This window comes from Vicia villosa, linkage group LG1 (assembly GCF_029867415.1).
Source record: "Vicia villosa cultivar HV-30 ecotype Madison, WI linkage group LG1, Vvil1.0, whole genome shotgun sequence".
NCBI lineage: Eukaryota > Viridiplantae > Streptophyta > Magnoliopsida > Fabales > Fabaceae > Vicia > Vicia villosa.
In genome coordinates, this window is record NC_081180.1 from 203,564,554 (window position 1) to 203,636,642 (window position 72,089).

At 36.5% G+C, this 72,089-nt stretch overlaps 2 protein-coding genes and 1 long non-coding RNA gene across 3 annotated transcripts; 1 reads left to right on the forward strand and 2 right to left on the reverse strand.

The window, feature by feature from the left end:
• Nucleotides 1–19,448: 19,448 nt before the first annotated feature.
• Nucleotides 19,449–21,061, reverse strand: LOC131644814 (uncharacterized). The gene is made up of 2 exons (XR_009296690.1): nucleotides 20,178–21,061; nucleotides 19,449–19,827 (listed from the first exon to the last, which is right to left on the reverse strand). It is a non-coding gene; the product is annotated as an uncharacterized LOC131644814 (long non-coding RNA).
• Nucleotides 21,062–29,121: 8,060 nt separating this feature from the next.
• Nucleotides 29,122–34,743, forward strand: LOC131621853 (ABC transporter B family member 9-like). The gene is made up of 12 exons (XM_058892898.1): nucleotides 29,122–29,469; nucleotides 29,938–29,992; nucleotides 30,091–30,266; nucleotides 30,368–30,589; nucleotides 30,681–30,919; nucleotides 31,027–31,552; nucleotides 31,628–31,901; nucleotides 32,009–32,654; nucleotides 32,733–32,961; nucleotides 33,046–33,312; nucleotides 33,396–33,659; nucleotides 33,733–34,743. The coding sequence occupies exons 1-12, from the start codon at nucleotides 29,203–29,205 to the stop codon at nucleotides 34,375–34,377; spliced, it is 3,810 nt and encodes a 1,269-aa protein (XP_058748881.1). The 5' UTR covers nucleotides 29,122–29,202; the 3' UTR covers nucleotides 34,378–34,743.
• An 8,603-nt stretch (nucleotides 34,744–43,346) lies between these two features.
• LOC131621863 (ABC transporter B family member 9-like) lies at nucleotides 43,347–48,174 on the reverse strand. The gene is made up of 11 exons (XM_058892910.1): nucleotides 47,938–48,174; nucleotides 47,802–47,856; nucleotides 47,314–47,711; nucleotides 46,998–47,236; nucleotides 46,389–46,914; nucleotides 46,042–46,315; nucleotides 45,251–45,920; nucleotides 44,926–45,154; nucleotides 44,568–44,834; nucleotides 44,219–44,482; nucleotides 43,347–44,122 (listed from the first exon to the last, which is right to left on the reverse strand). The coding sequence occupies exons 1-11, from the start codon at nucleotides 48,172–48,174 to the stop codon at nucleotides 43,478–43,480; spliced, it is 3,804 nt and encodes a 1,267-aa protein (XP_058748893.1). The 3' UTR covers nucleotides 43,347–43,477.
• Nucleotides 48,175–72,089: the final 23,915 nt, after the last annotated feature.

Below are 72,089 nucleotides of genomic sequence, written 5' to 3' on the forward strand. Positions count from 1 at the left end.
TTTATTGGTACCACATGCATAGTGTCAGTTGTGTCATATGCATTATGTTATTTCGTAATGGAATGGATTTCTATGTTATGTGGTGTAATCTATTATTGTATGAATTGATGAATAATAGTTGTGAATCTGAATATGTATGATTGGGTGAACGATATATTATGATGCTTGTTTCTTATGAATTGCATAATATTTACTAATTAAGAATGAGACTCACCCTTACATGTTGTCATTTTCAGATTGAGGAGTAGCGGAATTAGTGCTCGGTGAGGATGACTCGTTGAGTTTATCCGTTTCTGTTGGGTCGTGTCGGTCATGCTCTGATCTTGTAATACCGGGGAACGATAGTTTTAGAGTTTTATGAGATTACTCTATTTTTATTTGGTGTTGAATTATATTCTCATTTGGTTGTATTGATGATGCTTCTTATTCTGTTGTGATAAACATGATTATGTTTTGGTAAATCGTTTCCTAATGAAGCATGACTTTGACCATAGTTGGTTTAATTGTTTTAAATAATTGTGGCACCCTTGTGCTTATGTTTTTACTCTGTTTATTTATATAAATTGCCGCGGGGTTTAGAAGGGTGTTACAATAGTGGTATCAGAGCATAGTCGGTCGTTGTGACCAGAGTCTTAGTGTCAGTCTTTCCCTTTATATGCGACGAGTGCGAGTTATCACTGCTGATACTTTTGATTCTAATGGACTTGTTTTGTGATTATCAGAACAATGGCTGGAAGAGGTGGAATAAATGACGATGCTATAGCTGAGGCTTTGGGCATGATTGCTGGTGTGCTGGGAGGGAATGCAAATGGAGCTGGGATTGGTGCTGACAGACAATTGGGGAATTTCCAGAGGAACAATCCTCCGTTGTTCAAGGGCACGCATGATCCTGAAGGTGCTCAGAAGTGGCTTAAGGAGATCGAGAGAATTTTCAGAGTCATCGATTGTGCTGAGAACTTGAAAGTGAGGTATGGTACTCATATGTTGTCCGAAGAGGCTGATGACTGGTGGATGGCTACTAGAGCTGAACTAGATGCTGATGGTGTAGCTATTTCTTGAGTTGTGTTCAAAAGAGAGTTTCTGAGGAGGTATTTTCCTGAGGACGTTCGAGGCAGGAAGGAAATTGAATTTTTGGAGCTGACTCAAGGTAATATGACGGTACCAGAGTATGCTTCGAAATTTGTTGAGTTGGCGAAGTACTACATTCACTACAACAATGATGAAGCTAGTGAATTCTCAAAATGCATCAAGTTTGAGAATGGTCTTCGTGACAAGATCAAGCAAGGTATCAGGTATCAGAGGATTCGAAGATTTGTCAATTTGGTGGACTGTAGCAGGATCTTCGAAGAGGATAACCTTAAGCTGAAGTCATCTCACTCTCGCGAGTTATTTGAAAAGAAAGGTAAGAAGCCTATGAATAGAGGTAAGCCATATGGTAGAGGAAATCCTAGAGCTGGGGATTGGAAGAGGCCTAATGGGGGGAGATTCTAGTGCTCCCGTTAGGTGCTATAACTGTGGTGAGACTGGGCATAGAAGGAATGAGTGCAAGAGTGGAGAAAAGAAATGCTTCAAGTGTGGTAAGGCGGGTCATATTGCTTCTGATTGTCGGATGAAGATCGTGACTTGCTACAATTGCGGCGAAGAGGGTCACATCAGTCCACACTGCACTAAACCGAAGAAGAATCTGGCTGGTGGGAAGGTCTTTGCTTTGTCTGGGTCAGAGACTACTATGGAAGATCGTCTGATTAAAGGTACGTGTTTCATCCATGACACACCTTTAGTTGTAATTATTGATATTGGAGCGAATCATTCGTTCATTTCATTGGATTATGCTCAACGATTGGGATTAGAAATATCCGTTATTCACGAAAGTATGGTTATTGACACTCCTGCGTCGTATTCAGTAACTACTTCATCTGCTTGTTTGAACTGTCCTATTGACATATTTGGTAGAAAGTTTGGAATGGACTTAGTGTGCCTTCCTCTTGAACAACTTGACGTCATTTTGGGGATGAACTGGTTACAACTTAATCTAGTTCATATCAATTATTTTACAAAGACAGTTATCTTTCCTGAAGAGGTTAGTGTTGAGGATCTGACTATGTCGATCAAACAGATGAATTTGGCTGTCGATGATGGAGCGGTGGTATTTATGTTGTGCTCTTCAATGGAAGTGAAAAGGGGGCGATAACACTGATAAGCTACGAGTAGTGAATGAGTATCCGGAAGTATTTCCAAAAGATGTTAGTGAGTTGCCACCTGGAAGAGAAGTGGAATTCGCTATAGAGTTGATTCCTGGAACTAGTCCTGTGTCGATGGCACCGTATCGCATGTCGGCATCAGAATTGGCTGAACTGAAGAAGCAATTAGAGGAATTGTTGGAAAAGAAGTTTATTCATCCTAGTGTGTCACCGTGGTGTGCACCAATACTGTTGGTTAAGAAGAAAGAAGGTTCTATGAGGCTATGTGTTGATTATAGATAGCTGAACAAGGTAACAATCAAGAATCGATACCCTTTGCCGAGGATTGATGATTTGATGGATCAGCTGGTTGGAGCTTGTGTGTTTAGCAAGATTGATCCGAGGTATGGATATCACCAAATTCGTGTGAAGGCGGAAGATATTCAGAAAACGGAATTCCGAACGAGGTATGGACATTATGAATATTATGTTATGCCATTTGGTGTTACTAATGCACCTGGTGTTTTCATGGAGTATATGAACAGGATATTTCACCTGTATCTTGACAAGTTTGTGGTAGTGTTCATTGATGGCATTCTAATTTACTCGAAGAGTGATGAAGAGCATGCAGAGCATTTAAGAGTGGTATTGGAGCTATTGAAGGAGAAGAAGATGTATGCGAAATTGTCTAAATGTGAATTCTGGTTGAAGGTAAGTTTTCTTGGCCATGAAATTTCGAAGAATGGTATCGCGGTGGATCCTATGAAGGTAGAAGCAGTATCTTAGTGGGAGACGCCGAAGAATGCTTCAGAGATTCGTAGTTTTCTTGGTCTGGCGGGTTACTATAGAAAGTTCATTGAGGGATTTTCGAAGTTGGCATTACCAATGACTAAGTTAAAAAGAAAAGGACAAGTATTCGTATGGGATTCAGAATGTGAAAGAGGTTTTCAAGAATTGAAGAAGAGATTGACAAGTGCTTCGATCTTAATTTTGCCTAATCCAACGAAGTCTTTCAATGTGTACTGTGATGCTTCACTGATGTGTTTAGGTGGTGTTTTGATGCAAGATAAGCAGGTAGTGATTTATGCTTCCAGACAGTTGAAAATTCATGAAAGGAATTATCCAACTCATGATTTGGAATTGGCAGCTGTGGTATTTGTGTTGAAGCTGTGGAGACATTGTCTTTATGGTTCTCGATTTGAGGTATTCAGCAATCATAAGAGTCTGAAGTATCTCTTCGATCAGAAGGAACTTAATATGAGGCATAGAAGATGGTTAGAATTTCTGAAGGACTACGATTTCGGTTTGAATTACCATCCTGGTAAAGCAAATGTTGTTGCGGATGCATTGAATAGGAAGTCCTTACATATGTCTATGCTAATGGTGCGAGAATTGGATTTAATTGAGAAATTCCGAGATTTGAGTTTAGTATGTGAAAGTACTTCTAATAGTGTTAAGTTGGGGATGTTGAAGTTGACTAATAGTATCCTTGAGGAAATTCGAAATGGACAGAAATCAGACGCTGGCTTGGTAGATAAGTTGGCATTGATTAACCATGGTCAAGGAGGTGAATTCCGAATTGACGAGAATGACGTTATGAGGTTTGGAGACCGAGTATGTGTACCCGATGTTGCTAAGATCATAAAGAGTATTCTGGAAGAAGGACACCGAAGTGGATTGAGTATTCATCTTGGTGCTACCAAGATGTATCATGATTTGAAAAAGTTGTTTTGGTGGCCTGGAATGAAGAAGGAAATTGCCAAGTTTGTTTATGCTTGCTTTATTTGTCAAAAGTCGAAAATTGAGCATCAGAAACCGTCTACATTGATGGAACCGTTGTTTGTTCCGGATTGGAAGTGGGATGGAATTTCTAAGGACTTTGTATTTGGTTTACCTAGAACGGTCAAGAATTGTGATTCTATCTGGGTTATCGTGGACAGGTTGACGAAATCTGCTAACTTTATACCAATAAGAATGGATTATCCAATGGAGAAGTTGGCTCAGTTGTATGTTGAGAAGATATTGAGTTTTCATGGTGTTCTGGCTAGTATTGTGTCGGATAGAGACCTAAGGTTTACTTCTAAGTTCTGGACAGGATTGCAAGAAGCCTTAGGTACTAAGTTGAGGTTGAGTTCTGCTTATCATCCACAGACAGATGGTTAGACGGAGAGAACGATTCAATCGTTAGAGGATTTTTTGCGAGATTGTGTATTGGAGAAAGGTGATGCTTGGGATAGTTATTTACCTTTGGTTGAGTTTACCTACAAAAATAGTTATCATTCGAGTATTGGTATGGCTCCGCTTGAAGCATTGTATGGTAGGAGATGTAGAACGTCGTTCTGTTGGTACGAATCCGGAGAAAGTGTGGTGGTTGGACCGGAGATTGTGCAACAAACTACGGAAAAGATCAAGATGATTCAGGAGAAGATGAGAGCTTCTCAGAGTCGTCAGAAAAGTTACCATGACAAAAGAAGGAAGGATATTGAATTTAAGGAAGGAGATCATGTATTCATGCGAGTTACTCCGATGACTGGCATTGGAAGAGCCTTGAAGTTGAAGAAGTTAACTCCGTGTTTCATTGGTCCATTTCAGATTACTAAGAAAATTGGGAAGGTTGCTTATCAGATTGCTTTACCGCCGCCACTCGCTAATTTGCATGATCTATTCCATGTATCCCAGTTGAGGAAATACATTGCAGATCCTTCTCATGAGATTCAGGTAGATGATATACAAGTGCGAGATAATCTGACTGTAGAGACATTACCTATGAGGATTGAGGATCGTAAAGTGAAGCAGTTGCGAGGTAAAGAGATAGCAATGGTGAAAGTGGTTTGGGGAGGACCAGCCGGTGGAAATGTTACATGAGAGTTAGAGAGCCAGATGAAGGACTCTTACCCGAAACTTTTCGTCTAAGGTATGTTTTTGAGGACGAAAACTCTTTTAGTGGGGGAGAGTTGTAACACCCCATATTTTCCGTTTATTAATTTAATTTGGATTTAACTGGAAGATTATGGAATAAGAGCTATTAGGCTTATGGTGTAATGTTAGTAAAAGAGGGGTGCTATTTGGTTAGGCCGTTTACTAAGTTGTGTTCATTTTATTTTATTTTTCATAAAATAAGAAAAGAGCCATTTGGGAAGAAAAATGAAGAACACGTGAAAAGGGCACGAGAAGAGAAAGAAGCAAGAACATGAAACGGAAGAAGAGCATTCAAGAAATTCATTGAGGTAAGGGGGACTCTTCCTTTTAGTATCTCTTATGTGGTCTTAGGTGATAGGTAGATTGATGTACGGTTTGGTTCAATTAGAAATTGGGATTGTTAGGTTAGGGTATTATAATTTGGATTGAATTGATGAAAATAGTGTGAACTATTTAGTTAATAATGAGTGTAAATGATGTTTGTTTGTGTATGATTGAATGTATGATGATTGTATGCCTGTATATGCTGTTTAAACTCGATTTTGGACTGGAAATAGGTGGAATCACAGGGTTTGTCGCAGACCTGAGATTTGGTAAAATCGCAGGTCTGCTATGCAGAGGGGGGTCCGCTGAGTGGAGGACCCGACCTGGTTAGCTTCTTTCTAACGTCGCTAGAGGTCCACTGAGCGGAGGACTTAAGGAATTCGCTTCTTCCTCGCGTCGCTGAGCGAACCTTGCTGTGCGGGAATTTTTCTAAAACTTTAAAATGGCGTATCTTTTGATCCGTGAATCTTTCCTTAGTGCTGTTTTGGGAGTTGTGCAAGTAATTAAATGTTTTATATGATGAATGATGAATATGGGCAGTGGCCGACTTTATTTCTCTAAAATTTAATTACTTATACAGAATTAATCATTGTGTGCATATGAAATAGGTGTGACAGTGTATTTGATGTGGTGATGATTTGGCTATGATTATTATTATGATTGTGATGAATGCATGACTATTTGAATGATGTTGGGAACATGTACATACTTAATTGGTGATGTGGTGTTGAGATGAGTTATTCATCGTGATCGGTGATGTTTTTAAGTATGATATGTGTGTCCATTCATTCATATGCATTCGGTGAGGGATCCCGGTGATGTTTGGATCGATGGTGGACATATTTCCCATTGTGCGGAAATTGTGTCGGTGGGCCGTATCTCGATGAGGCGTAGATCGGTTAGGTGGATTGATTCCACGGTTTATTGGTACCACATGCATAGTGTCAGTTGTGTCATATGCATTCTGTTATTTCGTGATGGAATGGATTTCTGTGTTATGTGGCGTAATCTATTATTGTATGAGTTAATGAATAATAGTTGTGAATCTGAATATGTATGATTGGGTGAACGATATATTATGATGCTTGTTGCTTATAAATTGCATAATATTTACTAATTGAGAATGAGACTCACCCTTACATATTGTCATTTTCAGATTGAGGAGTAGCGGCATTAGTGCTCGGTGAGGATGACTCGTAGAATTTATCCGTTTATGTTGGGTCGTGTCAGTCATGCTCTGATCTTGTAATACCGGGGAACAATAATTTTAGAGTTTTATGAGATTACTCTATTTTTATTTGGTGTTGAATTATATTCCCATTTGGTTGTATTGACGATGTTTCTTATTCCGCTGTGATGAACATGATTATGTTTTGGTAAATCGTTTCCTAATGAAGCATGACTTTGACCATAGTTGGTTTAATTGTTTTAAATAATTATGTCACCCTTGTGCTTATGTTTTTACTCTGATTATTTATTTAAATTGCCGCGGGGTTTAGAAGGGTGTTACAAAAGTGGGGTCAAAGATGCTTACTTTTTGAGAAAAAATCTGCCTATTTGCAAAATTTTCTAAGTGTTGAAAAAGTAGACAACTTCAAAGCTTCATAACTTAAAAACCATTCATCTTTTGGAAAGTAGTTCACAATGACAAAGTTGTAGATTTTGACTTTTTTATTCAAATTGAGATTTGGGGCACAAAATTTGGCCAAGAATTGAAGAAGTTATGACCTTTCAAAGTTGAATCAGGATCTTCCACCTAAATGAATGTTATGAGTGGTTTATAATGAGGCATTGGAGATCCTTGAATCATGATTTGATCCATGGAACCATTCTTTGACCAAAAGTCAACTTTCCAGAGAATTAGGCCAAAAACCCATATTGTGTACCAGATGAATTTGAAAGTTGTTGATCTTGAAATGAACCACACTTGGGCTTGGATCTTGAATTGTAAGCCTCAAAACTCTAATTTTCCTGATGCCGCTAGCGTGAAAAAAATAACCATAGTCGCCACTAATATATTTATCCCATTAAGGGAAAGGAATATCAGAAAACCTAACAAAGAAAAAGAACAAGGTCTGACGACCAGAGAACTGAGTACGGGAGTTGGTTACGCGAGGGAATGGTGTTAGCACCCCTCAAGTCCGTCGTACTCGACGGGATCCACCTATGTTTATTTCTAATCAAAGGGTGTAATCAATGTCTAAAGCCTAATGCGATGCATGCAAAAGAAACACGGGGAAAAGAAGGAATATTTACAAAATTGTGCTCGCTTAGGCCCCACGACCTAATGCCTACGTATCTCTTACCAGGAATCAGAGCGTCGTAGTTCGGCTCAACAATTTCCATTTTTTGTGTTTTTAGGTGAACAGAGGTTAAGATCACAATCCAACGATGCTCGACCTTCGGAGACTTATACGCCTAAGTATGGAAATGACTTAACATGCTCTTAGAAGCAAAAGAAAGTGCTTTGGTTTGTATTTTTTGATGTAGATGGGTGATGAACAAGTCTCACTACCGGGTCATTCATCACCTCTCTATTTTGTTTTAACTCTGAGATTTGAACCATGTGAGTGTGTGAATGGAAAAGAAACAGATTAGGGAATACACCCACTCGCCTCTCTCCATTGTGTAAATGAAAGCATGGTTCTCATCAATATTTATTAAGTATTTTATGAACCAAACATATAGAGTTGGATCTTCACTTTGTCAGAGAGAGAGATTCTTGGCAAACAAGCTCAAAATTCAACATGTTCCAGCCTCTGCACAGTTAGCTGACATTATGACCAAGCCTCTTCCTAGTGCAGCATTTCAGGACTTAAGGAGCAAGCTCAAAGTTGTGCAACTGCCACCACCTTGATCTTGAGGGGGAGTATTAGTGTACATTGTTGTATTGGGCCTTAGTGTATTAGGCTTTCTCTTTGCAATGGGCTTTAGCTTATTATTCTCTTTTGTTGCTAGTTCCTCAACTTCTGAAGTGTGGAACACTCTGAAGGAACTTCAGAGGAATCAAGAAGATGTCTTTGATCGTCTGGCTAAGCAAGATGATACAAACCAAGAGTTCAAGACTTGGATGCAGAAGTCTGAAGAGGCTTTTAAGAAGCAGGCAGAAGATACCGCTGAGATCAAGAACATCCTAGCCCTCTTAGCTTCTAAGCTTTCTTAGTATGTGTCTCGTGTCTTTAGGAGTTTTCTTTTGTTTTTTGCATCTGCCTTGTATCTTCATCTGATTATCAATGAATTTTTGTTCTTTCCCTTTCATTGTTTGTTATATTTCATCTGAATCTTTTTATTCTTTTTGATGACTGGCAAAAAAGGGGAGAAACGTATGCTGCTGAATTGATTTTACTATATCAGTTGCCAGGCTTAAGTCTCAACATTTTCTAACAGAAATGCAAAGATTTGTGCTTGAACGTTTTGCGGGATTATGAAGATCTGAAGATCTCAAAAAGGAGGGAAACATATTATGAACAAGAATGGCAAATATCTGAAGCAACTAAACTTCAATACTCTGATAAGCTGGTTCTTTAAAGAAGGATTCCAAGCTCTGATACTGTTCAAAGGAAGCATCTGAAAGGAAGCTCTGAATCATCTTTAAATAAATGCTCTGATACGCTGACTATCTAAGGAAAATTCAAAGCTTTGAAGCTGTCTAAAGGAAGCTATGAATCATCCTTAGATGAAGCTCAACTGTAAAGTCTCTTCTGAAATGGGAAATACTCAGGGAAGTCTTTTTATAGTAAATTCATCTGGTATTTATTTCAGGGGAGATTATTAATCTCAGGGAGAGATTGATTTAACTTGATCTGATTATTTGCATTGTGCTATCATTTTGTTTTCATATTTTATTCTGGATACAAATTCATATCAATTCTGTATGTTTTTGTCATCATAAAAAAGGGGGATATTGTTAGAACATGAAATGTTTTGATCATATTTTCTAGTTTTGATGATAACATTAGATATGAATTTTGTACAAGACAATGTGATACTCTAATCGATTACATTTTACATTTCAGTAAAAGTATAAAAGAGTATGCAACGTTTCGTCCTTCAGATGCTCTGACCCATATGTTCTGGATGGCCACATCAGAACATGACCTTGAAGACATCAGAAGATGGTCTTGAAGTTGTCAGAACATGTCTATGAGAAGCAAGCTCTGAAAGGTATCACGCTCAAAAGAACTTCCAAAGTCAGATGCGCTGAAGTTCTGATCTGCACCAAACGCTGGAAACTCTGATGAACAAAGCAAATCACAAAGTCTGATTCCAGAACAGAAGCAAATGATGAAAAGCTAGAAAGGCTAGTCTGTGTGTCTGGCAAAAGGAACGTTGGAAGTATGGCTACAAAAGGCAAAGTCAGAAGTAGTAGTTAATGCAAGGCTTGAGGCGGTTGACAAAAGCATGAAACATTAAATGCAGCATTGTACTGTTTACACAAAGCATTAAATGAAGAACTGTTCAACGGTCACATTCTCACGCCTATAAAAGGAACAAGTCTGTCCAAGAAAAAGGCTACATCTTACGTTACAAACTAATAACACACTCTGATTCCTTCTCACGCAAAAACTCTTGATCAAAGCAAGAAAACTTCATCTTCAAGCTCAATTACTTTTGTATTCTTAGTGAGTTATAGAATTTAAGCTTAAGAGAAAAATCACTTGGTGATTACAGCTTTATTAGAAGAAACTTTAATCTCTTGTATTTGATTATATATTTTAATCCAAAATTCCTTGAGTGATCAAGTTGTGATATGTAGACTCAAGAAGACTTAGAGGTTGATCTAAGTGGAGAACCATTGTAATCATTTTTTATTAGTGGATTAAATCCTCAGTGGAGGTAAATCACCTGTGAGTGTGGACTAGAGGTGGTTTGAGTTTAAACGAACCAGGATAAAAATAATTGTGTTCATTATTTTATTTGCCAAAAAGAAACAACCCTTATTCAATCCCCCCTTTTCTAAGTGTTTTTCACTCCTTCAATTGGCATCAGAGCGCCTTGGTTCTAGGTGCAAAGATTTAGGAGAAAAACACGTAAATGGCAACTCCAGTACCACCACCTTCTGAACAAAACAACAATGGTAGTAACAGCTTCAATGGATACAACAGACCACCAGTATTTGATGGTGAAAATTTTGAATATTTGAAAGATAGGCTAGAGAGCTACTTTCTATGTCAAGATGGTGACCTATGGGACTTGGTGTTGGATGGTTACAAACATCCAGAAACTGGTGAAGTCAAAATCAACAGATAAGCTATGAGTGATGCACAAAAGAAAGATTTCAAAAATCATCATAAAGCAAGAACCATATTGTTAAATGCTATATCTCATGCTGAGTATGAGAAGATAACTAACAAGGAAACAACTCATGATATTTTTGAATCTTTAAAAATGACTCATGAAGGGAATGCTTAAGTCAAGGAGACCAAAGCTCTGGCTTTCATCCATAAGTATGAAGCTTTCAAGATGGAAGATGATGAAAATATTGAAGCAGTGTTTTCTAGATTCCAGACTCTGACAACTGGACTGAGAGTTCTAGACAAAGGTTATACTAAAGCTGATCATGTCAAGAAGATAATCTGAAGTTTACCCAGAAGATGGGGACCAATGGTTACAGCTTTCAAGATAGCCAAGAATCTGAATGAAGTATCCCTTGAAGAGCTCATAAGCGCTCTAAGGAGTCATGAAATTGAGCTGGACGAAAATGAAACTCAGAAGAAAGGTAAATCTATTACTTTAAAGTCTAATAATAAAAACTGTACTAACGCTTTTCAGGCAAAAGAAGAAAGATCTGATGACTCAGAGTCTGGATAAGAAGATGAGTTATCTCTCGTTTCTAGAAGAGTAAGTCAACTCCGCAAAAACAAGCAAAGAAGATTTAAAAGTTTCAAGAAACCTGAAAAGGGAGAATCTTATGGACCCAAAAGATCTGGAAAGAAAAGCATAGTCTGTTATGAATGCAAAGAACCTGGACACTTCAAGAATGAATGTCCTAAGCTTCAGAGAGAAAAGCCCAAGAAAAGATTTGAGAAAAAGAAAGGTATGATGGCTACTTGGGATGACTCATATTCCTCTGATCAAGAGTCAGACTCTAAAGATGAGCAAGCAAATATAGCATTCATGGCAATTGTAGATGGTGAAGAAGAATCTGCCTCTGACTCAAACTCTGAAGAGGTATTTTATGATCTAACTAGAGAAGAACTTGTTTCTAATCTTTCAGAACTTCTTGAAATTAAAAGTAAACTTAGTATCAAATACAAAAGTCTCAAAAAGGCTTTTGCATCTGAAACTAAGAAACTTGAGATAGAAAATTCTGGACTCAAGGAAAAAGTTTTAAAATTAACAAAAGATGTTGAAACTCTAAAAACATCTTCTAGTTCAGATACTTATATTCCAAGTATTAACAATATTCTTAAGGAATATGATTTGAGTTTCAGGAAGTTTCTATCTAGAAGTATAGGTAGAAGTCAGATGGCCTATATGATATATGGTGTGAGTGGAAATAAAAGAATAGGTATAGGATATGAGGGAGATGTTCCATATAAACTGGAACCTGTTGACAAGATGATTATTGAATACAAACATCTGTATAAACAATTTCAGTATGGACATTCACATGACATTAAATACACATCACATCCTAGAAATTTCCATGTCACACACACCAAGAAATACTCTGTTGCTCATTCTGATACTTCTTATGCTAAACCTCAGTTCAATCAGAACGTGAGGAACCCTAACCCCAAAGGACCCAAGAGAATGTGGGTACCTAAGGAGAAAATAATTCATGTTGCAGATCTCCTTAACAGCACAAAGGACAAACATGTCATGGTACCTGGACTCTGGATGCTCATGACACATGACGGGAAAAAGGTCTATGTTCCAAAGTCTGGAAGTTAAATCGGGAGGAGATGTAAAGTTTGGAGGGAACCAGAAGGGAAAGATCATAGGCTCTGGAACCATTGTTATTGGTAACTCTCCCTCTATAACTAATGTTCTGCTAGTAGAGGGATTAGCTCATAATTTATTGTCCATAAGTCAATTAAGTGACAACGGTTATGACATAATCTTGAATCAAAAGTCCTGTAGAGATGTTAGTCAAAAGGATGGCTCAATCCTATTTATAGGCAAAAGAAAGAACAACATTTATAAGATTGATCTTTCAGATCTTAAAAACTAGCAGGTTACTTGCCTTCTTTCTGTTAACGAAGAGCAGTGGGTCTGGCATAGAAGATTGGGTCATGTTAGCATGAGAAAAATTTCTCAGATTAACAAAATCAATCTGGTCAGAGGACTCCCTAGTCTGAAATATAAATCAGATGCTCTTTCTGAAGCATGTCAGAAATGGAAGTTTTCAAAATCTGCTTTTAAATCTAAAAATGTTGTTTCTTCTTCAAGGCCTTTAGAACTTCTGCATATTGATATGTTTTGTCCAGTCAAAACAACATCAATCAGAGGCAAGAAATATGGATTGGTCATTGTAGATGATTACACCAGATGGACATGGGTAAAGTTCATAAAACACAATGAGTCACATTCTGTGTTCTTTGATTTCTGCAAACAGATTCAATCTGAAAAGGAATGTAAAATTATAAAAGTCAGAAGTGATCATGGTGGTGAATTTGAGAACAGAGTCTTTGAAATTTATTTCAAAGAAAATGGTATTGCCCATGATTTCTCTTGTCCTAGAACTCCACAACAAAATGGAGTTGTAGAACAAAAGAATAGGACTCTCCATGAAATGGCCAGAACCATGATCAATGAGACTAATATGGCTAAACATTTCTTGGCAGAAGCAATTAACACAGCATGTTATATTCAGAATAGAATCTCCATAAGACCTATTATAAATAAGACTCCTTATGAATTGTGGAAGAACAGAAAACCCAACATTTCATATTTCCATTCTTTTGGATGTATTTGTTATATTCTAAATACTAAGGATCATCTCAACAAGTTTGATTCCAAATCTCAGAAGTGTTTTCTTCTTGGATATTCTAAACGCTCTAAGGGCTACAGAGTATACAATACTCAAACTCTGATAGTTGAGGAATCAATCCATGTCAGATTTGATGATAAGCTTGGCATTGAAAAGCCAAAGCAAAATGAGAATTTTGCAGATATAGACATTTCTGATCCAGATCATGAAGAACCCAGAGGAAAGAATGATTCTGAAGATAAAGTTGATGCTTCTTTAGAGAATCTCAGAATATATGAAGAACCAACAGTCAAAAGATCTTCAAGAATCAACTCAGCTCATCCAGAGGATGTCATTATTGGAAAGAAAGATGATCCCATCAGAACAAGATCATTTCTAAAGAACAACGCAGAATCTCTGTTTGGATTAGTGTCTTTAATTGAGCCAACATTTGTTGATGAAGCTCTGGAAGATGCTGATTGGATAATTGCAATGCAAGAAGAGCTAAATCAGTTTACAACAAATGATGTGTGGGATCTAGTTCCAAGACCTAAAGGATTTAACATTATTGGAACAAAGTGGGTTTTTCAGAAACAAGCTAAATGAAAAAGGTGAAGTAGTCAGAAACAAGGCCAGACTGGTTGCTCAAGGTTATAGTCAACAAGAAGGTATTGATTATAATGAAACTTTTGCCCTAGTTGCCAGGTTAGAATGTATAAGATTATTAATTTCATTTTCCATTCAGAATAACATCACTCTGTATTAGATGGATGTTAAGAGTGCTTTTTTAAATGGTTATATAGATGAAGAAGTTTATGTTCACCAATCTCCTGGTTTTGAAGACTCTAAGTCTCCAAAACATGTTTTCAAACTTAAGAAATAATTATATGGTCTGAAGCAAGCTCCCAGAGCTTGGTATGAAAGATTAAGTTCTTTCCTTCTAGATAATGGTTTCACAAGAGGAAAAGTAGACACAACTCTCTTATGTAAAGCATTTAAAAAGGATATTTTAATTTGTCAAATTTATGTTGATGATATTATATTTGGAACATCTAATGCCTCTCTAGGAAAGGATTTTGCTAAGTCTATGCAGGCAGAGTTTGAAATGAGAATGATGGGAGAGCTAAAATACTTATTAGGCATTCACATAAACCAAACCTCTAAAGGGACTTACATACATCAGACGAAGTATGTCAAGGAACTTCTGAAGAAGTTTGAACTATCAGATTGTAAGGAAGAAAAAACCCTAGTGCACCCAACATGCATTTTAGGTAAGGATGAGGTAAGTAAGAAAGTAGATCAGAAGATCTACAGAGGTATGATAGGATCTCTTCTCTATCTGACTGCTTCTAGGCATGACATCTTATTTAGTATCTATTTGTGTGATAGATTCTAATCATATCCTAGAGAATCTCACCTAACTGCTGTTAAGAGAATTCTTAGGTATCTGAAAGGTACTACTAACGTTGGTTTGTCTTACAGAAGATCTGAAGAATTCAACTTAGTAGGTTATTGTGATGCTGATTACGCTGGAGATAGAGTTGAAAGAAAAAGTACTTTTGGAAGCTGTCAGTTTCTGGGAAGAAATCTGATCTCCTGGTACAGCAAGAAACAAGCCACAATTGCATTATCTACAACTGAAGCAGAATATGTAGTTGCTGCTGGATGTAGTACACAGATGCTCTGGATGAAAAGTTAGTTAGAAGACTATCAAATATATGAGAGTAACATTCCTATATTCTGTGATAATACTTCTGCTATTTGTCTTTCTAAAAATCCTATCTTACATTCTAAAGCTAAGCATATAGAGATTAAACATCATTTTATTAGGGACTATATTCAGAAGGGTGTTCCTTCTTTAAACTTTGTAGATACAGACCATCAATGGGCTGATATCTTTACAAAACCCCTTGTTGAAGATAGGTTTAAGTTCATTGTGAAGAATATTGGTATGAACTTATGCCCAGAATAAAGTGCTTGTGAAGTTCTGATATGTTTTTAGTCTGAAGAATATGCTTTTATTTATTTATTCTTATTATCAGATGTTCTGATTGTGTTTGTTCATAAGGACACTCTGAAATTGTTATCACTTACGTTTCATGTGCCTAGTATAACTTAGAACTTCTGTTAAAGCAAAACAGTTGTCACTAGTTACCCTAAGATGATGACCACGTGTTCATCTAATCTGAAGAGACAAGCATGCGTGCAGTTGATGAGACGCCGCCCTAGGTAACTGTGCAAAATCTTTTCAAATCTCACGTTTCCCCCATTTATGTCTTTCATCATTAATGAAATTGATTCCTTTTGTTGTAACTATTCATTTCCTTCTGTAACCGTTTCTAATTCATAACTATATTTCATTCTTTTTCAAATCCGTCAGTTTATATTTTCATCTCAACTTCATTTTCCCTCTTTTCTCTCCTCTTTCGTTTATGCATTTCTGTTCTCTCTTTGTTTCTACCAAAACCCTGAACCTAAAAAGCATCTCTGTTCTTCATCTTCAATGGCTTCTTCAACATCAATGGCTTCTTCTCAGCAACAACAACAACAACCACCAAAGTTCTCGCCTCCTGTCAGAACTTGTCCCATTCCAACTGCAGAACTGGAAGTTCTTTGTGAATTAATGGTGGATTTTGAAAATCTTAGAGAACATAATTTCAATCTCAAAGCAAACATGATGGTTCAAGGCTAGGCTAACTTTTTTGATTGTCTTATTGGGCCTGTTTACCCAGATTTGGTGAAAGAGTTTTGGATTCATGCAACTCTCACTCCTAAGGCAATCATCTCCTTCGTTTTAGGGCAAGAGATCTCCATCACTGAAAACCTTATAAGACAGTTGCTAGATCTTAAAGGTTTGGGTGGTGTGACTGAAGCAGTTGCAGGAAGAACTGACTGGGAAGCAGTATACTCTGAAATCTTTACAGCATGACAGAGTTCAACTAACACCAAAGATCTGAAGCCCCCTACATAATATGGGCTAAGATTCTTCTGGGGTGTATTCATCACATAAAGGCTACAGTTTCTCCTACATACATCAATCATGATCAATAGTACCTTATGTACTGCATTGGCAAAGGTCAGAGGATTTACCTTCCTCATCTTCTGTTCATACACATGTGGAATCATGTGAAGGATTCTCGTGAACAAGTAAAGTTGAAGAATCAGAAGATCAAGAGGAACATCATCCCTTTGGGAAGTCTCATCTCAAATATTCTGATTGAATCTGGGTTGATAGATTCTCTGTTAGAAGCTGGAGTAGTTCACGATCTGGCAGCTACGTGTGGGAGTACTCTGACTGCTCACACTCTGAAGAAGATGAAGCTGATTGAAAATGTTACCTCTCCGCCCAGAGTGATAGATGAAATTCTGACCAGAAGGACTCCTGTTGATGATTTCATGATGTTCTTCAAGGAGGAGCATCCTGTAACACCCCATATTTTCTAATTTTAATTTAATCGGAAATTAAATTATTATTTAGAATTATTTGGTATTTTGTTGAACTAATTGGAGGAATTATGGAATATTGGTCTTTGGGCCAAATGTAGTATTTAGTAATGAGGGGTGTTAAGTTGTGGAATCCATTACTAAATTATGTTATGTTTTCATAAAACAAGGAAATAAGAGAATATTGGACTTTTGGGATGTGAGGGATAATTAGGGGGTGTATGGAGTAAAAAGCTCTACACTTAGTCCTAATTCTATTATTATTTTATTATTGGAAAAATAGAAAAGAAAGGAACAAGAGAAAAGTTGGGAGAAAAGATTTTGATCGTAGAAGTGAGAAGAGCAAAGGAAGGAGGAAAACCCCAAAGTTCAAGGATCAATTCAAGAATCTCCATCAAGGTAAGGGGTGATTACTCTAATTATGTGGTATTATGATTTTGATGATGATAGGATTGAATTAAGGGATTAGAATCTCTATTTGGAATGTTAGGTTTTGTGAATTACCAACACTGACATGCATGATTTGATGAATTGACTGCAATTGATGATGTATTTGGAGTATTTTGATGTTATTGGTGATCAATTTCGTAATGGTATGAGTTGGTATGTGTTTGGGATGCATAAAAGCCTTAAAAATCATGTTTTTCAGCTACTGGGTTCGTGGGAACCGGTTCCCATGTAGGAGGAACCGGGTTCCACTGTTTTAGAACATTAAAAATAGCATTTTTGGGTCCAGGAACCGGCTCCCACATGGGGAGGAACCGGGTTCCAGTACAAATTCGAGCAGCACGTTTTGAAAACTATTCTAACTTTAAAAGCTTCTAATTTTCAAACCGTAAGTCCGTTTTAGACGCCGTTTTGGACGTTGTTTCTTAAATTAAATACTCTACGATATAAAGTAAAGAAAACAACAATAACTTGATTTTATTTTGAAAATCTTGATTTATTTCGTTTATGGCGTGTTTTGTACATTGTGTGCATGATTTGGTTAATGTGACAATGTGGTGATGTTGTAATGATATAACTGTGATTTGACGTTATATGTGGTGTGAATTATATAAGATATAATTGTAGATGGTTCTGAAACCGAATATATCATTCGGTGTTGCTTTTGGTGAGTTATTGGTAATGACACTGTTCATTTTGATCATGTGGTGATTGTTGTGATCGTATAATGATAATTTGATTTGTTTTGAATGATGCATGATACATGTACATACTTGTTGGTGATAACTATGTTGAGTTATGTGAGACGATGTTGTTCATCGGATCGGTGATGTTGTAAGTATGTCATATGTGTGCATTCATTCATATGCATTTTGGTGATGGATCCCGGTGATGTTGTGGATCAAATGGTGGGCATAATTCCCATTGTGTGGAATTTGTGCCAGTTGGGCTGTATCTCGGTGATGAATAGATCAGTCGGATGGGTTTAGCCCATGTATGGTACCACATGCATAAGAGTCTGCATCGTCTTTGTATAAATTGTGACATGTCAGGATGAAATCCGGTGTTATGATTGTGTTCTGTTATTGGTGCATACTATTGACTTGTGCTTGTGATTGGTATGAATTGATTAATCTGAATATGCTAAGTAGGGAGGATAATTGCTTATGAATTCTATATCTGATAATTTATAATTCTATTTAATTATGATGTAGTCTCACCCTTACTTTGATGATTTCAGATTGAAGTAGCGGCTTAAGTGATCGGTGAGGATGGCTTGTAAAGTCATGTCTTTAGTTTAATAAATAGGTGTCAGTGTCATGCTCTGAGACTTGTAACACTGGGGAACGCATGTTTTTAGAGTTATCATACTCTTTTGTTCCTTTATTATTTGGTTTGGATAATTCTCTTTTGTTGGAAGAAAAGGCTTAGATCCTTATGAATGATGTTTTCATGGAGTATCCAAATATTTTTGATTTTCCGCTGTGATAAAACATGAGTTTGGATTAATTACATGTTGTTTTCTCAGTAGAGTATGATTACACCTGGAATGTATAATTGTTTTAAATTGTGACGCCCTTGAATTCATGTTTAACTCTGATTTTTGTACTATGTTTTCGGGGTATTTAGAAGGGTGTTACACATCCCAAAGTTGTTCTCTTCTATCTGGAGTCCTGCTTGAAGGATAACTCAGAGTTTGATCCAGCATGGCTGCACAGCAGAACTCTCCCCTCTCTGCATGTTCAGAAAGGTCCCAAGAAGAGAAAGACTGTAGGAGAAGGTCCTTCCACAAAGAAAGCTAAGAAGAAGAAGAAAACTTCAGGTATTTCTATTTCTGATTATGTACCTGTTATTAGTTCTAAAACTGTATCAACAGATAACCCAGAATCCCTGAAAATACCTAGATCCTCTGAATCATCCTCAAATGAAGCTCAACTGTAAAGTCTCTTCTGAAATGGAAAATACTCAGGGAAGTCTGTTGCACACCAAAATTTGCCCTCTTTATTTGAGCTATAAGTTATTAAAGACGTTTATTTCGTCACTCGAAAATTGAAGAAAATTATAAAGAATTTCATTGAAAATGCGAGTTGATTGGAATTTGTTCTTTGAAACATGAAGTGGATTTAAGTTCAAAGATAATCAGAGTGAACGGAAGGTTCTTAAGTAGTTGCGTGGATTTATTTTGGATGCAAGTTACAAGATTAGAATTCATTATAATCTTCATGCAAGTATTCATCATTAAGTCAAGTTTCATCTGTTCCATGGGTCATTGGTCTACAAAAGAAAAGTTTGACATTCAAATTACAAAGCCCACTTCATTACAAAAATTATACAAAAATCATATTCAAAATCCAAATATCTTTATTACATCCCAAACATCCATTCAAGAATACAATACAATATCCATACACCAATTTCAAAAGTCAAATCCCAAATCTTCAAAGAGTTGTTGTATCTTGCTAACCAATGGTACCGACCCGCCACTTGTATAGGTTCAACAGAATCCAAAACCAATCCTTGCATAAACCGAACCTACAGATGTTTGCATAACAAAAAATTGAACCACAGTCAAAACTGGTTTCGTATCGCAAACTCTACCTGCATAATTCCCACAAGAAATCGATTCAATAAACTCAAAACCAGCTGCAAGAGAACCTAAATAAACCGACCATGCCAATTGAAACCGGTTCGTAAAAAACCAGAACAGTATCAAAAGATATCAGAAGGAAATAGAGTTGAAAAAAGAGGGATTCACAGAAAATCAGAAGGCTCACAAAAAAAGATTGATAGCAGCAATTCAGAAAAGGAGAGAGTAACAGAAAATGAAAGAGAGTTCATAACAGAAATTGGAGAACAGAAAATGAAAGAGAGTTCATAACAGAAATTGGAGAACAAAAAACTCAGAAAAATTCAGAATCGGAAAAGAGAGAAACATAACAAACTCTAACCGAAACGTAACAAGCTTTTCTCGAATCTTCTTCATCTTCTCCACACTCTCCCAAAAATCTTCTGGAATTCAGACTTCAACCTTCATCACATCATCATCATCATCGCCTCAACTTCACGTCACGACGCATATTATCAACGATCTTCATCTTCATCTTCATCACGCAGCCTGTTAAATCAGATAATCATCATCTTCACGTAAAAACAGAAGAAAGATCCCTCCGTTCATCGTTCTTCACCTTAAGAACCTCTTCATCGACCTTCACCGATTCTGCAGAAGATTCAACCTCTTCAATCTCAGTTTGTTCGCAAATTCTGCAACGTAACATCATAACTTCGACAACGTTCATCACACCAAAATTTGAGATAATCGTCATCAACAATCGCACTCTCTTCAGTTGAACAAATCTGACAACATCTTCATACTCTCTTCAACATACTCTCTTCAACAAGCGTACATGAACTTCAATCTTTGTCGTAACAATTTTCTGCCGCGAAGAGCATATCACCAATCTTCAACACTCCATCATCATCTCTGTTCGATCTTCATCTTAGTACCTTACCACATCAGCAGACACGACGAATCATGCTCGAAGTCACGAAGCACCGTCGGAGAAGATGATGTGACCGGTGTACCGGTGTCTAAAATTGAGAGAGAGATCGGATTAAAATGAAAGGAGAATCGAGAGGTGAGATCAAGGCGAGGAGATGTAATGAGAGGAGGACGTGGCCGGACGTTTCACGGCGGCGCTGTGAGTTTTTTCTGATCAGAGAAGGCTGACGCCGTCGCCGCCGATTTTCATTGTGAGGAGAGGGGAAAAAGCTTCGATGAAAAACCAGAGGTCACAAGTAACAAACCTAATCCCTCTTTTCTATTTTCATTATTGTTTAATCATAATTGTTTGATATTAATTGAGTTACTTGATTAGTTGTGATTAATTGAGATTAATGGACCACTAATTGAATCTGAATAGTCAAATTTGCAAATAAGCTGTGATGATGGATCAATTGTTGAATCTTTGGGCCAATTTAGCGCCGAATGCACCTCCCTTCGACCCCTATACACCATAATTTTTGGTGTTGAAGAATGATAACAAAAAACAATACCTCTTGGGCCTTCAGCGCCCTTGTTTCTGTTTGCACCCCCATATGGCCCATGCTGCGCCTCTTTCCATTTTTCTGGTTTACAAAAACAAGTTCTTTGGGCCTCAATCCCTTGGGCCCTGCGCCCCTTGCTACTGCACCTAATTTCCAGCAATACACCCCTCTGTTTCATTTTAATTCATATTAGAATTAGTTATTTTAACTAGTTTTGGTTTCCTATTTCTTTAGATTTTTGCATGATAAAAAATGAATAAAAACATGTAATATCTTGCTTGTTAGAATTTAGATGTTTTGTTATATTGTTTAGTTTTAATTCTTTGATAAAATACCATGAAAAATATTATGTTTGATTAGATTTCTCGCATTGATAAAAGAGATAATAATAAAAAAAATGTAATCTTTTGCTTGTTAAACTTTAATTGTTTTCTTACATAGTTCTATTTTAGTTTTAGTTGAAATGCCATAAAAAACAATTTAGTTTTGTTAGATTTTTGTTTAGGATTTAATTAGAACTTAATTGCTAGTATTTTCTATAGCGTGCTTCCTTGTTACTATTGATTTGTTTGCTGAGATGTGCGAGATACTTCGAGAGAGCCTTCAATTGTGATCCGACTTGCTTCGTGTTCCACTTTATTTGTGGGACACGAATTCGCTTCCAGTGCGATTTGTCATACGACTTGATTTGCGTCGTGTTCCACTATTTTTGTGGGACACGAACCTATTTCCGATGCCAGTCACCTGATCTCTCATTCATTGAGATGTATACTCTTGTATTGTCTGGATTGTTTCTCTTGCAGGTTGCTCGTGTGGTTATGCTCGACGTGTACCACATGTCGCTCGTGATTTATTTTCATGACGACGCTTTCTGACTTGCTTTGCTTGATGATGGCTTACGCGAAGTATTCTGGACTTCTCTGCTTACGTTCGCTAGCTCATTGCGGATTTTCTATTCATTCGGTATTGTCTCTTTGTCCCTTTTATCACTTTCCGCATTATCCTTTAACATGAGAAGTAGGACTTAGACATGCATCTGGCCAAGTCCTCAAAAGAGGCTCTGTTTTTGTTGGTGTGTTATGTTTGTGCTTTGCGGCAGGGAGTCACGGTGTAATAAGTCCAATATGGCACTCCGTTAAGTCCTCTTGGAAGGCATGCGGAAAGGGTTAGCAATCAACCCCCGCCTAGTCTCATCGAGTCTATTCAGTATGCGCACGCTACGTGTGGCTCGCTTCTGAACCTGCACAAGATCATGTTATCGAGTATGTCAAGAAAAGGGTTCATGCAGCCGGACCCCCGCATTTCCTATAGCTCGCGTTGCTCGACGTTGATGCTCGGTGTACGCACGCACCGTTTTCCTTTCAGATCCGTGACGGCTTGGTTGCTGAGAGGGATCCGCTCCTCTTTCCTATGGCCCGATCATTTTCGCGAGGTCTAATGCTTGGTTGACTCGGGTGATTCTCTCCCCTTGGCTATGGCGGGACCGCTTTTCTACCATTCGGCCAGTGCCGTTGGTTTGTTTGCTTTACGGGCGGAGCTCGTTTGTGTGATATTATTGTTTGCTTTCGCCTTTTCCCCGTAGGTTGCTAGCTTAGTTTAGACTTGTACCCTTTGTATGATAACATAGGTAGCAGGCTTTCCCCCTTAGCTTAGGTTTTCCTCATGCATTCTTTAAAACACAAACCACACTCTTTGATTTTCTTTTCTTAAGAGCTTGTTATTTCCGCTCCATTCCCAGCATAAGTCTCCAAAGGTCGAGCAGCGGAGTGTGAATGTAACTTGTCCACCTAAAAAACACAAAACAAACAGAAATTAGTTAGCCGAGCTACGGTAGCTCTGATTCTGCAAAACAGATACGTAGGCAGCGGGGTAGGGCCCGTGCGAGCACAATCCTTTCTTTTCCCTACATTCTGCATTCATTTTAGTCCAGATTAGCGTAGACTTATTACACACCCATAGTTTTAGACACAAGCGTGGATACCATCGGGTACGATGGGCGCGTGGGGTGCTAACACCTTCCCCTCGCGTAACCGACTCCCTTACCCTTTTCTCTGGTCGTGAGACCGTTGTTTTGTTCTGTGGTTTGCTGGCATTCCCTTCCTTTTTAGGATAAATATGTTAGTGGCGACTCTGTTAATTTTTGCGGTAGCGACAAAGTCTTTTTATAGTAAATTCATCTGGTATTTATTTCAGGGGAGATTATTAATCTCAGGGGGTTGATTTAACTTGCTCTGATTATTTGCATTGTGCTATCATTTTGTTTTCATCTTTTATTCTGGATACAAATTCATATCAATTCTGTATGTTTTTGTCATCATCAAAAAGGGGGAGATTGTTAGAACATGAAATGTTCTGATCATATTTTCTAGTTTTGATTATAACATTAGATATGAATTTTGTATCAGACAATGTGGTACTCTAATAGATTACATTTTACATTTCAGGAAAAGTATAAAAAAGTATGCAACGTTTCATCCTTCAGATGCTCTGACCCAGATGTTCTGGATGACCACATCAGAACATGACCTTGAAGACATCACAAGATGGTCTTGAATTTGTCAGAACATGTCTATGAGAAGCAAGCTCTGAAAGGTATCACTCTCAAAAGAACTTCCAATGTCTGATGCGCTGTTCTGATCTGCACCAAACACTGGAAACTCTGATGAACAAAGCAAATCACAAAGTCTGATTCCAGAACAGAAGCAAATGATGAAAATCTAGAAAGGCTAGTCTGTGTGTCTAACAAAAGGAACGTTGGAAGTATGGCTACAAAAGGCAAAGTCAGAAGTAGCAGTTAATGCAAGGCTCGAGGCAGTTAACAAAAGCATGAAACATTAAATGCAGCATTGTACTGTTTACGCAAAGCATTAAATGCAGAACTGTTCAACGGTCACATTCTCGCGCCTATAAAAGGAACAAGTCTGTCCAAGTAAAAGCCCACAGCTTACGTTACAAACTAAGAACACACTCTGATTCCTTCTCACGCAAAAACTCTTGATTAAAGCAAGCAAACTTCATCTTCAAGCTTACATACTTTTGTTATCTTAGTGAGTTATAGAACTTAAGCTTAAGAGAAAAATCACTTGTATTTAATCATATATTTTAAACCAAAATTCCTTGAGTGATCAAGTTGTGATCTGTAGACTCAAGAAGACTTAGAGGTTGATCTAAGTGGAGAACCATTGTAATCATTTTTTATTAGTGGATTAAATCCTCAGTGGAGGTAAATCACCTGTGAGTGTGGAGTAGAGGTTGTTTGAGTTCAAACGAACCAGGATAAAAATAATTGTGTTCATTATTTTATTTGCCAAAAAGAAACAACCCTTATTCAATCCCCCATTTCTAAGTGTTTTTCACTCCTTCAGAAGATAGGTTTAATTTCATTCTGAAGAATATCAGTATGAAATTATGTCCAGAATGAAAACGAAATTCTTATATGTTTATTTTTGGTTTCCGTTATTTGTGAACATCTGATTAAATGTTTCTCTAAGCCAGAAGATCTGAAAAATGCTTAAGTTTATATCATGCAGTTCACTAAATCAACAACTGTCAAACCTAAACGCGTGATCACATTCTGAGGCTAAACACGTATTCAGAATCTGAATGGCTAAATCGTTTGAGTTGACACATTGAGGCACGAGTCACTTCGGTAACTGTTTTTAAGATTTTTTACGCTATCCCTCTGTCTCTAAATCATTATATCCTCTTTCTTTTGCGCGTTTCCAATGGGCTAATTGTTCTTTCTCATAATTATAAGTGTCTTGAGAATCTTGCTCATTAATGCTCTTGTTTCCAAATCTTCTTTTCCGTTACTTCCTCTTGCTATTTATACTTGTTATATCTGTAAACTTCTCTTATTCCTCGACCCTAATCTTTTTTGCTTCCTTTCGAGTATTTTTTTCTCTATGACTGCTCAAACCCTTTGGAGTGATTCCAGTTTGCTTCAGGTCATTAATGAGAAACGCCTTAGTCTTAAAAACGGCAATGACCATTTCAACTCTTGCTTAGAAAAACAAGGATGGGCTGGGTATACTGCTATTCTTCGTGGTCCCATTTTCTCTAACCTTGTAAAAACTTCTGGATTTATACTTTTGTTACTAGTGATGGTAATTGCATCACTTCTATAATCTATGGTATTCCCTTCATAATCACTCAATCCACCTTTGCTGAAACTATTGCTTGTCCCTCTGATCCAGCCTCTGCAAGTCACGCGACCTTTGGTTTCTGGAATGCCTATGTTGTTCCAGGAAATCTTAGCAGTTCTTCTAGACGCTTTCTCAACAATCCAGATTTTCTGTCACCTTCTGCAAAAATCTAGTTTCGGTTTGTCCTTACTAACTTGCATCCTAGAGGAGAGTTTTGCAATGTCGTGTCTTCAAGGGATCGGTTTCTCATTCAACGTCTTCAAAAAGTGCGTCCAGTAAATCTCCCAGCTATTATATTCAATCATTTGAAGGAATCCATTTTGGCTTTCAGATCCGTTCAAAACTTCTTCGTCCCCTATGGACGTGTTCTATCCGCTTTATTTGAATCCGCTGAAGTCGTTGATATCCTTCGCAGAGCAGACTTTTCAAATAAAGATGTTCTATTTGATGAAAGCTGTGAAGTTTTTGCCTTCTAGATTTTGTTCTTGTTTTCTTTTGTTTTTCTTGTTCTCATGTATTTCCCTTGTTCTCATCAATGAAGTTTCTGTTTTTTGTTAATATTCTTTTTTATTATTGACAAAAAGGGGGAGAAAAGTAAAATATTTTGAATCATAACAGCTCACAGAGAAAACGTCTCAAACATTTTAATATAACATAAAATACGTATTATTTGATTGAAAGAACAGGAAAACTACTCGAAAGAATTCTTAAAAGCTCCATGAAAACTTTTATACAAAAGCTATCAGAACTTCCAACTAAAGATAAAGACTCCAATCAGGGAAGAATTAATATTATCTGAGTATTCAACTCACAGGGAGACTTTATGTTAATTATGTTATTATTTATTAATTCAAAATATATGAGTTTTTGTCATCATCAAAAAGGGGGAGATTGTTAGAACATAGTTTGGTTCTAATCGTATCGTTTAAATTGCAAAATTTCTGAAGAATGTAAAAGTGATTTCTCAGAAGCAGAAGGCTGCATTGAGAGAAGTTTACGAGAATAAGAAGTTCTAGACAGTGATATCTCAGAAACAGAAGGCTGCATTGAGAGAAGTTTACAAGAATAAGAAGCTCTAGACGTTGAGAGAAGTACACAAGAAGTTCTAGAAATCGAAGGAAGTTTACAAGAACAAGATGTTCTGAAGACAAATAAGAAAGGTCATAAACTCTAATACTTAAAACGCTTCAAGCACCAACAAGCTGCAAAGAATACTCCGATGATCATATACCATTACAATCGACAATGCAAGATCATTTAGTAATGGCTAGAAATTAATTACAGCGGACATAATCGTCATTTTTGGAAATAGCATTAACCAACATTTCATCAACATTCCAAAACAAGAAAATATGTCTCTTAACGGATCAAAAAGCTCACCCTATATAAAGAGGACATCGGTGAAGAAAAAAGAAACGAACTCATGCACGCACGCACGAATTCAAGAGCTCTAAATCTTTTATCATTCTTGCTTATTCACATTTGTATATTATGCTTAAATTTGTGTAAACGTCACAATTGAGATATAGCTTATTAGAAGCAAATCTTTAAATACACAAAATTGTAATCGTATAAGTGTTACCTTGAGAAAACTGGATTGTAGTGTTCTTGAAAAGACTTAAACAATAGTTTAAGAGATTTTGTAATCATCGTTTTGATTAGTGGATTAAGACCTCGTAAGAGAGACGAGAAATCACCTTAATAGGGTAGACTGGAGTAGTTTGAGTTCAAACAAACCAGGATAACCAAACGTGTCATAAGTTATTAATTTGTTCAAAAACCCAATCCAACCCCCCTTATTGTGTTTTTCGTTTCTTCAATAATATCTAAAATAGGTTCAATAAATTTTTAGAATTAACTCATTTGGATTTAACTGGGGTTTGTTAATTCATCTGAATTCACGGGTAAATGTGAATGTATCTATGAGATACAAGTTATTGCATAAATGTTTGATATATATATATATATATATATATATATATATATATATATATATATATATATATATATATATATATATATATATATAAAGGAACTTTGTCAGTCAGAATTAGATACATGTAATGTGAAATCCCGACCAGACCGTGCGACAACACGAGTTTCATACTAGTGTGTGTCTCTCTCTCTCTCTCTATATATATATATATATATATATATATATATATATATATATATATATATATATATATATATATATATATATATATATATATATATATATATATTAATGACCGACCCAACCCATTTAGAGACCTAAAACAAATTTTAAAGTGAGGCCTTTCAAATGTATTTTATAATATTAATTTTGTGGTTGTTAAGAGTTGAACTCGAGACCAAAAGAAAAAGAGACATATATTTTACCAAATCAACTACAATAATATATGTAACTTGTGTCATTATATAATTTTATAATTAAATAAAAAAATTGAGACATTTTTTAAGCCCATACTTTTGAGGCCTATAGCCCTAACTTTGGTAGCTTGGCCCTTGGGCCGGTCCCATATATATATATATATATATATATATATATATATATATATATATATATATATATATATATATATATATATTTCGCTACAATAGACTCATTTATTTTTATTAAGATTTATTTTATCAACATATACCTTAAAGTACATTTAAAGACTTTTTATTTAAAATTTTCTAAAACACATTTTCATAAAAATAAGTAGGTATGTTGTAGCAAATTCCACGAAAATTTGTTATAATACACCTATTTATTTTTATGAAGGTGTATTTTAGTAACATGTACTTAAGGTGCATTTAACCATATATATATACACACACATGATCAAATGACATCAAAGTGTCAAATTTAGTAACATGACACATCTGATAACTCTTTATTCCATGTTCGTATACTAAAATCCACTGTTGGATTGAAAGCTATTATTATATAGATCATGTCTTTAAATTTAACATCAATTGAAAATCATATGACATGTCAACGAGATGCATAAAAACTAACGTCTTAGAAAACTTCATGAAAACCGTTAGTTTTGATTATTCCCTTTTACGTATCAAATGATTTTTTATTGATGTGAAATTTTACAGATCGACGGGGATTTATATAATAACAACTTTCAATCCAACAATGGATTTTATTATATGGGCATGGGGTGAAGAATTATCAAAAGTATCATGTTACTAAGTTATGTTAGTAAAGTTTGACATATTGGTGTTAGAGGAGGGTTATATTTACTCCAAGAGTAAGTTATTATAACTTACTCCAAATCTAGACCATTGATTTTTTTCAATCTAGTAGTTAAAAACAATAAGTAATTAAATGTGGAGAGAGAAAACTATTACTTATTATTTTTAACCATTAGATTAATAATTTACTGCTGGAGTAAATATAACCCTCATATATATATATATATATATATATATATATATATATATATATATATATATATATATATATATATATATATATATATATATATATATATATATATATATATATATATATATATATATATATATATATATATATATATATATATATATATATATATATTTATAATTATTATAACTTATTATAGTTAGTTATGTTATAAACAAGATGTAGTAGATATAAACTAACAACTTATAATTATAAATTTGTTAAATAACATTATGATTAGTTGTTAAATATTTTTGAAAACCCTTGAGCTCATATTTTTAAATTCTAACAGAATTTCCTATTTCTACGAGACCTAAAGATACATACATATATAGGGTTTTCAACTGAGTTGAGATCTGGAATGCAAACAAATTAACAGTGATGGCACGCACCACTGAGGTACACGACAATTCTTCACCATCATCAACACAAAACCATGAAATCAAAGATAACAAAGCCAATCAAAAAGTTCCATTTTACAAGCTCTTCAATTTCGCGGATCGTCTCGATGTAACACTGATGATCATTGGCACTATCGCTGCCGTGGCTAATGGTTTGTCTCAGCCTCTCATGACACTTATCTTTGGGAAACTCATCAATGCTTTTGGTGGTTCTGATCCATCAGCCATCGTTAAACAAGTTTCTAAGGTATATGCATATTATTGCATGGTCTCTTTCAATCCATTTTTTGGTACAAATTAATGTACGTTACGTTTATGCATGTGTTGTTGTTAACGTAATATAATTATCAAGTAATTATGAAGCCAAATTCTTGGAATTTTAACGATCAAAATTCATGTTAGAATCATAAAAGAATAATTATATTTTAGGTTTTTTCCAAAACAATACATGCATGGTGAATATATAATTAGTAGCTGCTAACTTTCTTATTATGCGGCATTTTCACTCAATGAAATAAATAACCTAATATAGTAATATATGATTTATTTTTACTAATTATGTGTCCACTTTATACAAATTGAAATTGCATACTCTAGTAATCAATGAACTTCGGTTCGAAAAAACTCTAGGGTTTAGAACGAAAAAATTCAGATATTTGTTACCAAAATGGATTATGATACTTTAACTCACTTCAAATTTCAATTCAAATTTCAGGTATCATTGTTATTTGTTTACCTGGCTGCTGGGGCTGGAATAGCATCATTTCTACGTAAGACCAACCGCATTTTGTTGCTTATTTATTTTGTTGGAGAGTAGTTCTTGAATTAATTTTGATGATAAGGGTTTATTTTTGGTTGCATGCTGTAGAGGTATCATGTTGGATGGTGACTGGAGAAAGACAAGCTGCGAGGATTCGTAGTTTGTACTTGAAAACAATATTGAAACAGGATATTGCGTTTTTCGACACTGAAACAAACACAGGAGAGGTAATTGGTAGAATGTCTGGTGACACAATTCTCATTCAAGATGCAATGGGAGAAAAGGTATAAAATTTATGAATAAAAGTGTCATGAACCATGATCTTCCATGTTTTCGGTGGAAATGAAGTGAGACTATTGACAAATATATGTTATAATTATGACAGGTTGGGAAGTTTGTTCAGCTTGCTTCAAATTTTTTTGGTGGCTTTGTGATCGCGTTTATAAAAGGATGGCGTCTAGCTGTAGTTTTACTTGCATGTATGCCTTGTGTTATTCTTGCTGGTGGTTTCATGTCCATGCTGATGTCTAAAATGTCAAGCCGCGGACAGATTGCTTATGCAGAAGCAGGAAATGTCGTTGATCAAACAGTTGGAGCCATAAGAACAGTAAGACACTTCATCAAATTATAAACATTGAATGATTAAGTTGAGTTTGTATTTTTCATTGTCTTAAAACTTTACTTTGAAATTTGGTTAGGTTGCATCTTTTACTGGTGAGAAAAAAGCCATAGAGAGATATAATAACAAGATAAAAGTTGCTTATACTACAACAGTTCACCAAGGGATAGTCTCAGGATTAGGAATGGGAACGCTTCTGTTAATCGTCTTCTGCACTTATGGACTTGCCATGTGGTATGGTTCCAAACTAGTTATTGAGAAAGGATATAACGGTGGAAGTGTCATTACTGTGATCATAGCTCTTATGACTGGTGGCATGTAAGTAACGCATTGGTACATGATTGAATAAATTGCATGGATATTGATTGATATGACATTGTTTTAGGCATAAGATTTTTGTTTGATGAATTTTCGTTGATTGACAGGGCACTAGGTCAAGCATCCCCATGCATAAATGCATTTGCTGCAGGACAAGCAGCAGCTTATAAAATGTTTGAGACGATTAAAAGAAAGCCGAAAATTGATGCATATGACACAAGTGGTGTTGTCTTGGAGGACATAAAGGGAGATATTGAACTCAAAGATGTTTACTTTAGATACCCTGCAAGGCCAGATGTGCAGATATTTGCTGGATTCTCATTGTTTGTTCCTAGTGGCACAACTACTGCTTTGGTGGGTCAAAGTGGAAGTGGAAAGTCTACTGTAATCAGTTTATTGGAAAGATTCTATGATCCTGATGCTGGAGAAGTACTTATAGATGGTGTGAATTTGAAGAATTTGCAGCTTAAATGGATAAGGGAACAGATTGGGTTGGTTAGTCAAGAGCCGATCTTGTTTACTACTAGTATCAGAGAGAATATAGCATATGGGAAAGAAGGTGCAACTGATGAGGAGATAAAAGCAGCAATAACACTTGCTAATGCCAAAAAGTTCATTGACAAACTGCCTCAGGTGTGTATAATATTGAAAACTTTGATCGCGTTTGATTCAAGTTAATGAAAATGATGTGGAATTTTGTGTTTGCAGGGCCTTGACACCATGGCAGGGCAAAATGGTACTCAACTTTCTGGCGGTCAAAAGCAAAGAATTGCGATCGCGAGAGCAATATTGAAGAACCCGAGAATCCTGCTTCTTGATGAAGCAACAAGTGCATTGGATGCTGAGTCTGAACGTATTGTTCAAGAAGCCTTGGAAAAAATTATATTAAAAAGGACTACTGTTGTCGTTGCACATCGCTTGACAACTATCAGAAATGCTGACACAATAGCAGTAGTTCATCAGGGAAAAATCGTAGAGAGAGGTTATACAGTGACACATAATAATTTTAGCATGCAGAACCAATTATGCTACCTCTTAGAATACTGTATTCACTTTTGCATGCTTTTTTTTTCTTTTTTTTTTCTGTAGGAACTCATAAAGAGTTAACCATGGATGCTTACGGTGCTTATTCTCAACTTATTCGTCTACAAGAAGGAGAAAAAGAAGCTGAAGGTAGCAGAACATCTGAAGCAGATAAGTCAGGTGACTGTTTAAATATAGAAAGTCACATGGCTAGATCTTCCACCCAAAGACACTCTTTTATGAGATCAATAAGCCAAACATCATCAGCGAGTCTTCGACATTCTCAGTCACATAGAGGCTTGTCTGGAGAATTAAAAGAGGCGGATATTGAACAAGGTCAACTTGATAATAAGGAAAAGCCCAAAAGGGTACCTCTAATGCGTTTGGCCAAGTTGAACAAACCTGAGGTTCCTGTCATACTGCTTGGAAGCATTGCTGCAATAATACATGGTGTCGTGTTCCCTATATTTGGCCTCTTGTTTTCATCAGTCATTAGTATGTTTTTTAAACCTCCAGACCAGCAGAGAAAAGAGTCCAGGCTATGGGCACTTCTATATGTAGGTTTGGGTTTGGTTACTCTAGTGGTTTTCCCACTGCAGAATTACTTCTTTGGGATTGCTGGTGGAAAACTTATTGAAAGAGTCCGTTCATTGACATTTGAAAAGATTGTGCACCAAGAAATTAGATGGTTTGACGATCCTGCAAATTCAAGGTATGTTCAAAATGTCTTTTAACAAGTATGTATTGATTCTTCTACTTATGAAACTGAAAGAAATGAATCACCTTGCAGTGGTGCAGTTGGTGCAAGGTTATCTACCGACGCTTCAACTGTGAAAAGTCTTGTTGGTGACACATTGGCCCTTGTTGTGCAAAACCTATCAACGATCACCGCTGGTCTAGTTATAGCATTCACTGCTAATTGGATTCTGGCTTTTATAGTTTTGGCTGTGTCACCTATGGTTCTTATGCAAGGATTCGTTCAGATGAAGTTTCTTAAAGGATTCAGTGCTGATGCCAAGGTTAGTTTTGCAGTTTTGTCAATTACATTGCGGAAATTATACATTATGGGAATCATGAGATTTTTTTTTCTCTTATCTATCTAGGTGATGTATGAAGAGGCGAGTCAAGTGGCAAATGATGCTGTTAGTAGCATAAGAACTGTTGCATCATTTTGTGCAGAATCAAAGGTGATGGACATGTACAAGAAAAAATGTTTAGGGCCTGAGAAACAAGGTGCTCGCTTGGGGCTTGTTAGTGGAGCAGGATTTGGTTTCTCTTTTTTAGCCCTATATTGCACAAATGCTTTCACTTTCTACATAGGATCTATTTTAGTGCAACACGGGAAAGCAACGTTTCAAGAGGTTTTCAGGGTACAATCATTCAATCAACTTAGCATGCTTTAATTTTACTTGATGTTTATTCTGATCTGGTTCTTACAAGATAATATATGCAGGTTTTCTTTTGTTTAACAATGACAGCAATCTCCGTTTCACAGTCTAGTGCATTGGCACCAGACGCTAACAAGGCCAGAGATTCCACGGCTTCAATATTTGAAATTCTTGACAGCAAACCTGATATTGATTCCAGCAGCAAGGAGGGTGTAACACAAGCAACAGTAGTTGGCAATATTGAACTTCAAAATGTTCGCTTTAATTACCCAACAAGGCCACACATTCAAATTTTCAAAGATTTAAGCCTAAGCATCCCGTCTGCAAAGGTAAGGTTTTGGCTGTAAGATAGTTTATTGAGAATGTGTTATCTATTTAAATTGTTGATATATGTCCTTGCAGACTGTTGCCTTGGTTGGAGAAAGTGGCAGTGGAAAATCAACAGTTATAAGCCTTTTAGAGAGATTTTATGACCCTGATTCTGGACGCGTGTATCTAGATGGAGTGAATATCAAAGAGTTCAGATTAAGCTGGTTGAGGCAACAAATGGGTTTGGTTGGTCAAGAGCCCATTCTTTTCAACGAAAGCATTCGTGCCAACATAGCTTATGGCAAAGAAGGAGGTGCTACCGAGGATGAGATAATTGCAGCAGCTAAAGCAGCCAATGCACATAGCTTCATAAGTTCTCTTCCAAATGGTTATGAAACCTCTGTTGGGGAAAGAGGCACACAACTATCAGGAGGACAAAAGCAGCGTATTGCTATTGCAAGAGCCATGCTGAAAAACCCGAAAATACTTTTGCTTGATGAGGCGACAAGTGCACTTGATGCGGAGTCAGAGCGTATAGTTCAAGAGGCTCTAGACAAAGTGAGTGTGAACAGAACTACTGTGGTGGTGGCTCACCGTCTTACAACGATTCGAGGGGCGGATACTATAGCAGTAATTAAAAATGGAGTGGTTGCTGAAAAGGGAAGACATGACGTGTTGATGAAGATTACTGATGGTGTTTATGCTTCCTTAGTAGCTCTTCATTCAAGTGCATCATAAGATATTTCTATTTTCCACTTCTAAACTACCACTCCTTTTTTTTGGCTCCTCCACTCTTCTAGGTCCGAGCAAGTGCATTCAAAGGGCGAGCAGTTAGTCTTTCATGTTCACATTTTTCTCTCATTCACATTTAGCAGCTCTCTTTCTTCTTCTGTCTTGTTAATTTTGTAAATTTTCATTATTTAGTTCTTAGATGCGAGTTTCATTACTTTTCCCTATTGGATTTGCTTTAGATTCTAAGTATAAACATTCGGATTTGAGTGTTAGGATTATATGCAGACTAAAATATATACGGATAATAATCTTTAAAGAGCAATATGATGTGCTCACAACCTCTTCTATGTTGGAAGCACTAAAGTTATCTATTGGCTGCATGGCTTGTGTTTGTTTGAAGCAGATTGCATAGGGATTCGGCACAACTGGTTTTATTGTTTCGGTTGAGTAATCTGTCAAATTTAACTTCACAGAGATAGTAGTTACTAATACCTAACTGTAAAAAAATATTGATTTTATCATTTTAGTTAAGAAAATTTTAACTGAGTATTTCATTTATTTATTTAACCGAGTAATTCAAATGGCAAATATGACATCAAATTTGGATTATTTCAGCATTGTAATTACAATTATCATATATGAAACCTATTTATCTAACATCTATAATGCATTAATATGAAGAGAAACCAATGAAGCGTAAATTCCACCATTGATCTTCATCAACAAATCATGTCTACCCTTCTCATCAATCATGCTATTTTTCACTACAGCTATAATATCAGCACCTTTAATAGCTTGCAAGACGATGAGCCACAACAATAGTAGTTCATACCATACTGTTAACTTAATGGCTCATGATTGGTAAATTAACAAGTGTACTAATACAATTTGTCAATGTAGTGATAATGAGAAATTCTGAAGTGTCGATCTCAAGGACTACGAGGTATTATAGAGTTATGTTTCAATTCAATTAAACAAAAACCTTGGGATTTTGGTTTGGAAAATTTTGAATTAAATTGCAAATAAACGTACAAAATTGACGTGGCCAAATATGAGTAACATGCCAGGGTAGTGGCCAAATATGAGTAACATGCCAGTGTAGGTGTGTGTATTAACATGTAACAACCCTGAATCCTTATTTCAATAACAAATTCTAACTTATCAATTACCTGTTCTTAAGGATGTCTGCTCCTAATTCCTTAGTGGGCAAACCTTTGAACATTCATCCTAAATCCTAATTCCTTAGCGAATTATGATAAAATCAAGCCTTTGAATTATCAAGAATATTCCGGTTACTATAGGGTATCCCTATTCCTAGGCAATATCTACTATAGTCTAATTGTACAAAAACCCTAACAATGGCGGTCCAGCCTAATTGCTAGTCATACATTGATCATGTTGGTCCGACGAGGAAAGCTTTAGAAACATTGTACAATTAAATTGAATATGAAAGACAAAGATATTACTGAAACTGGAAAATCAAAGTCATGACAAATGTTAATTAGGGACATCCCCTAACATTGGGGGGTTTAGCTACTTATAGGATTCAAAGAAAATACTATACAGAATAGAAACATTACAAGAATTTGGATAAAAGTTGATCTTCAGTTGCTTCCGATCATGAAAATCTTCTTCTCTCCCAAACCCTTATTTTCTCCAATCTTCAATCGTGTCTTCTTCTCTTGGCAATAAGTCCTTTAATTAATCGTGAAAACTCATCTAAATAGTGCAAACTCACTTAAGTCGATGGAAATACCAAAAACACCCTTGCAGACCAACTACAGAGCAAAACACGAAAATCAATGAAATCAACGTCACAACCCAACACGGCCCGTGTCAGGCAACACGGCCGTCCGTGTTGGGCTTCTGGAATCTTTATTTCTTTTCCACGCCCCTAGGATGTGCAACACGGCCCGTGTCTGCTGACACGGCCACCCGTGTTGCGCCACTGTTTTCCAAGATTTCTGAATCCTTGTCTAGCCTTCCTCCTGACACGGCTCGTGCCAGGCAACACGGCCACCTGTATCAGGCCTCTTGAAGAATAATTTTTGAACTTCTTCCAAAACTCGAGTTTTGCACTAATTTGTCCCGATTTATTCATTCGAGCCTAAAAACAGTAAAACACACAACCAACGCATAAAATAAAGAAGAATGCAATGAAACTCTTAACAATAGAAAATCAAAGACAAAAGAAATCAACTATGAATAAACGTGTAAAAATCACTGATCAAACTCCCCCAAACTTAAAATGTTGCTTGACCTTAAGCAACAACTATAAGAGCTAATGAACTTCACAGCATACCAGTACTCATACGTAAGACTTATGTTCCTATAGATCAAGAGACAGTTGGTCTGACATTCACATGACGCAAGGAGTTTCTGCTAGAACATCTAAAACCTGAGCTTTCCTTTCGGATTCCTCTCCAACTATGCTTTGTACTTAAGTTTTTCTTCTGATTTTCCTCCTTTTTCATTCGGACAATCAAATTAAGGCAATGGAATGTATGATAATCATCACATGCATGAGACTAATCAAGGCTTTCTGATTTTTTCAGGCACCAAATAAGTAACAATTTAAGATAACGATGAAATTTTCAAAAAAATTCAGTTTATGTATTGCCCTTATTTGGACGACGTTGGGGATCAACCTCCTTTGGGCTGAATAACCGGGTGAGAGTTACCCAACTTAGCGTCTCGGCTACCTGTTACCGTCTTTTCATCATTTGGTGCCAACATTATTTATTTCTCAACCACTCATACCTGCATGTGAATCTAGATTATGCCAGACTATCAAAATAAACTACTCAAGGAGTACTTCTCAGGATACAAGCACTATGGTACAAATCTACACGTTGGACTCGTATCTCTTTTTAGGAAACCAAAGGTGTTCAAACAAACCTCCTTTCTGTCACATTATTCCGACTTCCTATCCTCAAACAACCATCCCTTCATCTCGATATACTATTCCCGATCGCTTGCAATCAAAACTCTAATGAAATTTTTTTCGGATAAATTTGGGAAGAACATGTACTTGGTTTTACACATACCATAACAGCAACACAAAAATAAAAATTTAAAGAGTAAATCCTCCCCCAAACTTGAACTAAACATTGGCCCCAATGTTTCAGAACAAGCCCGAGAGAGGTGACTCACAGAGGGTACTGCAACTCCAGCTGTCGTTTCCTATCTTTCACCAGAGAGACCCCTTTTTATTTCCTGAAAACAACCCAAAAAAAGAAACTACAAGGCGTGGGTTGCCTCCCACGAAGCGCTTCGTTTAACGTTGCATAGCTCGACGGTCCACTACCCTCATTATGGAGGGTACTTCCTCTTCCAAACCTTGTTGCTTGTCACTTTCGTAACCAAAAACTCCTGAAGATGAAAAGCATGGACCACTTTTATTTTCACATCACTTCCCACTCTGATCTCCTCACCTTGATGTTCCTTCTTCTTTTTATTCTTTACTTCTTGAAGGAACTTCGGACTTTTGATAGATGCATGAACTGAGGCCACCTGAGAGATTATGCTTGAAACTTTTTCTGGGAGAGGTTTTGGAATTTTGCTTTCTCCCTCACTTTTAATCATACCAATTGAAGATTGTTTATTCCCCCATCCACCTTTCTTTTTGACTTCCAACACCTTCAGTGTCACCTCATCAAATGATTTTATTGTTATTATCCCTTTTTCGAGATCCAATTGCAGCGACTAGTAAGCAAGAATGGTCGCCCAAGAAGGATAGAAGTCTCTTCATCTTCAAGAATGTCCATGATGTGGAAATCAACTGGAAAGACAAACTTATCGATCTCTACCGATACATATTTAGCTATCCCATATGATTGTTTATTGGTGTGATCAACAAATTTCAATTTTGTCTCGCTCTCGCTTATCTTTCCAATGTCAAGCTTTTTGAAGATACACAGTGGCATTAAACTCACACTAGAACCATAGTGAATTAGCATCTTTTTGAATGTTATGTCCTTGATCGTGCAAGGTATTGCCACCACTCTAGGGTCTTTCTTCTTGATTAGGATCCTCCTTTCCGGCGAGACTCTACCATACTTTTCAGTTACAATTTCAGGCTTACCTTCCACTGGTCTCTTTTTAGAAATCACCTCTTTCATAAATTTCTTGTACAAAGGCATATTCTCAAGTGCTTCAAAGAAAGGTAAGTTGATCTCTAGCTTTTTGAAAAGTTCAGCAAACTTCTCAAACTATTTCTCTTTTGAATCCTTCTTTGCTACTCTAGAGAGGAATTGTAACTTGATCATCGGTTTAGCCTCCTTCTTATTTTTCTCCTCAAGTGGCTTAATCGGTAGTGCAGCTACTTCGGGCTCTTTCTGATTCTCTCTCACTTCCAGATCCACTTCTATGACCAAGTTATCATCTGTTGTGAATGTATTGACATTTTCTTGGTTTTTCGGGTTTGTCACAGTTGAGCTCGGAATGGTACCTTGTGCCTGTAGAGTGAGATGTTGTGCTATTTGACCCACTTGAACTTCTAGAATTTTTATTGAAATTGTGATGTTCCTTTGGTTGTTTCTTGTCTCTTCTTGAAACTGAGAATATTGTGCAGCAATTTTTTAGATAGCTACTTCCTATTCTGCCTTTTGAGGACCTTGTTATTGCTGATGTTTCTAGTAAAAATTTGGATGATTCATCCATCCCGGATTATAGGTGTTAGAATAAGGATTGTTCTGCCTCAAGAATTTGATCTCTTCAATCTGCTGAGGAGTTGCAAAACAATACATAGTTTGGTGAGGGCCATTACAATTTTCACAATTGATAGGCTGAGCTTGTTGAACTTGAGCCACCTGTTGTGTACCTATATTCATAGCCTTCCATTTTTTTCAACTTCTGCAGCTATTACATCTTCAACCCGAATTTTATTGGTTTCCAGCTTCAGACCAATAACTCCTTCAGGTTTGCTTGCACACCTATCATACAGCTTTAAATGCTCATTCGCCGCGATTGCTTTAATTATTTTTTTGATACCAGTGGTTGTTGTAAAATTGGATGAGCCACCGGCTGCAATATCAATCAATTGTTTGGTCTTAATTCTAAGACCATTAACAACATGTGCATATGCTCAGTTTGATCCATATTGTGAGTTGGGCATGCCACGAGGGTCTTCTTGAATCTTTTATAGGCATCTCCTAAAGACTCACCCTCCTTCTACTTGAAGTTCAGAATTTCATACCTTTTTTCGTAGAAATACTGACGCTGGAAAATACTCATTCAGGAAGGCCTTTTCCATCTCTTCCCACGATGTGATATTTCCCGCTGGTTGAGAATAGAACCACTCTTCTGCCTCTTCAAGTAAGGTGAAAGGGAAAATCCTTAGCTTCTTCGCTACTTCAGTATGACCGTCAATTTTCAACGTAGTGCTTGTGGTCAAAAATCTCTGTCGGTGCTTGTTTGCATCTTCATTAACCTTTTCGATGAAGGGTTTTCTTTCAAGATGGTTGATGGTGCTTGGATGCAATTGAAATTTAGCAGCATTCACCGGTTGGTTGACAATTGTTAGTCTAGCACCCAGTATATTTGCAGCACCATAATCTCCAAGGAGCCTTTCTTGAAGGTCCCACATTACTATCTTTGTCTCTAACTTTGTATCTGATATTGAACCGATGTCTGAATCATCATAAGCTTCTTCCTATTTTTCTGGTTCTGGAATTTGCGGTTCTACGATTGACTCTGTCAGTCTTGCTTGCTTAGCTTGTCTGATCCTAGCGTGCAAGGATCTTTCTAGTTCTGCGTCAAAAAATAAATAAATTGAGGGATTTCCTTGCATACAAAGATTAGAACAGATTAGTAGAAATTGAATAATAAAAAATGATAATAAAGCTGAAAATAAAATTTTAGTTGACGAGCAACAAAATTTTAATTGAACTAAAAGAAAAACTCTATATTACGGCAGTTCCCGGCAACAGCGCCAAAAATTTGATCGGTAAATTAGCAAGTGTACTAATTTTCCAATGTAGTAATAATTGTTAGAACAAGATTTGTTCTGATCAATATTGTTAGTTTTGATAATAACAATGTATATGAATTTTGTATGAGATAATGTGGTACTCTAATACTATGCAATTTCTATTTCAGGAATTATATAAAGAGTATGCACAAAATCAGCGCAAGAAGCACTGACTCAGAAGGTTCAGCATGCAACATCAGAACATGGTCTGGCAAGACATCAGAAGATGGTCAAGCAGAATCAGAACATGGTCTATGGAAGCATCAGAAGGACTTGAGATCAGAAGAAGAAGCACTGAAGTTCTCATGGTATCACGCTCAGAAGCACTTCAAGGTCAGAAGACAAGAAGATGCTCTGCACCAAGCTGTTTGACTCTGATGATATTCAAACGTTGTTTACACAAACATCAGATCAGAAGCAAGTACTAGCTGGCAGGCTACGCTGACTGACAAAAGGAACGTTGAAAGCTATTAAAGGCAACGTCAGTAGACGCAGCGAAAGCAAGGCTCGAGGTAGTTGACAAAAGAGTGAAACATTAAATGCAATGCTGTACGGAATACGCAAAGCATTAAATGCTCCCAACGGTCATCTTCTCAAACGCCTATAAATATGAAGTTCTGATGAGAAGCAAGGTTGACGATTTTACGAACTCTGAACCAACTTGCTGAAACGCTGTTCAAATCAAAGCTCTCAAACTTCATCAAGCTCACTACATTACTGTTGTAATATATTAGTGAGATTAAGCTTAAACTTAAGAGAAAATCACAGTTGTGATAATAGCTTTATTAGAAGCATTGTAACTCTTAGAATTTGTTTACATTAAGTTGTAAGAACTAGAGTGATCAGGTTGTTGATCAGAATACTCTAGAAAGTCTTAGAGGGTATCTAAGCAGATTGTTCCTAGTGTGACCAGGTTGTGATCAGTATACTCTAGAAGACTTAGAATTTGTCTAAGTGGAAAACCATTGTAATCTCGTGTGATTAGTGGATTACATCCTCAGGTGAGGTAAATCACTCCAAGGGGGTGGACTGGAGTAGTTTAGTTAACAACGAACCAGGATAAAAATCATTGTGCAAACTGTTTTTATCTTACAAGTTTTAAAGCTACACTTATTCAACCCCCCCCCCCCCCTTTCTAAGTGTTTTTCTATCCTTCAATAATGAGATATCCCAAGTATCGATCTCAAGGACTGCGTGGTGTTATAGAGTTATGTTTCAATTCAATTAAACAAAAGCCTAGGGGTTTTGGTTTGGAGAATTATGAATTAAATTACAAATAAACGTAAAAGATTGACTTGGCCAAATATGAGTAACATGTCAGGGTAGGTGTATGCATATAGAGTTATGTTTCAATTCAATTAAACAAAAACCTTGGGGTTTTGGTTTGGAGAATTCTGAATTAAATTGCAAATAAACGTACAAAATTAACGTGGCCAAATATGAGTAACATGCCAAGGTAGTGGCCAAATATGAGTAACATGCCAGTGTAGGTGTGTGTATTAACATGTAACAACTCTGAATCCTTATTTCAATAACAAATTCTAACTTATCAATTACCGGTTCTTAAGAATGTTTGCTCATAATTCTTTAGTGGGCAAACCTTTGAACATTCATCCTAAATCCGAATTCCTTGGCGAATTATGATGAAATCTAGTCTTTGAATTATCAAGAATATTCCGGTAACTATATGGTATCCCTATTCTTAGGCAATATCTATTATATTTTAATTGTACAAAAACCCTAACAATGGCGGTCCAGCCTAATTGCTAGTCATACATCAATCATGTTGGTCCGACGAGGAAAGCTTTAGAAATATTTTACAATTAAATTGAATATGAAAGACAAAGTCATTACAAATGTTAATCAGGGACACCCCCTAGCATTGGGGGGGGGGGGGGGGGGTTAGCTACTCATAGAATTCAAAGAAAACAAAATACAGAATAGAGACATTACAAGAATTTGGATTAAAGTTGATCTTCAATTGCTTCCGTTCATGCAAATCTTCTTATATCCCAAACCCTTATTTTCTCCCATCTTCAATCGTGTCTTCTTCTCTTGACAAAAAAGTCCTTTAATTCATCGTGAAAACTCATATAAATAGTGCAGACACATTTAAGTCGGTTGGAAATACCAAAAACACCCTTACATGCCAACTACGGAGCAAAACACGAAAATCACAGAAATCAACGTCACAACCCAACACGGTCCATGTCAGGCAACACAGCCGCCCGTGTTGGGTTTCTGGAATCTTTATTTCTTTTCCACGTCTTCGGGATGTGCAACGGCCCGTGTCAGCTGACACGATCACCTGTGTTGCACCACTGTTTTTCAAGATTTCTGAATCCTCGTCCAGCCTTTCTCCTGACACGGCCCGTGTCAAGCAACACGGTCACCCGTGTCAGACTTCCTGAAACATGATTTTTGACTTCTTCCGAAATTCTGAGTTTTACACTAATTTGTCTCGATTTATTCATCTGAGCCTAAAAACAGTAAAACACACGACCAATACATAAAATGAAGAAGAAAGCAATATAACTCTTAACGATAGAAATCAAAGACAAAAGAAATCAACTGTGAATAAACGTATAAAAACCCTGATCAGCTCAGAATACATAAAGTATTGATTTATATTGATGGAATCAACGAAAAATTGTTCATTAGGCCAACCTTTGCATCTGCACTGAATCCTTTTAGAAACTTGGTTTGAATGTATCCTTGTATGAGCAACAGTGGTGAACCACAAAAGATATCCAACCTAAAAACTGGTAATTCTTCTAACATGTAACTCATTTATGCCTTGATTATGAGAAAACTACTAATTCTCGAAAATTCAAAAACGAGTCTTTTATGCATATTGTTCAACCTAATTTGGTCGCCACTATCCATTTAACTATTTTTTGCATGAAGAGATCAAACCCGTGATTGAAATATAATTGTAATGCTAAAAGATTCATTTTTTAGGAAATATTACCCGAAAATGATAATACATGAATGAGTGCATAGTAATACAATAATCTTAGTAATAAAAAAACAATGATATTGATGCTGAGACTTTAGATCGTGTTCCTAGGATCTTGATTCTAGAAGAATGTGGGAGATGTTAGAGGAGTAGGTAAGAAGATGATATGAAATAGCTTATGATGAACTTGAATGAAGAGCTACTAATGAAGCATAAACACCATCAGTAATCTTCATCAACACATCATGTCTTCCCTTTTCAGCAACCACTCCATTTTTAATTACTGCTATAGTATCAGCTCCTCGAATCGTTGTAAGACGGTGAGCCACCACCACAGTAGTTCTGTTCACACTCACTTTATCTAAAGCCTCTTGAACTATACGCTCTGACTCCGCGTCAAGTGCACTTGTCGCTTCATCAAGCAGAAGTATTTTCGGGTTTTTCAACATTGCTCTTGCAATAGCAATGCGTTGCTTTTGTCCACCTGATAACTGTGTGCCTCTTTCGCCAACCGATGTATCGTAACCAGTTGGAAGAGAACTTATGAAGCTGTGTGCATTGGCTGCTTTAGCTGCTTCAATGATCTCATCTTCTGTAGCAGTTCCTTCTTTGCCATAAGCTATGTTGGCGCGAATGCTTTCGTTGAAAAGAATAGGCTCTTGACCAACTAAACCCATCTGTTGCCTCAACCAGCTTAATCTGAAAGTTTTTATATCCACTCCGTCGAGTAGTACATGTCCTGAGTCCGGGTTATAAAATCGCTCTAAGAGGCTTATAACTGTTGATTTTCCGCTTCCACTTTCTCCAACCAAGGCAACAGTCTGCAGAAAAATATATCAACAATCATCTCGAATATTCTCGAATTAGTATTTTCTATTTCAACTCATTAATTATGACATCGCTAAAGTAATGTTTACCTTTCCGGCAGGGATACTTAGACATAAATCTTTGAAAATTTGAATATGAGGCCTTGTTGGGTAATTGAAGCAGACATGTTGAAGTTCAATATCACCTGTAACTGTTTCTGATGTTTCGCCTTCGTTACTACTGGAGTCAATAGTAGGTTTACTGTCAAGAATTTCAAATATCGAAGCGGCGGAATCTTTCGCCTTATTAGTGTCTGGTGCCAAAGTACTAGACTGAGAAACGCCAATTGCTGTTATAGTTAAACTGAAGAAAACCTGCATAAAATCTCTCATGAGAATGTTGAAAGAAGCATCGAGTAAATATGTTGTGAATATTAAGTTGATTTAGTGATTTTTGTACCTTGAAAACCTCTGGAAAAGTTGCTTTATCATTCTGCACTAAAATAGCTCCTATGTAGAAACAAAAAGCAGTCATGCAATATAGAGCCGCAAAAGAGAAGCCGAATCCTGCACCACTTACAAGCCCTGAACGAACACCTTGTTTTTCTGGACCTGAACATTTCTTCCGATACATATCCATAACCTTTGATTCTGCACAAAATGATGCAACAGTTCTGATGCTACTAACAGCGTCGTTTGCCACTTGACTCGCCTGTTCATACATCACCTACATAGATAAAACAAAAAAAGTCACGATTTTGACGATTTATAACCCTCTTAAATCTTAATCTAATGGACGAACCGAAAGTAAGGAAAACCTTGGCATCTCCACTGAATCCTTCAAGAAACTTCATCTGAATGATTCCTTGCACAAGAACCACTGGTGACACAGCCAAAACTATAAAAGCGAGAATCCAATTAGCAGTGAATGCTACAACTAGACCAGCTGTGATTGTTGATATGTTTTGCACAATAAGAGCCAATGTGTCTCCAACAAGACTTTTCACAGTTGAAGCGTCGGTTGATAGTCTTGCACCAACTGCACCACTGTCAGGTGATTCATTTCTTTCATCAGTTTGATTACTCAACAGCAATGTATCTTTATTTTGAATGGAATCATAACAACAAAAAAGAAGCACATACCTTGAATTTGCAGGGTCATCAAACCAACTTATTTCTTGGTGCACAACCTTTGCAAATGTCAGCGAACGAATTCTTTCTACAAGTTTCCCACCTGCAATCCCAAAGAAGTAATTCTGAAGTGGTAAAACCACTAGAGTAACCAAACCCAAACCAACGTATAGAAGCGACCAGAGCCTAGCTTCTTTCTTCTGTTGTTCTGGAGGTTTGTAAAACATACTAATGGCCGATGAGAAGACTAGGCCAAATACAGGGAACACTACACCGTTCACTATTGCAGCAATGGACCCAAGCAGTAAGACAGGAATCTCAGGTTTGTTCAAGTAGGCCAAACGTCTTATAGAAACATTTTTCTGTTTCTTCTTATTACTATCAACTTGACCTTCTTCGATATCTGGTTCTTCTATTTGTACACCAATTTGGGAGATTCTCCCCGAGGATCTTTGGCTTGTTGACATCACAAGGGAATTCATTTGGGAGATTCTCCCTGAGAATCTTTGGCTTGTTGACATCACAAGGGAATTCTTTTGGGTGGAAGATCTAGACAAATCTCTATTTAACATGTGGCTTGACTTATCTGCTTCAGAATTTTGGCTTTCTTTTTCTCCTTCTTGTAAACGAATAAGCTGAGAATAAGCACCTTCTACATCTTTGATTAGCTCATCATGAGCTCCTGTGTAAAAAAGAAGCATGCAAAAGTGAACACATTTTCCATGAGTCTGTTACAAAAATCCATTTACATAGATTGTTGAAATAACTGAATAACAACAAGTGATATGGATATCGAATACAACCTTTCTCCACGATTTTTCCCTGATGAACCACTGCTATACTGTCAGCATTTCTGATAGTTGTTAAACGATGCGCAACAACAACGGTAGTCCTTTTAAACATAATTTTTTCTAAAGCTTCTTGAACAATACGTTCAGACTCAGCATCCAACGCACTCGTTGCTTCATCAAGAAGCAGGATTCTCGGGTTCTTCAATATTGCTCTAGCAATTGCAATTCTTTGCTTTTGACCACCAGAAAGTTGAGTACCGTTTTGTCCCGCCATGGTGTCAAGGCCCTGCAAACACAATTCCACATATTTATTACTAACTCGAATCAAAAGCGATCAAAGGTTTCGATATTATACACACCTGAGGCAGTTTGTCGATGAACATTTTCGCATTAGCAAGTTTTATTGCCGCTGTAATCTCCTCATCGGTTGCATCTTCTTTCCCATATGCTATATTCTCTCTGATAGTAGTAGTAAACAAGATCGGCTCTTGACTAACCAACCCAATCTGTTCCCTTATCCATTTAAGCTGCAAATTCTTCAAATTCACACCATCTATAAGTACTTCTCCAGAATCAGGATCATAGAATCTTTCCAATAAACTGATTACAGTAGACTTTCCACTCCCACTTTGACCGACCAAAGCAGTAGTTGTGCCACTTGGAACAAACAGCGAAAATCCAGCAAATATCTGCACATCTGGCCTTGCAGGATATCTAAAGTAAACATCTTTGAGTTCGATATCTCCTTTTATGTCTTCCAAGATAACACCACTTGTGTCATATGCATCGATTTTGGGCTTTCTTTTAATCGTCTCAAACATTTTATATGCTGCTGCTTGGCCTGCAGTAAATGCATCTATGCATGGGGATGTCTGACCCAGTGACCTGTAAATGAATGAAAACTTATGCTCTCTACAAAAGTATCATGTCTAGAATTTTTCATTTTCAAGTACAAATGTCGCACTTACATTCCACCGGTCATAAGAGCTATGATTACACTCATGACAGTTCCACCAGTATATCCCTTCTCAAGGACTAACATGGAACCATACCACATTGCAAGTCCATAGGTGCTAAACACAATCAATGAAAGTAACCCCATTCCAAATCCTGTCGCAGTTCCTTGTTGAACCGTAGTCGTATAAGCAACTTTTAATTTTTCATTGTACTTTTCAATCGCTTTTTTCTCCCCAGTAAAAGATGCAACCTGGTAAATTTTACAAAAAAGTCAGATGCAGTGGTTAAAACTAGGAAGCAGAACCGAACTGAACTGTCATAACTTACTGTTCTGATGGCTCCAACAGTTTGATCAACAACATTTCCGGCTTCTGTATAAGCCGCTTGTCCACGAGTCGACATTTTCGCCATGAGCATAGACATGACTCCGCCAACAACGACAACACATGGTACACATGCAAGCAAAACTACAGCTAGTCTCCATCCTTTTATGAAAGCAACCACAAAGCCACCAAAAAATGATGTAACAAGTTGAGTAAACTTGCCAACCTTTTCTCCCATTGCATCTTGAATGAGAATTGTGTCACCAGACATTCTACCAATTACCTCTCCTGTGTTTGTTTCAGTATCGAAAAACGCAATATCCTGTTTCAATATTGTTTTCAAGTACAAACTACGAATCCTCGCAGCTTGTCTTTCTCCTGTCACCATCCAACACGATACCTCTGCAGAATACACAGACCGCAATTTAAAACCATCGATTAATAGTACAGATTAATAATAAGAGAAGGGCAAGTGTCAAAGTATGGTCTTACGTAGGAACGATACGATTCCGGTCCCAACAGCGAGGTAAACAAACAACAATGAAGCCTGAAATTTCATCAAGTGCATTAGTTTTTCTGCCATCAAAATTTGTATATTACAAAATAGTTAAAGGGTGAAAGAAAAGACCTTAGAAACTTGTTTGAGAGTATGGTGTGGATCAGTGTTACCAAAGGCGTTGATGATTCTGCCAAGAATAAGAGTCATGATAGGCTGTGACATTCCATTAGCAATGGCAGAGATGTTGCCAATGATCATCAAACTCACATCAAGAGCATCTGCAAAAGTGAAGAGTTTGTAGAATGAAACTTTTTGGTTGGGTTTGTTCTCTCTTCCATTATCATCAACCTCAGTATTCTGTGCCATCACTGCATGTAACCAATGTGAAATGTTAATTTGTGATTTAAAGAGACAAGTGTGAATTTATATGAGAATAATCATCAACGTTTATTCAAATACTGCCTCAATCATTTTCATATGGTATCTTATAAGATTCATTTATTTATTTATTTATTTAGAAATCCATTTTGAAAAAAATTATGAGAAAATGGGTCATGCACTGACAGTGTAAAATATTTTTACACTGTCAACCAATCACCACCATAAATCTAATTAAAACATTCTTTTATTTAAAAAAAATTTAATGACATAGCACATTCATGACTTCCTATTGGATGACAGTGTAAAACTATTTTACACTGTCAGTGCACTACCTTTTAACTCAAAAATTATTATAATTAAAATTAAATATATTTACAGCATTACGGTCTCAATTCATTTTAACGTTAAATGATTAAAAATATTTGATTTTAATATTTTTCTAAAGATATTGGTTTTTAATTTTTTTTAACCTTATAACCAAAAAAATAAATATTCATCTTTTTGGACAGTTTTTCTTTTCTTTTATTTTCTTTTTTTAACATCATTCTTGGTGGAAATCGCGATAAAGAATAATAATTTCACAAATCCACATCTTTATATTTAGAGAAAATATTATTGTTTGCAAAGTTTGAGAATTATTTATATTTAGTATTATGATTAATATAGGAAAATTTTCAATTTTTGGAAAAATAAAAACATTCATCCTTTACTTTGAATTTAAATTGACAGTTGTATATTAACGGTACTATGATAGTATTGGCATTGATAATTACCATGTGCCAAAGATTTTTCTAGCTTTTAAGAAGCTTTTCTAGAAGTATTTTTTTGTTATCTATTGAACTACAATATTTTTGAAACAACTCATTTTGTAACTCTAAAAAAAAATATTTCTTGCGTAATAATATTTTATTTATATTTAATTTTATTGTGATTTAAAATATTAATTTTAGTTTTTTTTAATCAATATTAATATGAAATAAGCATTAATAAATAGCTTATAATTAATAAATAATAAAAGTATTATAATTGTAATATTAATAATTTTGCATGAAAAAGATGATTGAATGTCATTTTGACTGAGACTCGTTTGACATAAAATAATAATGATTTTAAATCAATAAAAAGAAGAAGAAGAAGAATTGAATAATAAATATTGGCAAACATATTAAAATTATGCAGTCAAGAAAATGAGATTAAAATTGAGTTTAAAATTAAAAGTAAAGAGATTATGGGAAGTTTTTCTAATAATATTTTTAAATTATCACATTTTATTGGTAGAATAATTTTCAAAATAATTAAATACATATATTAAATAATTATATAATAATGATAAAAATTGAAAATTTTAAATAAATTAATAGTTAATAAATATCAATGTTCAATGATAAGAAATATTAAAGGTAGTCTTGTTAATCTAATCTGTAGTGTAAATTTGTAGATTCCAACTTCGTAATATTTAAATTTATTAAAGGATACATATTAATAATAGTAAGAAGTGTTTGGGAAAAAAAATTTTAAATAACCATGTTTAATAAAAAAATATTAAAAAAAACCATATTTTCGGGGTATTTACCAAACTGTCTAGGTTTGGAACCGGTTGAAAGTGGATGCGCCAAATGATTTGGCGCATGCTTATGGAGATAGCCATTTCAAATGGCGCAAATGTGCAAAAATTAGGACTAAATTTTTTTAGCCATTTGAAATGGCGCATAAGGCCACCATTCAACACATAGGCGCCATTTCATCTGGCTCCTATGTGTTGGTTTATTTTTAAAAAAAAAACACCCTTTTGTGTATTTTCGCGCACCATTTTTGATTTCGGTCTATTAATTTCGAAAAAATGTCTGATAAATCGATTTCAAAAAATGCGTAGTAACCCTGAATAATGTTGGCGATTTCAGTTATTCAATAAAGCACAATTTATTGATGAAAGACCGAGGAAAGGTTACAAGAGGTGGTAAGCAAAATTGATACATTGTCGTAAAAAAAATACAGAGTAGATTAAACTTGCGACGAGGTTGAGCCACGACTAGGGCATCTTTTTCTATTGTGCCCCACTTGACGACAAATGCTGCATTTTCGTTCCATTTTGTCGTGGACGTCCATTTCGGTTATAATACGTGTACTATTGGGACGACCCTTTTTCTTTCGCCGCATTGCGTCGTTATGCCAAACTACCTCTCCATCATACTCAGGCCAGTAATCCTCCTTGGCTACCACTGGAAACGCAGCACTGTAAACTCGGAGCAATGTCTGAGTCTTGTAAATTGGAGATAGTAGTGATTTTGCGTCGCGGTGCGCATACGCACATGCAGCTATGACGTGTGAGCAAGGCATACGAAAAGCTTGAAACCTTCCACAGTCGCACCAATCTTCGTCCAGAAGAACCCTATATTGTTGTCTTGGCAAACCCTCATTGTGGTCAATTGTTTCGCGCACACTGAACGTGCGGTTGAATCGGTCGAAAGAAGTAACTTGATGAGTGTTTGCTTTTGTCGTTTGCTGTTGCATAAATTTCATGCAACTATCACTTAATAGTTGACCAGATTGCCTAACATCACCCCATTTCCTGCCTCTCGTTGAGAAGAGCGAAGCTATCCTAAAGTAGGTAGCCTCCACTAGTGTTGTGATAGGAAGGTTACGAATGCCTTTGAAAACGTCATTCATGGATTCCACGAGATTTGTCGTCATATGGCCCCATCGCACGCCTTTGTCGTAAGCCCTTGTCCATTTCTCCCTAGAAAGATTATCTATCCAACTACCTGCCTCTGGATTTGTCATTACAATCTCACTCCGATAATGCTGGAATGTGGGTTGGGTCAATGCATAACCAGCATTGACCAGGGCCTTCCTTAGATGTCTGTCCTTGATCTCCCGCATGAAGTTCTGGGCGATGTGGCGAATACAATAGACGTGTTTTGATGGTGCTAAGGGACAGGGTATTAATCTTAAGAGGTTAAGGCTTTATTATGATAGTTTTCGGTTGGATGATGCGTCTCCACAAGAGACCATACTTCAGAAAACCAGGTGCTACCTACTCTTGCTAATTGGAAACGTTTTGTTTCCAGATAGTACCGGTAACACTGTTAATTTTATGTATCTTCGTTTATTAATGGATTTTACTAGAGTTGGTCTATATAGCTGGGGGTCTGCAGTGCTGGCTACGGTGTACCAATCAATGTGCAAGAACTCAAAAAATGGTTCTTGCACATTCTATGGCTGCGCTCTGTTGGTGCAGGTGTGGGGTTGGTGGAGGATGCCCATAATGGCCCCGGTTAACAATGGCAGTTGGACCTTTCCGTATGCACTGAGGTAAGTTTTTAATATACCATATTTTTCATGCACAATTAGTGGATTATGATCTACTCCACTCTAACTAAATCATTTAATTTACGTTGTAGATTTTGCATGAAAAAAATGGACTTCACACTGAATCTGCGGTCAAATATCACAATGTACCTCCAGCTGCTTGATCACCTCGGACCCCAACAGGTATTATCTCTAATCTTTTGCTCTTTTATAAGTATTTTTTATAACTATTTTTCCGAAATAATGTATAAGTCTTATGCATGCAGTTTATATGGAGACCGTATCTCAATTGCGACCATGAGCCTAGAGCTGCAGATGCAGAAATTTGGACTACAAAATGTTGCCTGATCCGGTACAACATCATCGAAATGCATCATAGTGACCGGGTCATGCTACAGTTCGGAATGCGTCAACGTATACCCGACCCTCCAGTTGACTTGGGAGTGTGGCACCTCAGACGAGTCAACCATCAATGGACTCACCAAAACTGGAAGGATTTTGCACCCGATCACCGCCAGATGTGGAAGGACCGTCGCCAATATGTCCTCAACTTCCCTGTCAGTGATCATGAGATGAAACCGTCCAACGAGTACATGAGTTGGTATCGTACGGTTACAACTCCTAACTTGTTTATTGCAGATCCGTTCTACTTAATAGACCCCCGTGCTCACAACTACACCCCAACAACAACCTGAAGAGGAACAACAACAACAACAACAACAACAATAACGCCAACAACAACGCCAACAACTACAACAACAACTGCATCAACAACAACTACAACAACAACAGCAGCAGCAACAACAAAATTTGTTCTCCACTCCGTCCCGTTCTGCCCGCAACTACCGGCAACCAAATCTGTTCCAATCACGGTCTCAACCTTTTCAAGAAGATGAAGACCAACACCAGTATCGGACCCAATCACAACCATTAGGGTTTTCAGCGTATGTAGGGTCCGCAAGGTCGTTCGGCCAAAACCTTACGCCCGGTTCGTCAAGCCTACATCTAAGTCCCGACGATGGTCCTCATGAAGAATCATCTCACCGTGGCACCCCTTCTGGCTATGCAACCCCGTCGAACCAATTTGGCTTTAATCAAGGTAGTTCTAGTGCTGCTGGGTGCTACCAACCTGAAGTCTTTTCCCAACCCACTCCACCACCACGACTTAACACTTATGAGGGGATGGGTAACCGATTATACAACAGCGGTTTTCCGGAAAATTATGGTGGCGTCGACGAATTCATAGACAGCGACCCACGAGACAACCCACTTCCAGACCCAGTGACACAGACCCAGCAAGAAGCACGAAGGGGTAGGGGGAGCTAGGCTTCGCGGCGACATCAACGATCGCGGTAAACGTGTGATAACAAGACCGTCGTGCGGAACAGATGGCTATCTTGGTGATGGACGCCATTAAGCATTTTGTTGTGTTTTCTTTAGTTATTGTCGATGTATCGTTTTCTTTAATCAATTGTAACCGATGTTTCGTTTTCTTTAATCAAATGCCAATTTACGTTGTGTGAACTAAATTATAAAAACTAAACAAATAATTTGAAAATTGATATATATAATGACCACTTAAGTAATAAAAAAATTGAAAAAAATTAAAAAAAAAGGCTTACCCTAATGCGCCAAATGGTTTGGCTATTAGGGCAAAAAGCTAGCCTAATGCGCCATTCCATTTGGCGCAAACACTCCCTCTTCTAGTGTTAGCCAAATGGTTTGACGCATGCACCCTCTTTTAACACTTATGCGCCATTTGGTTTGGCGCATCCACTTTCAGACGGTTCCAAATCTAGACAGTTTGGAAAATACCCCGAAAACATGGTTTTTTTGGTATTTTTTTATTAAACATGGTTATTTAAATTTTTTTTTCGTGTTTGGGAGTATGTTTTTATTTGATTTAATGGGATTAGTTTTTTATCATTGTCAAAAGAGGTTTAGAGATAGATAAGGATGTGTGGTTTCTCCGACATGTGGAGTTGGTTCTTGGTTAATTTTGCTGCTTGTGATTTTCTTTGTTTGATTTGTGTGTTTATTGTATTGGGTTAGCACCCCAGTTAATATAAAAGTTGCTTATAAAAGAAGTAAGGCAAATTTTTATCTCCTCATTTTTAACCTAACTCTTAAATCTTAAAAGGTTCATGTGTCCATTTTATTATATTTATTAACAATAGATGCAACTAGTTTAAAATTATAAATTTTCCCCAAATACATTTATTAAAGGTTATCATTTTCAATTCAATTGAGTGCTCTTCCCCAATTGAAATCCTCTTCAAATTCAACTTATGTTCACTCTTTCACGTTCAACTTATTTTCAAGCTTATGTATGTATTTGTTGCTCCTCTTAAGCCTTCAAATAAATATATAAATGCCACCATCTTTGTCTTTTACAAAAAAATTATTTTTGATAATTTTGAAGGTATATAAAATATATTAAAATAAACTATTAATGTATTTTTTATAATTAAAATTAAACTAGTATTATTAAACTATTTTATTTTAAATTTACATTATCCTTAAATTTTTATTTCTTTTTAAAAATTTAATTAAAACTAAACTTGAGACTTGAATAGACCCAAAATTTTAATTAATTAAAGATCTTCGATTTCGTACTTATATTTATTGAAATATTTAATCAAGTTAGATTGAGTTTAAAAATGAAACTCTATTTTTTTTAAATAAACTAAATAAATTAAATTTGATTGTAAAAATAAATAGTTTGTTTTACATGTTCTAGACGGTCTGATGTTAAAAATTCGAGTCAATGTTCGTTCAGGATTGACAAGACCCAATTGAGAAGGACTGTTTCAAGTGTGATACTTGTGAATTTTGATATAGGAAAGCGATCTTTGAACTTCGGGGTCTGATTGTTGAAAAGTTTGATTTAATATGTTTGTTAGTTTGTTTTGCGCGTAATGGACGGTCTGATGATGAAAATTTGAGTCGATGTTTGTACATGGTTGGAAAGAGTTAGTTGAGAATGACCATTTAAAGTGTGACACTTGTGAATTATGATCTAGGAAAATGATGGTGGATCTCCAAGAGTATGATTGCTGAAATTTTTGAATTTCTATGTTTGTTAGCCCTTTTATATGTTATGTAAAATTCGGTGTTAAAAATTTGAATAGATGTTCATCCAGGGTTGGAAAGAGTTAGTTGAGAAAAACCCTTTCAAATCTGACACTTTTTGAATTGTGATCTGGGAAGGTGGTGGTGTAACACTCTTCTAAACCCCGCGGAATATAAATTAATTCAGAGTAACATGTAAAAAGAGATGCTACAATTCTAAAAAAACATATTTTTAAAACACATGTCATGCCAACATGAGGAACTCAATCAATAACATTCACCGAAAACATGTTAACACGGCGGAAAAGATTCATAATTTGAATACCATTAAGTCATCGTTCATCATCTCCAAAACTTAACAAGTTATTCAATCAAAATAAAAATAAGAGTTATTAAACAACTCTCAAGCAAATGTTCCCCAATATTACATATCAGAGTATGACACCGACACTACGAATAACGGACTAGCCTGTAAGTTATCCTTACTAAAGCAAAAACAACTACTCTTCAATCTGAAAAACATCAACAGTAAGGGCGAGTCTCATCACAATTAACAGATGTTATGAACTCATAAACAATAACATTTCATAAGTATATTAATCACCCAAAAATAATATATTCAGATTTTCAGAAAAACATTCATCAACAACAACAACACATCACCAGAATATAACACTGGAAACCATCCAATCACGTTATAACAGTATGCATATGCGATATACTGACACTATGATGTGGTACCAAATATGGGATTAACCCATATGATCGATCCAAACATCACCAAGATACGGCCCTACCGGCATAAATTCCACACGATGGAAATTATGTCCTCCACTGATCCAACACATCACCAGGATTCAGCCACCAAAATGATTTATGAATGAATGCACACATATAACATACTTACAACTTCACTGATCCGATGAACTACATCGTCTCATCATAACTCACCATTATCATCATCAATAAAGTATGTACATGTCACAGCATCATTCAATAATCAATCATATATCAATTATAGCAATCACCACAATTACAATACCATTTTATCATAGCCACATCAATCACATTGTTACATAATACCTCCTATGCCTACAATGTATAACATCACCAAAATAATTTAATCGGAGTTTTAAGATAAAATCGACTACTGCCTCAAATGTTATTTAATTAGATAAAAACTTTAATTATGGACACAACGCTCAAAACGGCGCTTAAAACGGACACACGGTTCAAAAGATATGAATTTTAGAAAATATTTTTCAAAACAGCATCAAGTGTAACCTGTTACGGCATGGGCGTTACCCGGTTACGCCTTTACGTCAACTTATTCGCTATTATGAAAATTCGCCTGTAACCGGTTACAACAGGGAGGATAATCGGTTACAATAGTCAAAATTGCCCAGTTTCCCTATTTTTCCACGAGGTAATCGGTTACAGCATGGCTGCTACCCGGTTACAGCGTGCCCAGAACCAAAAAAACTCAGTTTTGACAGCATCTCAGCCTCTCTACTCATCACCATGTCATTCCAATACGAATCTCACACCAAAACAGAACCAATTACAGCCATTTAACATAATTCTAACACAATACAATTTCACCTAACATCCATAATCATTCATACACATTATATTGCATCAAAACACACAATTGAACCTAAACTCCAAAATCCCAAAACCTAGAACATATATAATTGAGAGAACTAATCTACCAAATCAATCCTATCACTTCTGAAAACATAAAAGATGATAATTAGAGAGTCCCCCCTTACCTTAGCAAGTGTTCTTGGTTCTTCCCCTTCTTCCTTCAGAACTCTCTTTCACATACTGCTCTTCTCTTCTCTGACTTTTTGTTTTCTCCAATTTTCAATTTTTCCTTATTTTCTTATTTTATGAAATTTGAGTCAATAGTTAGTAAGGCCTACACAAATAGCACCTCCTCTCTACTAACTACACCACAAGCCCAATAACATTCTTTTCCAAAATCCTTCCATAATTCAACAAAAGCCAAATAATTTTTTAATAAATAATTTAAATCTCAATTAAATTAGTAAATGGGAAATATGGGGTGTTACAACTCTCCCCCACTAAAAGAGTTTTCATCCTCGAAAACATACCTCAAGTAAACAGCTCAGAATAAGAGTCCTTCATCTGACTCTCCATCTCCCAGGTAACGTTTCCACCTGCTGGCCCTCCCCAAGCTACTCTGACCAAAGCTATCTCTTTACCACGTAATTGTTCCAACTTCCGGTCTTCAATCCTCACAGGAAATGCTTCAACCGTCAAGTTGTCTTTCAATTGTATATCATACACCTGGATCACATGAGAAGGATCCGCAATGTATTTCCTCAACTGAGACACATGAAATACATCGTGCAAATTCGTAAGCATCGGCGGTAAAGCAATGCGATAAGCCATTTCTCCCACTCTTTTCGTAATCTGAAACGGACCAATAAAACACGGCGTCAACTTCTTTGACTTCAGCGCTCGACCAACACCAGTCATAGGAGTCACTCTCAGAAATACATGATCTCCCTCTTGAAATTCGAGTGTCCTCCTCCTCTTATCATGATAGCTCTTCTGACGACTCGGAGAAGCTTTCATCTTCCCTTGAATCATCTTAATCTTTTCTGTAGTCTCTTGCACAATTTCCGGTCCAACCACTGCACTCTCACCAGATTCATACCAACATAATGGCGTCCTACATCATCTACCATACAAAGCCTCGAACGGAGCCATACCAATGCTCGAATGAAAACTATTGTTGTAAGTAAACTTAATCAAAGGCAATTAACTATCCCAATCACCACCTTTTTCTAACACACAAGCACGCAACAAGTCTTCCAACGATTGAATCGTCCTCTCTGTCTGACCATCAGTCTGCGGATGATAAGCAAAACTTAATCTAAGCTTAGTACCCAAAGCTTTCTGCAAACCTTCCTAAAATTTAGACGTAAACCTTGGATCTCTATCAGACACAATACTCGAAGGAATATCATGTAGACTAAATATCTTCTCAGTATACAACTGAGATAAGTTCTCCATGGATAATCCATTCTCATCGGTATAAAGTGAGCAGATTTTGTTAGTCTATCCACGATAACCCAAATAGCTTCACAGTTCTTAACTGTCCTTAGCAAACCAGAAACAAAATCCATAGATATGTTGTCCCACTTCCATTCTGGAATAAACAACGGCTGCATAAATCCATACGGCTTCTCATGTTCAATCTTCGACTTTTGGCAAGCCAAACAAAAATAAACAAACTTAGTAAACTCCTTCTTCATTCCAGGCCACCAAAACAGCTTTTTCAAATCATGATGCATCTTGGTAGCGCTGGGATAAATATTCAATCCACTACGGTGTCCTTCTTCAAGAATACTCTTCCTAATCTCAGCAACATCAGGAACACAAACTCGGTTAGCAAACCTTATAGCACCATTCTCGTCAATTCTGAAGTCACCTCCTTTACCTTGGTTAATTAAAGTCATTTTATCAACCAACTCAACATCAGATTCCTGACCCGCTCTAATCTCATCAAGAATACCACTTGTCAGCTTCAGCATACCCAACTTAACACTATTAGGAGTGTCTTTGCATACCAAACTCAAGTCTCTGAATTGTTCAATTAAATCCAATTCTCTCACCATTATCATAGACATATGTAAGGACTTCCTACTCAAAGCATCAGCAACAACATTCGCTTTACCCGGATGGTAATTCAATCCAAAATCACAATCCTTAAGGAACTCTAACCATCTTCTTTGCCTCATATTGAGTTCTTTCTGATCAAAGAGATACTTCAAACTCTTGTGATTACTTAATACTTCAAACCTCGAACCATACAAATAATGTCTCCATAACTTCAATACAAAGACTACCGCTGCCAACTCTAAATCATGAGTCGGATAATTCCTTTCATGAACTTTGAGTTGTCTCGACGCATAAGCCACGACCTGTTGATTCTGTATCAAAACACCACCTAATCCCATCAACGGAGCATCACAATATACTACAAAAGATTCTGCCAGATTCGACAAAATTAAGATCGGCGCACTAGTTAACCTTCTCTTTAGCTCTTGGAATCCTTCTTCACACTTTGAATCCCAAATAACTTCTTGACCCTTCCTTGTCAATTTAGTTAATGGCAATGCTAACTTCAAAAATCCTTCTATAAACTTTTTGTAGTAACCTGCAAGACCAAGAAAACTACGAATTTTGGAAACTGACTTCAGAGCTTCCCAGTGAGATACCGCTTCTACCTTCGTAGGATCTATGGCAATACCATTCATGGAAATTACATGACCAAGAAAGCTTAATTCACTCAACCCAAATTCACACTTCGATAACTTAGCATAAAGCTTCTTCTCTTTCAACAATTCCAACACAACTCTAAGATGATCTGCATGCTCTTCGCTTTTGGAATATATCAGAATATCATCTATAAACACCACTACAAACTTGTCGAGATAAGGATGAACGATATTATTCATATACTCCATAAAGACACCAAGTGCATTAGTTACTCCAAATGGCATCATGGTATACTCGTCATGACCATACCTTGTTCTGAATGCAGTCTTCTGAATATCGTCTACTTTCACACGAATTTGATGATATCCAGACCTCAGAGCAATCTTACTGAATACACATGCTCCAACCAGCTGATCCATCAAATCATCAATCCTCGACAATGAATAGCGATTCTTGATAGTAACTTTATTCAGCTGTCTATAGTCCACGCACAACCTCATGGAGCCTTCTTTCTTCTTTACTAACAACACTGGCGCACCCTACGGCGAAACACTAGGACGAATAAATTCCTTCTCAAGTAGATCTTCTAATTGACTCTTCAGTTCAGCCAACTCAGATGTTGACATACGATAAGGCACCATCGACACAGGACTAGTTCCAGGAATTAGATCAATAGCAAACTTCACTTCCATCTCAGGTGCAAACTCTCGAACATCTTCTGGAAATACTTCCGGAAAATCACATACCACCGGTAAGTCACTACTCATCGCTTTTCCCTTGCCTTCCATTGATGTAAACAACATGAACATGGCAACTCCGTCTTTAACCGCTTCATTCACCTGTCTAGCAGTCATCACCAAATCCTCAACACTCACAACTTCAGGAAAAATAACCGTCTTTGTAAAACAATTAATATGAACCCGGTTGAATTCCAACCAGTTCATTCCCAGATGATATCAAGTTGTTCCAACGGAAGGCATACTAAGTCCATTCCGAACTCTCTACCAAAAATAGAAATCGGACAGTTTAAGCAAGCGGACGAAGTAGTCACTGAACCCGACGCAAGAGTGTCAATAACCATACTTCCATTTATATCACATATTTCTAAGTTCAATCTTTTAGCACAATCCAAAGAAATAAAAGAATGAGTTGCTCCAGTATCTATAATTGAAATTAAATGTGTGCCATGGATGAAACACGTACCTTTAATCAATCGATCCTTAGGAGTAGTCTCTGACCCAGACAACGCAAAAACCTTTCCACCAGATTGGTTCTTCTTTGGTTTTGTGCACTGTGGACTGATGTGACTCTCTTCACCGCAATTGTAGCAAGTCACAGTCTTCATTCTACAATCAGCAGCAACATGACCCACTTTACCACACTTGAAGCACTTCTTCTTCTCAACCTTACACGCATTCCTATGATGTCCGACTTCACCACAGTTATAGAACCTAACAAAAGCACTAGATTCTCCCCCACTAGGCTTCTTTCAGTCACCAGCCTTAGGATTTCCTCTGTATGGATTACCTCGATACATAGGCTTCTTACCTTTCTTGTCAACGAACTTGCGAGAGTGAGATGACTTCAGCTTAACGTTATCCTCTTCGAAAATTTTGCTACATTCCATTAAATCAGCAAACCGATGAATCCTCTTATACCTGATACCTTGTTTGATCTCGTCGCGGAGGGCATTCTCGAATTTTATACATTTCTAGAATTCACTCGCCTTGTCATTGTTATAGTGGGTGTAGTACTTCGCCAGCTCAACAAACTTGGAAGCATACTCCGGCACTGTCATATTACCTTGCTTCAGTTCCAAAAAATCAATCTCTTTCCTTCCCCGAACATCTTCTGGAAAGTACCGCGTCAGAAATTCTCTTCTGAAAATAGCCTAAGTGATTGCTACACCATCTGCATCCAGTTCAGCTCTAGTAGCAATCCACCAGTCATCAGCTTCCTCCGACAACATGTGTGTACCATACCTCACCTTCAGATTCTCAGCGCAATCGATAATCCGGAAAATCCTTTCAATGTTCTTCAGCCACTTCTGAGCACCATTAGGGTCGTGAGTGACTTTGAACAATGGAGGATTGTTTCTCTGAAATTCCTCCAACTGCCTGTAGCACCAATCCCAGCTCCATTGGCATTCCCTCCTACCACACCAGCAATCATGCCCAGAGCCTCTGCAATAGCATCATCATTCCTTCCACCTATTCCAGCCATTGTTCTGCTCATTCACAAAACAATTTCTATTAGAACAAAAGTATCAACAGTGTCAACTCACACTAGTCGTATACAAGGGAGTAATAATAAGACTCTGGTCACAACGACCGACTATGCTCTGATACCACTAATATAACACCCTTCTAAACCCCGTGGAATATATTAATTAATTCAGAGTAACATGTAAAAGGGATGCTACAATTCTACAAAAACATATTTTTAAAACAACTCTCAAGCAAATGTTCCCTAGTGTTATATATCAGAGCATGACACCGAGACTACGAATAACGGACTAGCCTGTAATCTATCCTCACCAAAGCAAAAGCGGCTACTCTTCAATCTGAAAAACATCAACAGTAAGGGGAGTCTCATCACAACTAACAAATGTCATGAACTCATAAACAATAACATTTCATAAGTATATTAATCACCCAATCATAATATATTCAAATTTTCAGAAAAAAAAATTCATCAACAACAACAACACATCACCTGAATATAACACTGGAAACCATCCAATCATGTTATAACAATATGCATATGCGATGTACTGACACTATGCCTGTGGTACCAAACATGGGATTAACCAATCTGACCGATCCAAACATAACCAAGATACGGCCCTACCGATACAAATTTCACACTATGGGAATTATGCCCTCCACTGATCCAACACATCACCTAGATTCAGCCACCAAAATGATTTATGAATGAATGCACACATATAACATACTTACAACATCACCGATCCGATGAACTACATCGTCTCATCATAACTCACCATTATCATCACCAATAAAGTGTGTACATGTCACAACATCATTCAATAATCAATCATATATCAATTACAACAATCACCACAATCACAATACCATTATATCATAGCCATATCAATCACATTGTTACATAATACCTCATATGTCTACAATGTATAACATCACCAAAATAATTTAATCGGGGTTTTAAGATAAAATCGACTACTGCCCTAAAATGTTATTCAATTAGATAAAAAATTTAATTATGGACACAACGCACAAAACGGCGCTTAAAACGGACACACGGTTCAAAAGATTTGAATTTTAGAAAATATTTTTCAAAACAGCATCAGGTGTAACCGATTACGGCATGGGCGTTACCAGATTACGCCTTTACGTCAACCTATTCCCTATTATGAAAATTCGCCTGTAACCGGTTACAACAGGGAGGTTAATCGGTTACAGCAGTTAAAATTGCCCAGTTTCCCTATTTTTCCACGCGGTAATCGGTTACAGCATGGCTGCTACCTGGTTACAGCATGCCCAAAACCAAAAAAATTCAGTTTTGACAGTGTAATACGGTGAACTGACTTTTAAAGAAATGTCGCGGTAAGCATGAGTCGCCACCGACTTTTATTTTATCCAATTATAGAAAGGCTAAAAGAACATCAAAATACCTTTTGAAAAGATTTGAGTTCGGGGGTAAGTTATACAAAGGGAAGGTGTAAGGCACCCTTTGTATCCATGGTTATCCATGGGCTTTTAATTGCTTAGCTCACTTTTGAAATGTTTGAAAAGGAGGTGTGAAAAGTAAAAACTTCGTTTAAGGACTTTAGCTTGTAAATAAGCGTAGCCTTATTTGAAAGTATTTGAAAAGAGATTTGTGAAAAGTAATTTGAAAGTTTGATTTGAATTTGAGCAAGCAATTAATAGCAACTACCCTAAGTTTGAAAAGCTTGTTCTTTTAGTCTTTCGAGTGAAAGGATCTATCCATGCCATAAGAGGGCAGGAAGTCTTTCAATTGGATGTTTAAGGGTCATCGAGAATAATCGTTCGCCATAAGACTGTCCCTTGCCATAAAGAGGGCAGGTAGTCTAAGGGAATAGTCATTCTACTTAGGCATCATGCGAGGATACCTTAGCAATTTGGGACAGTCATCATTTTACCGAGGCAACATCGAGGGACAAAATTGATGATGATAATGAATCGAGGGCAACATTTGTTTTGCTTTAGGTATCCTCGGAATCGAGGGACTTGACTATTATTAGGCAACATAATTAAGGCAACAGGCAACAAAGGCAACAAAAAGGGTTACCCTAAAGGTGAGTGTGTGCATAAATCACGTGATTCGATTCAATTGCATTTATCTTGTAATTATAGTTATTCTAATTCTATTAAAGGCTTGCACTCCCTAAGATTACTAACCACGCAGTTTAAAATTGCAGAAATTAAAGGCAGGAAAATAAAAATCCTAAGCTATTACAATAAACACCTGCGGGGATGGGGGAATTAAAAGGCAAAAGAAAAAATATAAATAATTAATTTAATTATCTTGATCTCCGTCCTTAATCTTCCTCGAACCTTGATTGACTCTGATCATCTGAGAATTAAACAGAAAAATGATAGTGGTTAGTGTATTACAGATTCGATGGCTATTGAGGCAATCCCTATTAAAAGGCAGAATAAAAATAAAATGATATTTAAACAAGAGAAATTAGAAAACTTAAATCACTTAGCTTTTTGATATGATGGCGCGTAGGCGGACGAACCCTGATGGTAACCCTGAAAAACTGCACAAAGAAAAAAGGAAAAATTCAGTGTAGGAATGATCCTCGTCAGACCTCACAAACCCTAACACTAAACCCCTAAGGTTTATTAAGAAAACTTGTTGTGACCTAAATAAGGCTTAAACATAGTGCGTTAATGGACAAAGTCTACCTCGGGTCTGTGAACATAAGGTTTAAAGACCTAAAATTAGTTAGTGGTTAAAATTATACTATTGATTAAATCTAAAAATAAGTTAATTAACCTAAATTGAAATTAAAGTTTAAATTATTATAAAAACTTAAAATCATTATAAAACTTAAATTAAAATTATTGACCTAAAACTTAAATTAACACTATTACTTAAACTTAAATTAAAATTATTACAATTATTAAAAATAGGTATTTTAAAGAAGGTTTTAATTAAAACTATAAACCAATATTTAAATAAATGAGATAGAATAGAGAAAACCAGGATTTTGATGGAGTGTGGTAAGCCTTTGAATGTCCATGGTGCGTCTGTAGATCCTTGGGCGTCAGATCTAATATTAGGGAGATCTAAGGGCTGGCATGCGAGGGAGTAGCGTAGCCTGAGTGAGCACGCGTGTATTGGACCTGCAAACAGAACATGGTTTAAAAATAAATGCCTGGTTGGGATTCGAACCCAGGTCTTGAATGGTGTACTAGTTCCTTGCGTGCCACTCCTGGTGTATAGACCAACGAATGAGAAAGAGAGAGAGACTATGAGAAGCGTTGACTGGCCAATTAGAATTGGGGAGGTGTTAGAAGTATTGACCATCCACTACGCATATGCCACGCGTGGGTCATCAACCACCAAGGTTACTGCTCATCATCGTTTCCAGATCTCCTGCGGATTCACACGCGATTTTTCCTGCGGATCTACCTGTGGATTTTTCCGCAGGTTCTTCCTCCCCATGCATACAACTTTGAAACCTGCAAAAGACAAACCCAACACGAACCAAGATTGCCCAGATCACCTAATTAAGGTGTTTTGATCTCAATGGCATGGTTAGTTTTAACAAATAATATTCCTAACTATGAAAACGAGGGTGCAAGCTCTAAGTGCCCTAACAATGGTGATGCGTGGTTCTTGCGCGTAAACTCACGCATAACGGTTCTAAACATTCACAAACAACAATATGAACATGAATCCACGCGTTAAAAACATTCATGCGATGTAAAACGAAGATTTGGATTTTGAGATTCTTACCAAGTAGTGTAACTTCGTGAGACCGGTTCTGGGCACAACTTTGTTCGTTCAATGGTTTGAATCAGGTACTGGGAGTCTCGTGAGGACAACTTGACCCTTGGAATTGATCAAAAACGGCTGGAGAATTGACTTTGAATATGCCCTAGAACTTGGAAACTTTGAATGATTTTTAGGTTTCCTCCAACCCTCCCTTTTTTTTTTCATGACTGAGTCTTGTTTAGTATATATATTAGGTGCATTAGGTCAGAAATAATGAGAAGAAATATTGCATTCATTGGAAGATATTCGATTGAGAAATCAAAAATACAATCTTTCCAAAATTGCTCAATCTTCATGCAAATATCCCTTACACGATTTTTCCAGCTATCATGGGCTCTCTTGGTCCTCAAGTCATGTAAATATCAAGCCCAAATCATCTTGCCCATTATTTTTATATTTTATTTAATTAAAATTGATTTTTTGCTTCTTTAACTCAAAAATAAATAAAATAAAAATAGAGGAGGCGTGGCAAGGAGCATAGAGGCCATGGATAATGTCAAGAACCAGTTTGGGTCATAAATTTATAGGCCCATTTGGAAATATTTGGAGTTTTGGATCTTTTTCTCTTCATACATGCCCTTGGAAATAGGTGAACTTGTACACCTTGCCATTTCCTCATTCTTCAACATTTTTCCAAGTTCTTGGTCTTTTTAGAAACCTTGAAGAGTCCTCTAACCAATGTTTTTGGTCTCATGTCAAAATAATTTTCCATGCTCCTTGTGTGCTCTTTTGAAAAAGATGACTTTTGGTTGACTTTTGAAAAGGACCTATAATGTTTTGATCCATATCTCTTAAATGAAGCATTTTTAGACCTGGCATATGAGAGACAAATTTGTAGAGAATTCAATTTCCTTCAAATTGAGCTTTGGATGGGAAATTTATGATGTTCCATGTGGAAGTTATGGCTGGTCAAAGTTCAGTTGACTTTCTTCTAGAAAACCCTAATTTAGAAACTTTAGGTTTTGTTGATTTCTGAACTTTTCTTGATGAATCATGATCAATACTTGATCAAATGATAAATGACACTTCATAATGAGGATGTTGACCCAAAGTCAGAAGTTTTGACTGTGGTTTGACCATAGTTTGACTTTTAGGTCAACCAGTCGATTATCGATCGTTTGGGCCATTGGGTGAGCAATCTTTTGAATCAGGGATTGAAACTTGGAATGAGGGTACTTTGAATCATATGAGAGATCATGGAATCCACTTGAGGTATCAGAATTTCAAATTCCTTGATTAAATCAGAAACCCTAATTTAGAGGCTGTTGTTTAGGAGAGAGACTGCATGTTTCTTTCTTGTATATCTTTGAGCATTTGAAAGTTAGATGGACTGGGATATGAATAAATATGTTGGGCAAATTTTGGGGTATGACAGACAGCATCTCAGCCCCTCTACTCATCACCATTTCATTCCAATACGAATCTCACACCAAAACAGAACTAATTACAGCCATTTAACATAATTCTAACACAATACAAATTCACCTAACATCCATGTCATACGGTGAACTGACTTTTAAAGAAATGTCGTGGTAAGCAAGAGTCGCCACCGACTTTTATTTTATCCAATAAGAAAGGCTAAAAGAATAGGAAAAGACCTTTTGAAAAGATTTTGAGTTCGGGGGGTAAGTTATACAAAGGGAAGGTGTAAAGCACCCTTTGCATCCATGGTTATTCATGGGCTCTTAATTGCTTAGCTCACTTGTTTGTTTGAATTGTTTGAAAAGCAGGGTGTGAATAGAAATTTGAAGAAGTACTTTAGCTTGTAAATAAGCGTAGTCTTTTTGAAAAGTTTCTTTGAAAAGAAGTGGGAAAAGATTTTGAATTTGAATTTGAAAAAGAGCAAGCAATTAATAGCAACTACCCTAAGTTTAGAAAAAACGTTCTTTTAGCTTTTCAGGGCGAAAGGGTCTATCCATACCATGAGAGGGCAGGAAGTCTTTCAATTGGATGTTTAAGGGTCATCGAGAATAATCGTTCGCCACAAGACTGTCCCATGCCATAAAGAGGGCAGGTAGTCTAAGGGAAGGATATATTAGTCATTTTATCTTTTAGGCAACAGGCGAGGATACCTTAGCAATTGGGACAATTATTCTTTATAAGGCAACCTTGAGGGAGTTTCAATAGCTTTGAAGGCAACAGGCAACATTGCTTTAGGTATCCTCAGAATCGAGGGACTTGACTATTTTTAGGCAACAAAATTAAGGCAACAAGGCAACAATATAAGGCAACAGGCAACAAGAGGGGTTACCCTAAAGGTGTGTGGGTGCATAATCATGTGGTTAACTTCGATGACATTTCTCTTGTAATTAGGTGATCTATGTTTAATTCATGGTTATCACTCCCTAAATTACTAACTACGCAAATAAAATAGAGGCAGAAATAAAATTTCCTACGCTATTACAATAAACACCTGCGGGGAAGGGGAATAAAAGCAGAAAATAAGAAGGACCAATAATTAGTATAAATATCCTTGAATGACTTGATCTTCCTCGAACCCTCGATAGACTCTGAAAATTAAGAGGAAAATAAATAAAGGTTAGTGTATTACATATTCATTAACTATGGAGGCAACCCTATTTTAATTCGAAAGGCAAAAATAAAACAAAATGATGTTAAATAGAAACTTAGCTTTTTTGGTATAGCGAGGCGCGCGGCTGAAAGATCTTTGATTAACCCTGAAAATTTGGCACAAAGAAGGGAAATGTTAGTGCATCGACTGAAAATACACAAACCCTAACAGGCGAAGCAATTAATTTAATATTTTTAAATAACTTTTTAGAAATTAAGAAAATCGAACGTGCAATTAAATGTGACAATTAGTTACATAAAATTATAAAAAATAAAATGTTTATATGAAATGAGTTAAAATAAAAAAGGAAAAGGTTTTTGAAAATGTCAGGGTAAATCCTGATTTTTTTTAGGGAATGAGGTTTTATGAAAAGCGACACTAAGTTAATGGGCGACACCTTCCTAAGACACCTATGACTACTAGGGTTCTGTTTAAAGTCGAGGCTAAGTAATCCTAAAATTAATTAATGGTTATAAACCTAATTAATTTAGAGACTAATCCTAATAATTCTAAAATAATTAAATTATAAAAATTAAAATTATTTTATTTAAACAAATTGTGAAAAGAAAGTTAGTTTAAAAGAAAGATAACAAATCTTTAGAAAAAAATTTAGTGTTAAAAAAAACAAAACAAACAAAAAAAGCCTATTAGAAATAAATAAAAAGAATTAAATTAGAAAAAACTTAGCGTGGAAAATTTGGTGCAGTTGGCTTCTGAAGGTGTATGGTAGGGATGCACCTGGATTCGTCTGACTTGGACACGTTGAAGATCCCTTGGCCCGTTCTGAGGGTGTACCGTACGTCTGCTGAGATCGCATGCACTGAATCTGCCTGCAGGGTTATACAAAAGAATTATTTCAAAAAATAATGCAAGAGGCAGGGATCGAACCCCTGCCCTTGCATACGAAGGCATTAGGACGCGCTGCTTGCCACGGAGCCAGACTCTGTTCGCTGCTAGAAAAATAGCAAAAAGGTTATTTAAATGAAACCACACAAAGTTTGAATTTTAAACCCAACGCGCGCTACAGTTGTCTTCTCCATTCAAACTTTTTCTTTTTTACCAGGGGTTTTAGCTACGGACATGGCTGTTGATACACCCTATAGCCACGGTTTCTAGGCGTAGCTACATACCTGCAATCATCAAATTTACAAAATATTGCACATAAACTCTGGATCCAGACTTGGTTCAACTAGAAATCTTCTCCTGAATACAACGGTACCATTAATCTGGGTCAATTCTTCCTCCATGAAAAAACCCAATTTAGAGCTTCCAAAAACCTAACAATGGTGTATCTTTTTACCTGCATCAAAACCTTAATCCAACAACCCAGATATCTTGCAAACAAGATTCTAAATGTAACCAAACATTCAAAAACGATTTATGATGCATGCACAAACGAATGGAACATTGAAATTTTTTAGAACAAACCGTGATTATGGAGGTGGGTTTTGACGTGTTCTGATTGAAGCTGGAGACGGGGTTTCACTCAGAAAACACTGGAGAATTGATTTGAATGCTTAGCTTGGTCTAAATTGTCCTAAAACTCCGACTGCAAATTCAACTTGTTCCACGTTTTTTGCTTCTGTTAGGGCACTCGGTGCAGTCAATCCTTTTTCTTGGCATTGGTACGAGTTGCATATATATAGATCACGAATTAGGTCAAAAAATATGGGCTCAAATCTTTTCAAATCAAAAGATTGGTGTTTTTGATTTTGAAAGGATATTGAAAGTTTCTATTTTGGTATTCAATCAAACCAATCAAACTCCCAATCAACTTCACACGTTTCCTTGTCCTCCAAACCCTGATTTTTAGCTTCTAGAAATATTCAAACCCTCCTTTATGATTTTATCCATTTATTTTATATTTTTAATAATTTACCTAATATTTACATGAATATAAATTCAAATAAACATGAATAAATATCATAAAAATAAGATAATGGATTTAAAGGCTTCTTCTAATATTATGGGCTTGTTTAGAAACCAAATGATGGGCCCATTAGTCGAAAAACCTCAAGATTACTCAAGTTAACCCTTATGCATTCCTCAAGTTTTAACCAACTTCCACCATTCATAACTTTCTCGTTTTTGATGATATGAAAGTGTTCTTGATTATTCTAGAAAGCTTAAGATGTCCCCTAACCATTCCTCTTGGTTTTATCTTAGTTGAGTCTTCCATGTTCCTGTACCACTCTTTGCGAAAAAGTGACTTTTTGTTGACTTTTAGGAGGACCTGTAATGTTTTGACACATATCCCTTAGGCAGGAGCATTTCTTGACCTTGGGCTCAACATCAAGGTTGTAGAGAATTGAATTTCCTTGAGAATGAGCTTTGGTTGGGGAATTTCTGATAAAGTATGAGAGAGATATGATCGGTCAAAGTTGGGTTGGCTTTTAGTTAAAAACCCTATTTTAGAAACTCGCCCTTTTGTTGATTTCTGAGCTTTCCTTGATGAATCGTGATCAATATTTGATCAAATGATGAATGGTACCTCAAAATAGGGATTTTGACCAAAAATCAGGAATTTTGACTATACTTTGACCACAGTTGACTTTTAGACCAAATTAGTCGACTGTTGACTTTCTGAGCAATTCTTTGAATCAGGGCCTGAAACTTGGCATGAGGATCCTCTGAGGTATATGAGAGACCATGGGATCCACTTGAGGTACCAGAAACTGATTTTACTTTGAAAAATACAAAACCCTAGTTTGGAGGCTGTTGTTTAGGAGAGAGGCTGTATACTTCCTTCTTGTGTATCTTTGAACATTTGAAAGGTCAGATGGGCTGAAATATGAATAAATATGATGGGCAAATTTTGGGGTATGACAATCCATAATCATTCATACACATTATATTGCATCAAAACACACAATTGAACCTAAACTCCAAAATCCCAAAACCTAGAACATATATAATTGAGAGAACTAATCTACCCAATCAATCCTATCACTTCTGAAAACATAAAAGATGATAATTGAAGAGTTCCCCCTTACCTTAACAAGTGTTCTTGGTTCTTCCCCTTTTTCCTTCAGAACTCTCTTTCACGTACTGCTCTTCTCTTCTCTGACTCTTTGTTTTCTCCAATTTCCAATTTTTCCTTATTTTCTTATTTTATGAAAATAGAGTCAATAGTTAGTAAGGCCTACACAAATAGCACCTCCTCTCTACTAACTACACCACAAGCCCAATAACATTCTTTTCCAAAATCCTCCCATAATTCAACAAAAGCCAAATAATTTTTCATTAAATAATTCAAATCTCAATTAAATTAATAAATGGGAAATATGGGGTGTTGCAGGTGGCGGACCTCCGGCAGTCTAATTGTTGATGTTTTTGAATTTTTATATTTGTTAGTTTGTTTTTACAAGTTGTGGACGGTCCGACGTTAAAAATATGAGTCGATGTACATCCAAGGTTGGAAAGAGTTAATTGATAATGACACTTTTAAGTGTGACACTTGTGAATTGTGATACGGAAATGTGATATTGGACCTTCAGGAGTTTAATTATTTAAAATTTTGAATTTTTATGTTTGTTAGTTTGTTTTCCATGTTATGGACAATCGAAGACAGTCCGATGTGAACATCTGAGTCAGTGTCCATCTAGGGTTGGAAAGTGTCAGTTGAGAAGAATCATTTCTAGTGTGAAACTTGTGAATTGAGATATGGAAAGGTGTTTGTTCGTCTGTTTTGCATGTTATTTGAGTCGGCGTTCGTACAGGGTTGGAAATAATTAGTTGAGAAAGACTATTTTTAGTGTGATGTTGAAAATTTGAATCGGTGTTCGTCTAAGGTGGGAAAGAGTCAGTGGACAATGTGTTTTAAAGTTAGGAAGTCAAATTTTAACACTAAATTAACATATATAATTAAGTAAATATTGTAAACTGATCTAACTAAAGTGACATAAAAATTGATCTCATAAAAGTCAGTGTTTGTCTTCGATTGGAAATAGTCGCTTGAGAAGGACTCTTTCTAATGTGTCACTAGTGAATCATTATAAAGGAAGGTGGTGGTGGACCTCCGGGTGTCTAAATGTTGAATTTTTTGAATTTCAATATGTTTTTAGTCTGTTTTACACATTGTGGAAGGTATGATGTTGAAAATTCGATCGGCGTTCGTCTTAGGTTAGAAAAAGTTAATTGAGAATTATCATTTCTAGTGTCACACAAAAAGGATGTATCTCAATTGACTCTTTCCAACCATAGACGAATACCAACTTAAATTTTTAACAATGGATCGTCCATAATATGCATAACACACTAAAAAACATAAAAATTAATAAATTTAAACAACAAAACTCCTTGAGATCCACCATCACCTTTCCAAATCACAATTCATAAGTGTCACACTAAAAAAGCTCCTTCTCAACTAACTCATTACAACCCTGTACGAACACCGACTCGAATTTTCAACATTGAAGCATCCACAGCGTATAAAACCAACCGAATGTTAAAAATTCAAGTAGGTGTTCTTCCAAGGTTGGAAAAAGTCAGTTGAAAATGACCATTTCTAACACTTGTAAATTGTGATATGAGAAGGTGATGGTTGACATCAATTTTGTATACTGTGTACGATTCAATGTTAAAAATTTGAGTCGGTGTTCGTCTAGAGTTGAAATGACTCAGTTGAGAATGACCGAATTCAAGGCGAGTGCGTAGCTGATACCATATGTTATCCTAGGTT

Bases quoted from the DNA above. Each gene is read 5' to 3' on its own strand.
- LOC131621853 (XM_058892898.1), top strand. From the start codon at position 29,203: ATGGCACGCACCACTGAGGTACACGACAATTCTTCACCATCATCAACA. The intron at 30,590-30,680 runs GTAAGACACTTC...AAATTTGGTTAG, and splicing joins CAGTTGGAGCCATAAGAACA to GTTGCATCTTTTACTGGTGA. The intron at 33,313-33,395 runs GTACAATCATTC...TAATATATGCAG, and splicing joins CGTTTCAAGAGGTTTTCAGG to GTTTTCTTTTGTTTAACAAT.
- LOC131621863 (XM_058892910.1), bottom strand. From the start codon at position 48,174: ATGGCACAGAATACTGAGGTTGATGATAATGGAAGAGAGAACAAACCC. The intron at 46,915-46,997 runs GTAAGTGCGACA...ATTCATTTACAG, and splicing joins GCTCTTATGACCGGTGGAAT to GTCACTGGGTCAGACATCCC. The intron at 44,123-44,218 runs GTAAACATTACT...ATTTTTCTGCAG, and splicing joins TAAGTATCCCTGCCGGAAAG to ACTGTTGCCTTGGTTGGAGA.